Source organism: Vombatus ursinus, unplaced genomic scaffold, assembly GCF_900497805.2.
Source record: "Vombatus ursinus unplaced genomic scaffold, bare-nosed wombat genome assembly UNPS02007284.1, whole genome shotgun sequence".
NCBI classification, from domain to species: Eukaryota; Metazoa; Chordata; class Mammalia; order Diprotodontia; family Vombatidae; genus Vombatus; species Vombatus ursinus.
The window spans coordinates 16,974,641-17,037,598 of NW_020947062.1; the positions used below are offsets into that span (position 1 = coordinate 16,974,641).

The 62,958-nt window shown below is 38.5% G+C and overlaps 1 protein-coding gene and 1 pseudogene across 3 annotated transcripts; one reads left to right on the forward strand and one right to left on the reverse strand.

Moving 5' to 3' along the window:
• Window positions 1-1,933: 1,933 nt before the first annotated feature.
• Window positions 1,934-42,954, reverse strand: DLGAP5 (DLG associated protein 5). Of its 3 annotated transcripts, none has more exons than XM_027849319.1 (15): window positions 42,500-42,954; window positions 33,407-33,669; window positions 32,041-32,252; window positions 28,931-28,993; window positions 25,522-25,618; window positions 25,317-25,418; window positions 24,877-24,953; window positions 21,959-22,257; window positions 20,841-20,965; window positions 18,573-18,702; window positions 17,417-17,502; window positions 16,249-16,409; window positions 15,293-15,385; window positions 11,650-11,878; window positions 1,934-1,972 (listed from the first exon to the last, which is right to left on the reverse strand). In XM_027849319.1, the coding sequence occupies exons 2-15, from the start codon at window positions 33,639-33,641 to the stop codon at window positions 1,944-1,946; spliced, it is 1,938 nt and encodes a 645-aa protein (XP_027705120.1). In that variant the 5' UTR covers window positions 33,642-33,669; window positions 42,500-42,954; the 3' UTR covers window positions 1,934-1,943. The 3 variants fall into 3 exon arrangements, with proteins under 3 accessions (XP_027705120.1, XP_027705119.1, XP_027705118.1); XM_027849318.1 differs by lacking the exon at window positions 1,934-1,972 and adding an exon at window positions 7,388-7,796 and having other exon boundaries at window positions 25,522-25,603; window positions 42,500-42,952; XM_027849317.1 differs by lacking the exon at window positions 1,934-1,972 and adding an exon at window positions 7,388-7,796 and having other exon boundaries at window positions 42,500-42,952.
• A 15,020-nt stretch (window positions 42,955-57,974) lies between these two features.
• LOC114033468 lies at window positions 57,975-59,172 on the forward strand (annotated as a pseudogene).
• Window positions 59,173-62,958: the final 3,786 nt, after the last annotated feature.

The window sequence follows — 62,958 nt, forward strand, 5'->3', positions numbered from 1 at the left end:
GAGACAGAGGTCTGTGGATGCTGAGGGAAGGGTCTGAGCAGGAGTGTACTGTAGGGAGCATGCCAGCACAGGGAGAGGATGTGTACCTAGGCAAGAGGAAGTCTCAGACTCATACGAGAGTTGAACTCATTCATGCAAGGTACAGAAACAGGTGCCAATAGCAGCTTTGTTGCTTACTAGGAAGGTCTAGGCTGCAAACCTAGGGTAGACTGAGAAGGGGAACCATGCCCAGGGGTGGCATTTCCAGGGTAAAGAGGGATCACAGGCCCTAGACTGTGTACCCACGGAGAGAGGAGCAAATTCAGAAGCATGCAGCAATATTGTGCCTTGGACCTCAGTAGAATGGGGTCTCAGTTCCAGCTTCTAACCCAGTCTGAAGCCTGCATTGGAATAACCAGGGCAGAAATTTCAGACCAAACAGAAGCTTACAGTTCTGTCACTTTGAACCAGCAGAGCTTCCCAAGTGGCTGCTAGTAGCGGAATCCAGCAGCAGTCTACTGTTGTTTGGACCCAAACCCAGACCAGAAGTTGCAGAGCTCAGACTAGGGGGCAGAAATCAGACTTTGCCCTGGATCAGACCACTTTGGGAGCACTGAAAGCTTGAAGATGTCCAGACTGAGTTGTCCCTGAGATCCTGGAATAACAACAGTCAATACTCCAGGAAAGCTGCATCAGGACCAGTTCAGATAGTCCCTCCAGAAGTATGTCAGTATCCAGCCCTAACATCAAGTCCAAAATCAAGAAGTGTATTGGAAGAATGAACAAACAGAAAAAGAAAAGCACCATAAAAAGCTATTATAGTGACAGAGATGCTCAAGAAACAAACACAGAAGAGAATGACTCCAAAACATCTCCCAGCAAAGTCTCAAAGAAAAGCACAGTGTGGGCAGAACTTCAACTAGAATTCCTGGAAGAGATGAAGCAAGATTAAAAAAAAAAGTTTAAAAATTTTTAATCAATGAAATGAGAGGAAAAAATTGGAAAAGAAATGAGACCTATGAAAGAAAAAAAACTGTAAAGGGAATTAATAGCTTGGCACAAGATGAATAAAAGCCATGCCCAAGCAACAAATTCCCTGATCATTAGAGTAGAACAAATAGAAGCCAATGGCTTAATTAGATAACAAGAACTATTAAAACAATCTGAGAAAGACCTGAGTGTTATCACAAGTGTTTCCTCCTAGAATTCAAAGGCTTTCTCCTAAAGATGCCACATTGTTGTTAATGCCTGGAATGGCAAAACAGCAGAATTATTAAAGACATATCTCTTATATCAGAAGACTATCCTTCCTTCAGGGTTTAATAGACTGAATCAGATGGGTCTAATATTAATCAAAATTGTCTCTTCTGAGGAAGGCTGATAAGCATTGACTCACTGTTCTCCAGGGAAATCTAGGTGACTACAAAACATTTTTGAGTTTTTACTTCAAATAACATGTTTTGAATTGGTGATTGTAAACATTTCCTATTTGTATATATTTCTTGCATTTGTATGTTTCCTTCCTCAATTTTGTTTAAAGCTTTGTTTAAATAAGGAAATTTTTTTTTGGTGACTAAAAAAATTAAAAATTTTTAAAAAATATTTTTATTTAAAGTTTTGTATTCCAAATTCTATCCCTCCTCCCCTCCCTCTTCCCTCACCTCAGATGGTAAGCAATCAGATATAGGTTATACATGTGCAATTATGTAAAACATTTCCATATGAGTCATTTTGTACAAGACTTGAATAAAAGAAAAAAAAGAAAGTGAAAAACAGCATGCTTCTGTCTGTATTCGGTCAATATCAGATCTTTCTCTGGAGGCAGAAAGTGTGCTTCATCATTAGTCCTTTGGGATTGTCTTGGATCATTGTATTGTTGAGAATAGCTAAGTCATTCACAGTTCTTCCTTGAACAATATTGCTGTTACTGTGTATGACATTCTCCTGGTTCTCTTCACTATTCATCAGCTCATGTAAGTCTTTCCAAGTTTTTCTGAAATCATATTAGGAGAGAATTATACAGAAGGGGGAGAGGGAACCCTTTGTTTCTATTGCATTGTTTCAGTAAATACTATATTTAGTTCAAAAAATAGAAAAAAAAAAGTTAAGTACCTCATAGCAAAAAACTGACCTAGAAAAGAGATTGAAGACAGATGATTTAAAAATCACTGAGCTATCTGAAAGCCATCATAAAAAAAAAGTCTAGATATCATATTCCAAGAAATCTTAAAACTGTCTAGATCTCTTAGAATCACAGGGCAAGGTAGAAAGAATCTGAAACTGAAAGAATTCACTGGTCACCTTCTGGGGGTGGGGAAGCTCCCAGGAATATCATAGCTAAAATTTAGAGCTTCCAGGTCAAGGAGAAAATACTATAAGCAACCAGAAAGAATTCAAGTACTGAGGAGCCATAATCAGGATCACATATCATATAGCAGCCACCATTGTAAAAGAATAGAGAACTTGAAAAATGATATTTTAAAAGGCAAAGAATCTATTAGGCTTACAGCCAAGAATAACTTACCCAGCAAAAAATAGTGTAATGCTACAGGGGGGAAAATGGATCTTTAATGAAACAGAAGACTATCAAACATTCCTGATGAAAAGACTATGTAGAAACTCTGAAGTTCAAACACAGGAGTTAAGAGAAACATTAAAAAATAGTGGATGAACAATGATAAATGACCAAAGATAAATTGTATACATTCAAATATAGAGAGATGATACATTTGTTCCCTAGCACCATACAATTGTTTCTTAGTATCATCAGGGGTCATAGTGAGTCCTGGGAATGGTTCTGTTAACGTCTTGATTTTAATAGAATGCAAAGAGAGAGGAAGAGGAATACACTGGGTGGGGGGAGGGGAAGGGTAAAGCTTAGGGAAAATTATCTCATATAATTAGGGTGCATAAATAGACATCTATACAAACAATGGTGTGGGGAGCAGGCAACACTTGAACATCATTCTCATCCGAACTGGCCAAAGGAAGGAAGAATAAACACACGTGCAGCCACACAGAGTTGGGTACAGAAATATTTCATTCAGCAACTGGAAGAGGGAGAAGGGGCAAAGGGGAATTAGAGTGAGGGTAGATTGAGAGAAATTAATTCTAAGTAAAACAAACTCTGAGGATTTATAAAATATTCATGGCTCTTTTTCAGGGGGCAGAGAAGGGGAACCTCAGGGGGTGTGCCCAGAAATGGGGGAATGGATGAACAAATTATGGTGTATAAATGTGATGGAATACTGTTGTGCTATAAGAAATGATAAAGAAGGTGATTTCAGAGAAATCTGGAAAGACTTGTATGAATTGATAGAGAAGTGAACACAACTGACAGTTTATACAATAACAATATTGTAACGACAAACAGCTTTGGAAGAATTAGGAACACTTATTAATGTAACGATCAAACATGATAAATATGCTATATATCTCCCAAAAAGGTGAAGGACTCAGAGCAAAGAATGAGATAATTTTTTTTTTTCCCAACATGACCAACGAGGAAATTTGTTTTGCTTTACTATTGTGGTGGTTCTTAATGGCGTCGGGGGGTGGGGGGTGGGGGGAGGACGAGCATGAGGCTGGTGGGATAGAGGGTAAGGTAGGTTTTTGCTAATTTGAAAAAAGAATATAATTTAACAAATTCTATTGGGTCTCAGTTATAAAATGAGGAAATTAAGACCAAGTAATCTCATAATATCCTTTCAGGCACTAAATAAGCACCAATGAAGTTATGAAAGAAAATGGCTTGACTACATCTGATTAGCAATAGATCTTCTTGCATTTGTAATATTTAAACCTGACAAAGTATATAGTTTAGTGACTCTAAGTCAAATATCTAGAAGCAACTGTAATCTTCCAGGCCTAATTTTTAAATCTGATGTAACTTCTGAATGGAACCCAGATTTTATAGGGATCATGGATTCAGAAGGGACCTATTGCAATTTTCTTATAATAGGTCAGACCTAACGCATGCCAGGCTAGTAGTTTAAACTTGAGATTGTAAAAGAAATGAGTCTCATTTTATTACCATTTTGTTACAGTTAACAAAATGTTTACTAGGCGTAGCAGAAAAAGGATATCGAGCAAGGATAGAAGTTTGGCTCAGTAGGGTGTATCATCCCAGCCTTTATGCTGATGATGCTCATTGGAAGTCTGAGAAAGGAGGTGCTTGTGGACTTGTTCAGTGATAGCTTTTTGTGCGCAGACCACCAAGAAGCCATGTCAATGGCCCAAACCTCAGGTTCCTAGGCCAGTCATGAAGGATCCAGGACAATTTCAATACACATTGAAGAAAAACTAGTCTATTCTCACAAGGCAATGTTGCTTCTAGCATGTCTTTCGTTTTATAGATAAGAGAACCTGGGCCCAGAGAAGTTGTTACTTGTCCAAAGCCATACAAGTAATTAGTTGCAGAGCTGGGATTTGAATCCAGGTCCTTAGACTCCAGACCTAGAAAGTGACCTTCCTACCATATCACACTGCCCTTAGAATAAACCATATATGGTTTATCTATATAACTTGTGAATATTCTGCTCCGTATTAGTAGAAGAGCTTTGGTCAATGTGTGAACTCAGCAAAATTTTGTTACTTGTGGTACATCAAATAGAATAAGTTACTTGTAATTATTGTATTTTGAGGAAATAAATCTACTCTGACATGTATGATGGCAGGTGGGGTGGATTTAATCCATGTTTTACTATTACAATTTTTTAAAGCAATATTCATTCAGTCTAAATTAAAGGTAATTGAGGAATTACTCAAAATGACTGTCTTTTTAAATTGGGATTATTAATTTTAGGACTGGAAGGAAAAAAAAAGTTATGATAGCACCACCCAATTTTTAAGTAATACTCAGATTCCAGACATTTAATGTCTATATTTATTAAGCACAACAATTACTTTTAAATGAAGATTGTTAATGAAATAAGCATGTTCAAAAACATAATAACTGGTGCATTCAAATGTTCTATTACACATTTTCATTACTTTCAAATACTCAAGTAGATCTGTGATGTCAAAAATTGGAGAGTTCCTACCAATGATGCAGACTGTAATCCTTTCTGGCTTTCCCATTCAGTAACTTTTGTCCATATTCTCACAAAATCTCACCATTCTTGGAGGACTTCACTCTATCCTGGAGGCTTTCTTCACTTTTTGTAGACTTAATGAGAGTAGTATTGGGGCACCCTGGCTGTCCATGTCACCCCTTGTTCTTGTCATGTGATAGGCCCATCTTCTCTTCCTGTTACATAACTCCACCATGACATCCTTTATTATTCTTCAGAGGTCCTTGGTTATATGTTGCACCCTGCTCACAACTACCATGCGCCTCTCCTCACCAGTGTCTTTTGTATAATACTCATCTTTGGTTCTTTGGAGGCAGTGCTACTAACACAGTAAAATAGTATGGAAAATATGGAAAAAAAAAAAAAAGAAAATATGGGTCTTCGTTTTCAGTGGAAGCTTGTGGGGAGAAGTGTCAGCAAATGAGCCTTGTGTTTTCATGAAAGCAGTCAGGCCCATTCTCCTTTTCAATTCTAGGACCAGTTCACTGTCCATCTGTACCACCTGTTCCTGAGAAACTATTGGACAAACTTGATAGACCACATCCATCCATATGCAAGTTGATATCTTTTTTCCCCATTTGGTCTTTGTCATGTGGATGAACAGCCTAGACTCTTCTGAGTGATTACAGCACTAACAGACGTCTTTCAGGGAGCTCTGCAATGTTTTGGACAGCACAATGCTATTTGCAAATAGGAGCATCTGGAGGACACCATCATCCACAGGGAATCCTTTCTTGATCTGGGCTCTGTGCTAGATTTCCTTATCATAGTGGCAAGTGTAGATTTCCCTGTTACATGTCTTGATATTAATTATTGGTCACCAAACAGGGCTATTTCTGTTGTTATATCAATAGCAAACAACCCTGATGGATGGACGGGACACACCTTGCCTGTGTCTCCCTGTAGAGTGGCATTTTGTTCTATGGAATCAAATGTTTTTTTTTCTCCCCATAATCAATAAGCACAACGGCATCTTATACGCTCTGCATCTGAATACTGCTTATGAAATCTTGCTACTAATGCCCTAATTGATTTGGCTCAATTATGGTGTGGATTCAATTCAGTCATGGCACAGATGGTTCTTAAAGTTGAAAAAGTATCCATCAAGGACAGTGGAACTGCCTCATTTGGACTGTAACATCCATCACAGACCCTAAGGTACTCATAGCCTTCCTCTCCCATCTATACAAAATGAATTTACATTAGCATGAGACAGAGGGTGCTGAAGCTTAAAACTGCACTAAGACTTTTGGTATACCTGTATATAGAGTGATATACCTGTGAATCTTGTGTATTGGAGGCCTTTATACATATAAGCAGCACTTACTATGCCTATTTTCTAAAAGCTATTGATTTCATTTATCAGTATTTGAAAATTATTACAGTTTCCCTGAAAAAAAAAATCAAACTAATTCTATTCACCTGAGAATACTTAATAAGGTTATTTGTTCTTGAATGTTCAGTTGAGGTTAAAATTTCAAACTTATTAAGAGAAGTTATTCAGTTTGTAATGTGCACATTTCTTAGGATTTTTTTTTGTTTGTTTATAATTATAAGTATTTCATAATAAATAAGGCAGTGAAAAGTTAGGATAACTTTTAAGAGTTAATTCTTCACATAGCAGATGAAATCACAATGCACAATGATTTCAGAAAGTTGCTTTTACATCTGATCATTTAAAAATGCTAAATTTCCCAATGAGATGATTTGAAAAAAAATTACAGAGAAAAGAATAAAAATGGTACAAACACTACTAGCCTAAGGAGTTTGCTGGGTTTAGATTTCTAAACCAATTATTCTAACAATATTGTTTGATTTGGGGATGGAGTTCCTTAAGTAGAAAATGGTCATCACCACTTGTAGTTACATGCTAAAAGTTTGAGACATTTTCTTGCCATTATGTGAAACAAGTAATTTTCTGATGAACAATAGCACTCCCTATAAAAAAATAAAATTTCCCCACAAATTAATTTACATATTAATGCATATAAAGATATATTTAGAAGCAGGTGGTCTAATGGATAGTGTTGGACTTGCAGGAAGGAAGACCCAAGTTCAGATCTTGCCTCATTTACTTACTAGCTTTGTGATTTGGAGCAAGTCACTGGATCTTTCAGAAACTTCATTTCCTTTCTTAAACAGGGATAATAATAGAACCCATCTCACAGGGTTGTTGTGAGGATCAAATACAAAAAAATACTATGGAGCACTTTGCAAATCTTACAATGTATATAAATGCAAGTTATTATTGCTATATTTATTCCAACTACAGAAATATTTAATGTTGAATTTAACTCAAACATATATATATGCACAAAGAAGATTCAAAGCATGAATAGAAGTAGTTTCACCCTTTAATACTCTATTTTGTAAATATCTTACCATATACAATCACTCTAACATAAAAAAGAACAGCACAATAATAAAAATAATAAAGATCCAACATCAATGATCAATGAAATCTCTGTATATATATCTAAATAAACAATGTTCCCAGGCTGCTCAGTGTCAACAAAGATTTTTTTGTAATCCTCTGAAAACAGGCTTACAAAATATTTATGAATGGCTTTGACAGTTTTTAATCAGGGTTTCTTGTGACTTTTTTACATTAGTAATATAATGGGAGGGGGGAACATAAGTGGTTCCAGTTTCCTTCAAGAAGATTTCATTTCTTATTCCCAGGTGTTTTGTGTTCAGTTGGATCATCTGATTTGCTACGTACAGTCTCTTTAGATGCACTCATGGCTAAAGCAGGAAAAAAAATATTGCTTAGATTTTATAAGAACTAAAAAAATCCCAACAGCATTTTCTAATACTGGGAGCAAAAAATACAATAAGAGTAGCTGGAACTTAAGTTGGAACAACTTTGGAAATACCCAGAAAGATAAGATTTATCATATTTTACTTAAGTTGTTTTTTTTTTTAAAATCACAATACTCCAAACTAAGATGTCAGGATGCATAAGAATACTAGTGAATGTCCCAGGTACTGAAAGTCAAACATGAAAACAGTCTCTGCCCTGGAGAAACTTCTGTTTTATCGGGAGGAAAAACTACCCCCTTCCCTCATTTAACAGTAAAACATAACAAAACAAAATGATAACTAAATAGATATATACAAATATACATACAATATATATATATACAAAATATATACAAAATAACTTCAGTGAGGGTAGGATATATCATTAACAACTAGGAGAGGGGATGAAAATCTAGAAAAGCCTTCTAGATGAGGTGGCACTTGAGCTAAGCCTTGAATTAATTAGGCCAACATGAAATCTGGAATTCTCTGGGCACAGAAATCAGGCATCCACCTGTCCTCCAGATATGGCCACAAGCTCAGCATAGTACTACTATGAGAAAAGCACTGAATTTGACAGACAGAAGACCTGGGATTTAGCATCGGCTCTGCCACTTACAGACTGTGTGACCTCAGGTAAATCACTGCATGTCTTTAGGTTTCAGTTTCCTCATGTGTAAAACAAGGGGGGATTGTTACGCTTCATAATCTCTAAGGTCCCTTTTAGTTTGAACCTTCCATGGGTGAACAAGGCAGGCTCATAGAGTGGGCAAAGCTCAAGGCTGGAGAACAAGGAGCTTGCTGCAGGGAACTGTTAGTGACCACATGTTAGGATCCCAAAACAAGTTCAACTGAGATGGTTAGTGGACTTGAAGTGAAGTTTGGTTTCCAGCCCTGAAGAAAGTATAATGGAAGTCACCCTCTCTACCAGAACATAACTTTTCCTATAAGCTGACCCAGGGAGCTGATGCATCCACAGCCTAGCCATGTTTGCTCCAGTTAGGCCGGATTAACGTCTATTTGTTTTGCTGCATTGCTTCCACTGAGAAGCTGTTCCCACTGGGAGGGAACAGTCGCAATGTTCATCTGTGTCAAAGCCTATGATCAGCTCACCCTTATTCAGTGGTTTCACTTGCTGCTTCTATAAGACATATTTATTTAGCATTCCCCTTTGCTACCTTGCCCCAAGGCCAATCTGTGCTTCTTTCCTATGTCGGCATTTTGTAAGGCTATGTTCTATGGAATTTTGATGATCTACAAGATAGGACTAAAGTCATCACTACTCTGTGTTATCTATTCCTATTAGAAAGTAAATACTTTGAGGCAGGGCACTTAGTTTTATAGCCAGACACACAATTAAGTGCTCAATAAATGCTTATTTTCATTGATACATTCAACATGACTGCAGTTAATGTTAGCTCCACTTTATTTTTTATTTATTTATTTTTGTGTGTGTGTGTGAGGCAACCCGGGTTAAGTGACTTGCCCAAGGTCACACAGCTAGTAAGTGTCAAGTGTCTGAGGCCGGATTTGAACTCAGGTCCTTCTGACCCCAAGGTTGGAGCTCTATCCACTGTGCCACCTAGCTGCCCCTATTAGCTCCACTTTAAAATGTCCATTAAACTCAAAAAATGACTACAGTAGGGGCTAGCATTTTAAAAAAATCAGGAATTCAGGTTTTATTTGCGGAATACTTTTTTTTTTGGAGTATAGACATATGAAGGAAGAGCAGGTAAATCCATTTGCCTTCCCTTTCTAAAGTATCCACCAAGAAGTTTTTGGGTTGGTTTTTTTTTTTGTTTTTTTTTTGCTTTGGACCTGTGATTTCATTAGAGTGAGGCATTCCAAGCATGGAAACACAGCACAACACTGCAGATCAGCAGCTTCTCTGTAACTTAGAGGGATTCTATCTATTATGTTGTGCTACCTCTACACCATCAAAACAACGCTCATTGACAAAAACGTTTAATAACTTCACAGGGTCACAGAACTTAGAGTGAGAAGGGACACTGGAGATCACCTGTTCCAATATTCTCATTTGAGAGACTGAAGAAACTGAGGGGCAGAGGGCATAAGCGACACGACCAAAGGAATACAGCTAGTACCTAGCAGAGCTAGGGTTAGACCTCAGGTCCTGATCTGACATATCATCCTGCCTTTCTAAAGTGCATTCTTCCCAACAACGCTGGTGGGTAGAATCACTGACTTAGAGCTGGAAGGGTCCATAGTGGTCATCTCTCCCAACCCTCTCATTTATACAGATGAGGAACCGGATGCTCAGAGAGAACTCACTTGCTCACAATCACACAGGTATTTATTTACCGAGAGAGCCAGGATTTGAGTCAAAGTATTCTGACTCCAAATTCAATCCTCTCCACTGCAGTACACTGCCTAACCTTGTAATGCAAATACTATTTATCCACATTTTAGAGGAGTTGAAATTGCAGCTCAGAGAGAGTAAGTGGTCTGCCCACGTCATCTAACTACTAAGTACTCCAGGCAAAACTCAAAGCCAGGCCCTCTGGCTCCTGTCTGATGCTCTTTTCACCATACATTATCGCCTAAATACATTGAATGGAATGTTTACCAAGGATTAAGTCTCGAGATAATTTTAGATATGAACTTTAGCTCTGGCAGCTAAGATTGCTCATTTCATATGTTAACTGAGATTTAAATGTAGACTATGGAAAATGAAACTGATAAAAAAAATAACCACTGAATAAACAGGAAAGTAGTGAAAGAAAAAGAGAATGATTTCCTTGAAAGTACTAAAAACTGATTCAGATGATATATTTTCTTTCTTCTTAAAAAATTATTTTTAAATATTGGAAACAAAAAACAAAACCCTTGTAACAAATATGCATAGACAAGCAAAATAAACTCCCACATTCACCATGTCCAAAATATGTCTCATTCTGCATCTTGATTCCAAATGACATCATAGAAGCCTATTAGGCATAAAAAAACCCCTGAGGATTCATGTATACTTGTTACCAACTGATAGACTGCCCTCTAGTAGCAAGTCTTTGAAAGGCTAACCTAGTAGTCCTTCAGGCCAACTGCCACACACCAGTTGCTGAGGTTTGTTGGAATTCCCATCAGGGCAAATAAAACAGCTAGGAACTCCCTCCTCCTCCTGTTGGACTCACAGTCATTATTGTTCTTCCCTCCTGACCAGCTCTAAGACTTCACCATCAGAAAACATGCAGAAAGACACCCCACTTAAGTGCTCTTAAGGCATCAGGGAAAATGAAAAATAGCCCTTGTTCACAAAAAAAAAAAGTACTGAGAAACCCAACCTTAAACCAATAATATTCACAGTATTGACAGACAAATCTTGCTATTAAGGTTACAAACAAAATAAATAAGAAAGGATACATAGTCAAGTCTGAATTATTTATGCTACCTTTTCATATTTAATCCTAGCCCTATTTATCTCCTGTTAGCTATGTAACCATGGGCAAGTCATTTAACCTTTATGAGTTAGTTTTTCCGTCTGTCCATTGATGACAGCCACTATTATGAAGATAAAATGAAATAAAAGGTACAGCAGAACTTCAAAAAAATATATACTTTTAAAAGAACTTTTTACATATTTAAGTCAATCTACCTACAAACACACTTGCCTGCCCTGGAAAAAAAACAAAATAAAACAAAAAACCCTAGTAAATATTTTTGTTATATTCATTGCTTGAAGAAAATATACTATCTCCTTTTCATTGGTTTAGTTCCCCCTTTTAGGCCCTACACACATACAAGGTTCTACTTAATGAACGGTTTCAGCAAGATAACTAACCTGAAAATGACTTAACTGGGCTTTCGATTCTGAAAAACCCGGCATCAAAAACTATCTTGTCAATTTCCTTTGCTTTTGACACCAGAGGAGCCACAATCTCAAACGTAGGTTCTTCCCGCTGAAGCTTCTCTCTCATTGAAGCTTTTAGAGCAGCCAGGCGACTTCTAGCTGCAGTTCTTGCAGCATCATCCTGTTTGGACTTGCATTTTTCAACTGGGACAGCTTTCTTCTAAAAAGAGAGAAAGTTACGACATGTATTGAAGATGCTCACTTCTACCTGACAGTAAGCTCTTCAGCAAACATGTCACTAAGCACTTACTGTATGCAGATGACTGTGCTAGGCCCAGCTAGAGCAACAAAGGTGAGGGGAGAAGAGGGGATTCTTGTTTGTACAGAATTACATTTCAGTAGAGGGGAAGTTAAGACAAAAATAAAACCCACAGATAACTACAATACATGATAGAACAACATTTATTAAAATGGTAAAAGACAAATTTCACCAACAAAGGGGGTGGGCTATTTCACTATTCAAAGCTATTTCATTGAGAAGGTGGCATTGGAGTTAGTCTTTATAAAGGGTTTTCCTTTACTCTTCAAATCAAAGCTGAAAGACTACTTGCTGGGGATGTGTCAGAAAGAAAAGTTATCCTAGCATAGATCCAACTAGATAATCTCTGAAGGTTGTTCTGAGAATCTATAGATGAGTGATATTTGACAGACAAAGTGGGGAAGTGGTATTAAGGGAGACAGAGACAATAGTCAAGTTTAGCTGGAGAACACAGTATTTAGAGGAAAACAGAAACATAATGGCAGAAAGGAATGAAGGCACCAGACTAGCAACAGTAAACAACACTTAGCACCTGTGAGCTCGCGTGCGCACACGCACGCACGCGCGCATGCACACACACACACACACACAGAAGACAGATTAGTCTGAAAGTAACATAAGGTCAACCTAAACACACTTGCCTCCACTGAAAATCAGACTAAGTAGTTTTGTTTTACTCATTGCTTTATGAAAGCATATTGCCTACTTTCTGTTGGCTAAGTTTCTTTCTTTCTGCCTTTATGTTTACTAAGGTTTTACTCAACGTATAGTCTTGTCAACAAAACTGGAGAGTGACTTCAGTAGGCTTACAGTTCTAAAAAGTCTAGCATCATTGGAAGGGGAGAAGAGAGATAGTCTAAGACTAGAGTACTAAGAACCGGTACCAGGGGAGGGACAGGGGAATAGAGAAGGGGCAGATATAAAAAATTACAGAAGTGAATCAACAGAACCTGGTAAATGATTAGATTCCAAGTGAGACAAGAGGAAGAGCCAAGGATAACAGGAAAGTTTTGAACAAGGGAATCTAAGGTGGTAAATATGAGAGAAGAGGAACAGGTTTAGAGGGAAAGATAAGCCCAGTTCTGGACATGGTGAATTTGAAAGGACATCCATCTTGAGAGATATTACTGGCAACTGAAGATACAGAGTCAGGGCTAGTGATAGTTTTGGGATCCATTTCATAGCCATGAAGTGAAAGATCACTGAGAAAGAACTTAGAACAAGAGTTCTTAACCACTTTTGGGTCATGGACCCCCCTTTCACAGTCTGGTGAAACCTATGGTTCCATCTCAAAGAACAATGTCATTAAATGTAAAAAATAAAATATGTAAGACTACAAAGAAAGCCAATTATACTGAAATATAGTTATCAAAATATTAAAAAACAAGGCCACTCAATGGGACAGAGAAGGAACAATTAAAGAGATAAGAGAAAGCCAGGTGAGCATGGTATCTGTGAAGAATATTCAAAAAAACGGAACCTCCCCAACATACTTCACTGCCAGGTGATGGAAGACTGGCAGTGGCAAGAACTTAAGAACCTTCACTCCACCTTCCCTTCAAGACTACTCCTCCTTAGTTGCCCAGCAACTGCTGCCCCTCAGTCTCATTCTCATTAGCAGCAAAAACACAGTCCTCATCCCTCCCATTTCATTCCCCAGGAAACTCATCTTCCTCTTCACACCAGAGTTTTCAAACCTAGCTCCTGCAAGAAATTCTAAGGATACCCTTATGGCTTGTCTTTCCTTAAAGGGTCTAAATAAAGAAAAAGGAGGGTGGATGGGACATGTCATAGGTAACCCTTCTAGTCTGCTTCCACCTTTATTACTGTGGTAAAAGCCTTAGAAAACCCCAAACGGCTAAGATAAACAACGTTTCATAACACAGTGAGCCTGGAAAGTGGGGAAAAAAAACCCTTGGCAAAGAGAAGAAACTCATATTAGAAATGTAAATTACTATTAATAATGAACTTTTGAAATATAGATGCAGATACCCAATTCAGCTCTCCAGTCCTGACTTTTAAGCTCCACCCCTGAATTTTCAATGCTTTCAAATCCAATCATTTTGAAAAGGGAGTAACAATTACCTCAACTAGGGTGGTGGTGGCTATGAGTAGAGAGAAGGGGACTTAAGGGAGGGATTTTACAGAGGCAGGAACAAGAAGATTTAGGAAGTCATATATTTGTGGAGTCTCGGAGGGTGAAGAAATGAAGATAATGCCAAGATTGCAAATCTGAGAAACTGGTGGTGCCCTTGGCATTAACAGAGAAGTTCAGAAGTGGGTTGGGTCCAGGAGAAAAGATAATGAGTTGTTTTGGATGTGGTGGGTTTGGGGATGCCTATGGGACATCTTAAATATCTAACAGGCAGTTGGTGAGAGGGGACTGGAGCTCAGGAGAGAGAGACTATGGCTAGGTATACAGATCTGGGAGTCATCTGAAGATAGATAATAATTAAACCTATGTGAGAAGATGATGTTTCTAAGAGCATATAGTTGAAAAGGGCTTATAAAAATCTTGGAGTACAACTACAGTTAGCAAAGGAGATTGAGAAACAGCTCAGAAAAGAACCAAGAGAGTAGGATCATAAAAACTTAGAAGAGAGAGTAACTGACAGGGTGGTCAACATTGTCAAATGTTACAGAAAGGTCAAGAAGGAAGAGGACTGGAAAGAAGATATTAGGTTTGGAGAACATTGGTAACTTTGTAAAGAGAATTTCACTTGTGTAATGAACAAGGTGAGAAGTCAGGTTGCAGAAGGCTAGGAGATGGAAAGGAGAGACGTCGAGGATGAAAAAGTGAAGCGAAATGAGGGGAATAGCTAGAGGAAATGATAGGCTCCAGGAAGGGTTTTTTAAATATGGAGGGTAGCTGGGCTTGATTTTTGATAGCAGGGAAGGAACTAGTAGAGAAGGAGAGATGAAAATCAGGGAGAAGTGGGATAGACGATAGTGTGGGTGATCTGCTAGAGAGGATAGGAAGGGATGGGATCCAAGTAATATAAAAGGATTGGCCTTAGCAAGAAGCATGGTATTTGTATATCTTCTGTCTCCTACTAAGCTCCTAAGGGCAGGGAGCTTATCTTGCTGGGAACTCAGCATAGTGCCTTGCACATGGTAGGTACTCAATAAAGGTTTGTTGAACAATTCTGTTTAGTGATGAAAAATAAAATTGCCCACTAAATAATAAATAAATATTTAACAATATTAAATAATAAACCGATAAATAAAATAATAAAAATTCAAAAATAATAAATAAAAATGTTCAGTTGAAGGACTATAGAAGATTGAGACCAGATTTTGAGGTCACCAGCTTACCCGAATAACTTTTTGGCTTATGGTATTTTTTTCTTGCCATTCTGACTCCTGAAGCTTACTCAGTTTTTCGAATTTTTTGTTCACATCTTCTACCTATCAATAGACAAAAATTCAAATGTTTATAAATCCATGACAACAGCGACTGATTAAATAGCTCCAATAACATTAGGATCTTTTCGAATGGAAATTCACAATTCAATATGCTTATAATGATCAATTAAAATCGGTAGTAAAGTTCTGCCGTGAAATATTGAAGAACTGGAAGCTCAGGCCCCAGTTTTAACGGCCTCCAATTCTGTGGGAGCTTGGATTAGTCACTTACCTAGCTAGGTGTTTCCCCAGTGACTGCATCAGACAAGAAATACCTATCACCTATCTACTTCACAATCACAGTAGTGGCACATAAATAAGTAAATATCACTAAAGGCAGTACAAGATAAACTGACTAAATATATGTAAACACAAATAATAAATGTTATTAGTGACTGACTGGTGCCACAAGTTAAAAAAAGAAATGAGAAAATAACAGCTACAAATTGTTCCTAAGTATTACCAGGTTTGTTTTTTTAAAAAATAACCTGGTTAAGGGATTTAGAATAATGATAATCTATCAGTGTGCAGTTATGCTTGCACTTCTAAAACACACATAAAGGATTATCTTATGAACAAAGTTCCTATGGTCATTTCTTCACCCTAAAATGGCAGGCAAAACCTTTAGACTTAGAATTTTTAATGAATATCCTTGGAAACAAAGTAGTATCTAGAAAAAGTTGAAAGCAGTACCCAATAGTACTCAATTTGAAACTCAACTTTAAACATCCTGTGACTATGGATTAGTATTTCTCTTGGAAAAATCCAGACTCCTATTCCACATATTAAACAGCATTACTATGTTAATGGAAGAAAAAACAAACCTACATTCTTTGTGAGTTATATTTCCAATAGACACTACTTACCTGAAAATTAACCATATCCCAAAATCCATCTAGATCCATGCAGGTAATCTTCTTTTGGCCAGATTTATACTCACAATCATTCACCAATCCTTCAAACTGGTTGAACCTTTCACTTATAAGGAGTCTTGTTTGACCAACTGTTGAGCGAATGAGATCTCTGGCTATTTGAAAAACAGGTTTAAAAAAAGATCATTCATAAAGCACAGACATTTGGCCTGAAATCTGCCCCCGATTGTGGAGAGAAGATCCCAAACCCCAGTTTTCTTTTTGGGGGGCATGGGTTGAGTGGGAGAGTTATGTAAGGTGGGAAGGGGAGGTCCAGACCTGTCATGCCACTGGTATAGGAAACTCATTCTATCAACTCCAGTATAGATAGGCAATTATTCTGTAATTTATAGCCTTACAAAACTGCCCTGGGGATGGGAGCGGGGGGGGATTATTGAGAGATTAAATGGTTGTCCAGGGTCACACAACCAAAAGGCTAGTTTGGCTGAGGGTGGGGGAAGGGAAAGGAACAAACATTTATTAAATGCTTACTATATGTCTATATGTGCTGGACACTATGCTAAGTGCTTTATAATTATTATCTCATCTGATCCTCATAACAACCCTGGGAGGCAGCTATCATTATTATGGCCATTTTTGCTGATGAAAGTGGGGTAGACAGAGGTGAAGTGACTTTCCCAGTGTGTAAGCTTCTAAGGCCAGATTTGAACTTAGGTCCTCCTGATTCTAGACCCAGTGCTCTTTGTGGGAAGAAAACTGTCTAATAAATAGACGCAATAGGGAAGCACTTGGACTTTATTGTATGGGGGTGACATGATCAGACCTGCACTTTAGTAAAAGTATTTCGGCAGCTATGTTGAGGACAGCAATTTCATGTGAATGTGAAAAATGTGAAGCTGGAAGCCAGATTACTGAGGCAGCAAATGAAAATGGCCAAAGGTCTAAGTCACAGGAAAAACTGTGATCAAATAGGACAAATTATTTATGTCCTATTAGCCATATTCCATTCTAGCAGAGAAATATAAGAAAATTAATATCAACATCATATTAAACAGAAATTTTTCCTTCAGCAATAATCAAGCTCTAAAATAGACCAACTCTAGATTTAAAAAAATCACTAAAATAAATTTGAGACCATACGACACAAATGATGCCTTCTTACCATCATCAGGAATATCCAGCGTAAGTTTCTTTTCCCATTCATGGCAGAATCCTGTTAATCTCTCAGTTTCTGATCGAAGAATATTTCTAAATAATTAGAAATATTTTAATTTAAATTTAAATAATTTTAAAATTTTAAAATAAATTTAATTTAAATAATTAGAAATATTTTAATTTTACAACTGCTTCCTCACACCCTAGTAGTTGAATATAATTAACATTCCCATATTCATACACAAAAGGAGATGAATGTGAATATTAGGAATTAGTATCCATGTCTTTCAATATAAATATTTTAAAATATCTATACACAGAATATAGTATGGAACATTCACATTTAAAACTGAAGTTACATTAAGCAATTGTGTAACTGGATATGCCTTCACCATAACATCAGCCTTGAAGAGAACAGTGAAAGCAAAAGCCTTCATCAGTTTTCGATGTGACATGTCTACATTTGCTCTCTGTTGATTTCTCATGGGCATGAACCTAGCCAGAACAATCAGGACATGATGCATCTTGAATTTTATTTCTTAGACAAAATGAACACTGTCTTTTCCCAAAGTTATTCTGTCCTTTCTGATGTTAATGCTTTTGCTATTATTTTTTTAAAATTTGGTTTATTTATTTGCTTTTTGGTGAGGCAATCCAGGTTAAATGACTTGCCCAGGGTCACACAGCTAGCAAATATCAATTGCCTAAGGTCACATTTGAACTCAGGTCCTCCTGACTCCAAGGCTGGAGCTTTATCCACTGCGCCACCTAGTTGTCCCTTTTGCTATTATTTCTAATGCCTAGAATATCTTTCTCTCCCCTTTCTTCACTTATCCAATTTCTATCCATCCTTCAAAACCCAACTAAAATACTAAGTCCTCAATGAGGCTTTTCATGAGCACTACCCACGGGTTTCCATCCTTGATATCTCACGTAGCAGTTCTACACTGCTGAAACATACTTTTGATGTAATGCTTTAGCATTACATTTATCAATGTGTATTACACCCCCATATACCCCATAGGCTCTACTGGGACAGGGATCAGATGTTATCTCTGCTTTTTATCTCCCCTGATGCTTACTCTCTGCATAATCAATATTTAATAAAATGTTTATTAAGGCAAATAGAAAATCTTTAGCTGCCAAGAATCAAAGTGACAAACCTGAAATATGGTACATCATGTTGTGGTGGTGCTGCTTGATGTTCATTTATTTCAAGCAAAGGGATATATGCATTTAATGGAAGGTTATCTGAATTTGTTTTAGTATCTCCATTTTTATTTGAAAGATGATCTATAATTACAAAAAAAAACCAAAAAACAACAAAATCTTAAGAGTGAAAACTCGAGTTTGTAAAACAGTTCCTCTCTTTGGCAACTAACTTTCACAAGCCTTTTGATTTTTCATTGCCATTTTCTTCTCCCAGAGGCAGCAGGTATATAATATAGTACTGGAGTACTAGATATACCCCAAAGCTCTCTTAGGTCCCCTCTTCTTCCTTTTGTCTTGGTGTTTTCATCATTTTAACATGGGGTTTAATTATTATCTCAACACCGATGACTATGGATTAGAGCCCTAGTTTCTCTCTTGAGCTCCAGTCCCCATAAATCAACCATTTATTAGCCATTTTAAACTGGATGTCTCACAGGCATCTCAAACTCAACATGTCCCTAGCTGAATGCACCCACTTTTATCTCCCAAATTCACCCTCCTTCAAAACTCACCTATTTCTGATTGAGGGCACCATAGTCCTTCCAGTTACTCAGGATTCATAGCCTCAGTGTCATTCTGATATGTGCTGACTCTTTGCTATCTTTCACTTCACATATCCAATCAGTTTCCAAATCCTACTCTCTCTGTCTACATCTCTGGTATCCAACCTGTTCTCTTAAGTCACAGCCATCACACTGGTTTAGACCCTTAGCACTTTTTAATATGAGGCAATAGCCTCATATTAAGCCTCCCTGCCTCAAATTTCTCCTCACTCCAATCATTATTTCACCCAGCTGCCAAAGTGATTTTCCTAAAATCCACTGCTTCCCAATGACCTTTAAGATCAAATATCAACTCCTGTGACCTTTAAAACTCTTCACAACTTGACCTCAACCTACCTTTCCAACATTCTTACCAATTAGGCCCTTTTTCATACTCTATGGCCCAGACAAACTACCCTGGGCCAGAGAACAATGTCATGAAAACTCAGAGGACAGAGGGGTCTACAGTACCAAATGCTCTAGAGGGATCAAGGAAGACGATGTTTGCATAAGTATGAACAGAATAGATATACAGTGAACGAAAGGTTCATAGATGGGAGGCTACTAGCAGCTGGGGATGTGTGTGTGGGGAGAATTAAAGAAAATATTTGAGCTGAGGTTTGAAGGAAACCTAGGATTCCAAGAGGCAGAAGTGAGGAAGGAGAGCATTCTATGCCTGGAGTACAGCCAGCGCAAAGGCAGAGAGGTGGGAGACAGAGTGCAGTGTATTCTCAACAGCAAGTAGGCCAGGGTGGTTAATGTACAAGACTGGAAAAGTAGAAAGGAGCCAAGTTGTAAAGAGATTTAGATATCAAAGGAGCCTCTATGTAATCCTAGAATATGGAGCCACTGAGTTTGATTAGAGGGGGTGATATTGATCAGACCTTTGCTTTAGGAGAATCATTTTAGTAGCTTTGTTAAACATAGTTTGGAGTGGGGAGATCAAATAGGCAACTGCAATATTCCAGGTGAGATGTGATTAAGGTCTGAACTAGGGTGAAGAGAGGGGAAACATGCAAGAGATCTTGTGGGGGAAATAAAGAGACCTGGTAACAGCTTGGATACAGGGGTGAGGGAGGGCGGAGGGCAAAGAGCTGAAGAGGACAATGAGACTGAGCCTGGGTTGAGGTTTGGCAGAGTACAAATGGTGACAGGACCCTGGAGCCAGGGATTAGAAGGCAACAGATGGTGTAGCACTTAACTAATTCACTAAAGAATTGAGAGGGGGAAGGGAAAAGAGTGTAGTCAGAGTAGCTATGATAGCCAAGAAAAGTACTGAGAAGGGGTAGAGGGATTGGAAGCTGAGGAGAGAAAAACAGAGTTAGAGAGAGACAGAATGTAGGAGATTATCATCAGATAAAGGATGCTCTGAGTTCTTAATTATGGAAATGGAACTCTTGTGGGTGATGGCACAACCAAGGCTATGACCATCCTTCAGCCTTCCATCTCTCCAAACTATTTAGTAGTGATTCTTTTTTTCATTCATTCATTATCTTCTCAGTTGGTATTCCTTGTTCTGTCACCATCACCATTCCCTAATCATATTTCGTCACCTCTCCTGGTCTTGAGGGTTTCTAGATAAACTAATCCTGAATCACAAAGTAGAAATTACACTAAACAGATTTTAATAATTTGCACTCTAAACAGATCAAAATTTAACAAGTTCACTTATTATACCTTTATCCAGAATTTCCTGGGACCTTGGAGGAGTTTGCAAATCAATCAAATCCTGCTGAGCTGGGGTATTACAGTGAGTTTTACTTTCTTTCAAAGTTTCTCTTTTTGATTCCTGAGAGTTATCACTGAAACAACAACAAAAAATTACTTCAGGCAACATGGAAAATAAACATAACTCCATATCTTCACTTCATAGAATTTGAAATTAGATTTACATATTGTTTACAAATTTTACTTTCTAAAAAAAAATCTTATTTATAGGCACCTTCCATATTTACTCTGAATCAAAGAAATTCTAAGATTCATTAGCATCTTATCAGAATACTAAAGGGAACTTGTTCAGTTCACTCTTTGTGACTGCATGTGGGGTTTTCTTGCTGAAAATAATGGAGTGGTCTGTCATTTTCTTTTCCAGTGGATTAGGCAAACAGAGGTTAAAAGAGGTTAAGCGACTCTGAGACCTGTTTTGAACTCAGGTCTTCCTGACTCCAGGCCTAGCACTCTATTCACTGAGCCACCTAGTTGTCTCTGAAGGCAGGTAGGAAACTTAACTAAAGAAAATTACTATCCAGTAAAAGAAGATCTTGGATAACTGAAGATAAAATTGCTGACTGCCATTGCAAAATAACTTTGTAACCATCTTGTTATCTCAAACTTCTATTGGCTTTCCTTAGCTTTATAAAGTATCTTGACACTTCTTTTCTTATTTCTAGAGGTAGTCAGTCTTCTTTAAGAGCAGAGTTCTAGAAATAAGCATTTTTGAAACATTACTACTACAGCAATTGTGCTTTCCTAGAAATTGTTTCTGGCAGTGTTGATAAGCAAACAAAGATTTACACTGAAAACACAGATTGCATTGAAGAATAAGCCTAACTATGTTTCCCTCTCTGGCCCCCTTCACCTTCCCCCCCACCCCCAAAAAACCAAACCCATAGGAAAATGTCTCTTACTGGAATCTTTTGAATGATAAGAACAAAAATACTCCTTGAATTTAAGAAATCACAGTTAAGTGGTGATTATAAAAAAACACAGGCTAAACAAAATACAAGTCACTAACTTCTGTCACACAACTTAGCAAAAAATAAACTACAATAAAATAATTAAAATTGACTTCTTACTCTTTAATCTGTAAAGGACTCCAGAAACAACTAAGTTCCACATAAGTATGTTCCTTTTGTGGGGAAATGGGTTTCATTCCATAGTTCACGAGACTATCTAGTGGTTGAAACACAAAATTTTCAGGTGCAAAAGAGGATTTCTCTCTCACTTGGGAAGCAAAATTTGTCTCAGGTAAGTATTCTTTTCCAAGAAACTCAGCAATTTCTTCTGTTGGTGATTTTCCAAAGTTATTAGAAGGTCCTTCAGTAAGTGGGTCCTTCAAGCAATCTTCTTTCCCACCAACTTTGGAAGGAAGATCCTAGATGTAAATAAGTGGTCATAGAAGGTTAATGGTTATTAGGCTATGACATGTTAAATGAATGGATAAGGGTATAGGGCTAGAGAGGCAGCAGACATCGCCTTGGAGTCAGGAAAACCTAGAGTTCCAGTTCTGCCTTGGGCACACATTGACTGTAGAAACCTGGACAAATCACAGTCTCTTGGGGCCTCCAGGCAGCTCTGTAGGACTAAGCTGTAGCAGAACTGGTAATATCTATCTAGAGAAGGAACTTCCTTACCGGGAGCTATCAATGCCAGTGGAATCTCAGACCTTCCCTCTCCCAACAAATTCATCTGATAACACACTCAGCAAAATTATCTGCTGTGGAACATTCATTTTAAAAATGTCCTGGCCATCATGCACTGACAAAGTAGTGTTAGCAATTCTAATAGCGGAAGAGTGTTGTTCCTAATTAGAAGTCAAGGCATTATAGAAAATCTTGGTAACCTATAGTATTGTACAACCAATTATCAACATGATCAGTACTCTTTCCTTTTTCTCTTGTGTCCACTAAACACATGCAGCATTACAGGAGTAAAACACAAATTTTGGTACTTCAAAATTGTCAAAGCCTGGGCTATTAGAACTATGGGATAGGTTACAGGACATAAAATGTATCCAGTTTCTTATTCATAACTGTGTCTTTATTACAGCAGCCTTCTATTTTCATATTCCTTTTTGTCCTCTGACCAGTCTTCCTCTTACTTTAAATAAGAGGTTCTCAAAGTGGTTGATACCGTCCCCGGCAGGTGCTGGAATGACCCAGGGGGGCAGTAGTAGCCTCAGTGCAATTAGAAGGCGTTGAATAAAAATTAGGGGGTAGTGGAAGCATAAGGAAAGAAGAGAAGATAAGAAAATTTTGAAAAACTGTTCATACATCTTTCATCTGTTGTGTAAGAGAGTTAAAGTCATAGCGATTACATTATTTTCCAAATAAACACACAAAATGCAAGTTATAACCAATCAGTGGTCAAGTCCCCCAACAGGTCTTAGCAAGCAAGTGTTCGCAGACAAGCATGCACTGTGGGGAAGTCCAGCATGCATTGGCAGGAATATGAGTATGTAATGACTTGTTTACAATACAATACTATACAGTTACATGGCAATATCACATCATTAAAATTTCAATGCATGAAAAAGCCCACAAATTTACAGTAAGTTATTAAATTTAAGATGCATCATAAAAAAAATTTACACTTTTTGAAATGATGCAAATTTTTTAAAAAGTTTAAAGGGTTAAAAAAAGGCTAAAGAAAGTAGATTTCCAAGGGGATGCTGAGTAATTTTTTTTTTTTTATAAAAATAAATAAATTTGGTCAAATAAATTTGGGAACCTCTCCTCTATTATAAAAGCACTGATGATAGTAAGAATAGGGATTGAACTTATAATTCAATGATAGAGGGAATTCACAGATGAGATGAATCTACTAATGTTGGCTGACACCTTCTCTGCACCTTAAGAGACTTAACTGAGCATTGTGAGGATCACACATTTTGCGTGAGAGGCAAGACCTGAGCCCAGGTCTTCCTAGCTCATATCACACCATGTATCGTTGTTTAATTTGAACGCTTTAAAATACCTAAAAAAGTACCAATCAATCAATAAACATTTATTAAGCACCTAGTATGTGCCAGGCACCATGCTAAGCACTGAAAATACAAAAAGAAGCAAAAGACAGACCCTGCCCTCAAGGAGCATAAAATCTAATTGGGGAGACATGTAAATAAATATACACAAAGCAAGCTATATACAAGATAAGTAAGAAACAATTAACAAAGAGAAGGTATAAGATTTAAGAGGAGTCAGGGAAGGTTTCCTATAGAAGGTGGGATTTTTAGTTGGGTCTTAAAGGAAGCCAGGGAGACCAGCAGTTGGAGCAGAGAAGGGAAAGCATTCCAGGCCTGGAGGACAGCCAGAGAGACCACCAGAGTCAAGAGATGGAGTGTCTTGTTCATGAAACAGCCATGATGACTTTATGTTTCAGGAAAAGCCTGGGCACATGACAGTTAACCTAATTACACTGGCACTATATTCTCAATTTTTGCTTTCTTATTTCAGTTACTTTAGATATTTGAGGTTCCCAAGGGCATTTAGAAAAACAGCCTCTACATGCCTCCAGCCCTGCCCCTCCCCCCTCAGCCATTCAACAAGTACTTATTAAGTGCCTACTGTGTGCCAGGTACATGCTGGGGACACAAAGACAAAAACAAAAAAACACTCCTAAATAGTCCCTTGCCTCAAGAAGCTTACATTCTTCTCGGGGTTGGAGGCAGAAAAATAGTTCAAATGACCTCTGACTGTCATCCCAGTTCCAAGATCCCAGGATTTAGTGAGGGAATAATAAGCTTATAAAAAGAGCCTAGCTAAGTAAAAGGGAACAACATCATAGAATCCCAGGCCTACACAATCTTAAGAGTTAAGAGAACTCATTGGCCAAATGGTCCAACCCATTCCTGAAGAGTCAACTCTATGCCTAGACTCTAGCCTTTGCTTGAAGACATCCAGTGACAGAGAACCCACATGCCTAAAGGCCACTCATTCTATTTGGGGATAAATGATACAATGTTATTTCACTCATTGATGAATTCAATTCATACCTTTATTTTTTCTGCTTTAAGTTCAATCTTTGGAGGAGGTCTTTCTTCAGTTGGCGTTTTTCTTTCTGGTTGGTTTTCTGAAAGATGAAATAAAAATTGTCAATTTCACTTGAAAAAAGATACTATAGCTAAGCAAATGTACTATTATTTAAGAGAGATTAAAGCAAATTATAAAAACATGTTATCTTGGAAGGACTGTCATTGAAGATCCTACTATAAAATGGGGATGAGAGAGCGTGTAAATGAGAAAAAAATCCCTCTCAGAGTAAGCTAATACACTTTTCAAGCTTTCCTTAAACCGATTTGTTTTTCCTGTTCCACAATTAAAAAATAAAACACTTACACACATAACTTCCAATATGAAATACTAACCACACAAACCCTTAGTAACTACAACATTTCAGTTTATCTGATAAATCCACGATCGACATTTTACTCACCACTGACAAGTTTTGGCATTGGCCTTCTCACTGGAAGTGATGAAGCTAGTTTAGGGATCTGCTTTGCTGCTGATCTGGTCACTCTCACGTCAGGTTGTGGAGCTGTGATGAAAAAGTTCTTTTTACTGAAATCACATTCTAGTTGGAATACAGTAAGCTATCCTTGCGGCAGCATCAACACATGATAGTTCCAAAATCTTCATACCTTTCCTTTCTTTGCTAGAGTGGTGTTCAGAAGCTGGCTTCTGCCCAGGTTGGATTGCTTCCATATTGTGCCCATTATTGACCTGGTCAACATAGATCTATTAAGAATTAGTAGGTGCTAAACTGAGTTCTTCCACAAAAAAAGACTCAGATGACTTGAACACACAAAACACAAACGACAACAAAGGCCAAAGTGACACAGGGTAATAAGGGAAAGGATGAATGTTACAGAGTCTCAGAGTCGGAAGGGATCTCAGAGGCCAACTAGTCCAAGTGATACCTAAACAAGGACCCTTTTGACAGTATATACCTGATGAGTGATTATCCAGCCTTTGCTTGAAGATCTTTAGTAAAAGGGAACCCATTGTCTCCCAAGGCAATCTACTTTACTTCCGGATCTAATTTTTAAAAAGCTCTTCCTTATACTGAATCTAAATCTACAAAGTTCAGAGAGATATAGCAAAGGAATGGAATCATCGACTGAATTATCAGGATAAAGAGAGAAGAGGGTAGGAGTTTGACAGACACTAGATGAGGAAAGGCCAATTGTTCGGGGCTGCCATCATTAGAGTCCCATGATGACTGGCACCTTCTGCGTTTGACTTGTCACTATTAACAGCAGGGATTTGGGTTACCTTTCAAGCCCTACCTCCCATTACTCTCATGTGTATGCACACACACTCTAAGCCTTACCTAATCTGGATCTTGCCACACCCTGAAAATGGTTTACATTTTCCACCTCCATGTTATTGAACATGCTTCTCAATCTCCTTGGAATACACTCTCTCCTCATTCCATCTATAACCGACAAAAGCCTACTCATCCTTCAAGGCACAGCTCACATGCTATCCTTAGGTAGAAGTGACGTCTTCTTCCTTCAGTAAACACTATTTCTACCATTCCTGGTACTGGATACATAATTCATGCTCCCCTCTTAGATGGCAAGTTCCTTAAGAGCAGGGAGCAAGCATATTTGTGTGTGTGTATCTCATTGTCGTCTCTCCCCCCACCCCCACAGCGCCCCATAAGCATTTAACTACTGTTAAATGAAGATTAAGACCCATCTACCTAGGTGTGTTAATTTCCTGTAGGTTAATTGCTCATTTATAGCTCAGATTATCCATACCTCATGATACAGCAGAAAGAATAATAGGCTAGAAAATAGAAGATCCAGTTCTAGTCTCACCTTTGTTACTTACCAGTGGTATGACCTTGGGCAAGTCACTTCACTCTTAAGTCCTAGTTTCCTCACCAATAAAATAAAGGTACCACCACCTATTCTTCCTAAGAGAGCTGTTTTTGAACCTCAAATGACACAATGTAAGAAATACTCAAGTAGATCTGTGATCTCATTGACCTCCAGCGATGCAGGATTATAACATGTCCATTGTGGCTTGTCTGTGTTGCTCCAATAAGTCACCACAGAAGGAGTCCACCCACTATCCTGGAGGCCGTCCTCACTTTCTTCTATCATAATGATGTCACCAGTGGATACTGTGGCTGTCTCTCTTTTATCCCTCTTGTTATGTGACCATCCCATCTTCTCTTCCCATCATACAATTTCATCATGACATCCTTTACTGCTATCCTTCTTCATTTCTTCACTGGTTCTATCTTGCAGACTGCTAACACCCACCATTTGTCTCCACTGCCCTTTGTATGATACTCATCTTTGGTTCTTTGGAGGTAGTGTTGTTCTGACACATAGAAACATCAGTTAAAAAAAAAAAAAAAAAGGATGGGTCTTTGCATTCCCCGAAAGCTTCGGGCAAGTTAAAGAGTTTTGTAATTTCCCCAAAGTAAACCGCTCTGCTTACCTCCTTTTCAATTCTAAGCCCAGCTCATTGTCAGGCTGTACTGTCTGTCCCAGATACATCTACTATTAAGCAAGGTATCTATCAAAGTGTCTGTTGAAACCTGTGCAATAGATATTTAGTCCACTTGATCTCTGCCATGAAAATGGACGGACCAAATTCCTTTGAGTGATTACAGACACAGACAAGCTTCATAATGCCTTGGGGCTTGATATAATCATCACAATGCTATCTGTGAGCAGAACCTGGAGAATGGTCACCATCCACCTGGAATGTTTGTATGTTTGTTTGTTTCTTCCTTCCTTCCTCCCTAACATTCTAATTCATTATTTATTTTTGACTTTAAAAAAATTTTTTTGAGTTCCAAATTCTCTCCCTCCCTCCACCCTGAAACAAGCAATTTATCAATTATACATGTGAAATCACACAAAACATTTTCATATTAGCTATATTTTTTTAAAGTAAGAAAAATAAAGTGAGAAAATTATACTTCAATTTGCACTCAAAGTTCATCAGTTCACTTCAACATCAGTTCTCTCTCTGGAGGTGGAAAGTATTTTTTCATCATGAGTCACATGGAATGTCTTCTTGACCCAAACTCTGTCCTGCATTGCCTCCATCACATTATTCCTCATCTGATGTATTCTTATAGGGTCACGGAATAGGATGATTTCTGTTAGAACTTCCAAGGAACTGAGAATGATCTTGATGTAGAGATTCAAGAAACCTTGCTATAACAGCTTGTAAGGCAGTTTTGTTCTATGGAATGAAATACTTTTCCGAAATCAACAATAAGTACAATGAGATCTCTCAATATCTTTCTGTTAACTGAGACTCACTATTAAATAATACTTGCTTTCTTCTTTGTAATCTCATTGCTTAGCATAGAATTTACATATAGTAAGAGCTTAAAAGGACCTTTCCATTCACTCATCTTTTTCTCATTTTTCTTTTTTTAAAACCAATTCTTATCTTGTTCTTATCAGTTTTGAGAAGCTGATGCTTAGAATGTACAAAGACAGCTAACTCAGGGATAACTCCCATATCAATATCAAGTCTTTGTTAAAATGTAATTAGTTCTGTTCTTTCTTGGACTGGGTTGCTCACCATGTACAGCACTTAAGATTTTTTTTAAAGAAAGTGTTTATGATATAGAGGCATGAGGCTTTGATATTATAAGTATTTAGCTTCTTTCATTTCTTTCTCATGAACCATATTTTCATACATATTTCTTTCTATCCTTATTTTTTCTACCTTTGCATTAAAGTCATCACATTATCAGAATATATGTTGATTTGATAGGTCTCATCAAGTTCTCTATAGAATTTTGCTAGCACCTTAGCAACCAATGTTGCTAACCAAAAGCTGCCATTATTTTCATGGTGATCTTTTTGCAAATACTTGTCACTAGTATGGCAATATGCAATGATCAAATGTTCCTTATTAAAGCACTGGAAGGGCTAATTGGTCTAAAAATTTCACAGAATTAACATTATTTCACAGACGGTAAATATCTACAGGTGTGCAAAATCCAAAAAATTTACTATTGATTCTTTGAGAAGACAACAAAGAGACCTCATAAACTGATTAAAATACCTTTGGCTGATCCATTTGGTCCTTAGCCTTTGACCTTGTGATCCGTACAGAGGTCTGAATAGCCTAGAGTAAATAAAATAAATAAAAGAATTTAGAGAAAAAAAATCTAATGGTCAAGGGATGTACTTCTGGGCCCTCTCTATTTTTTTTTTAATTAACTGCTCCATCTTTTCAATACTATTCCATGAAATTGAGAGCAAAAGAGATTCTCCCCATCTACTTAGGTTTTTGCTTTCCTCAATGAGGAATAAATTCCCCAGACGTTGAGCGGCTTTACTGTAGTGTTTCATTTATTTGTAGGGTTTTAAAAACCAAGTTTTTATATGTAGATTCACAAATTACATCTTATTTCTTAAAATATTCGTTGAAGGAATTATTTCAAATAATTCTAAGGTATGGTCTTATTGGTCATGTCCCTCAGAATCAGAGAACCTCAGAATTGGAAAGGACTTTAGAAGCCATTTAAACTAATGTCTAACTAAACAGTATCCTTTCTATAGCATGGCTAGCTAACTTTAGCCTAAAGATGTTGAGAGAAGGGGGAAACCCACTATTTCCTGAGAAAGCCCATTCAACTATCTTGAATGATTCTAATTATTAATTCTTTTCTTAAATCAACCCTAAATTTATCTATTTGCAACTTCCAGTTACTGTTCCTACTTCTGTGCTCTGGGACCAGGTAGAATATGTCTACTAATTCTGCTTCCCCAAGTCAGTCCTTCAAATACTCCATTTGGGGAAAAGGGTTAGTGTAACTATTTTAACCTCCACATTTTCCTTGTCACTCAAAGATGAGAAACTTGATCACTATGTAAATGTAAAAGCAAACATAAGTTTACCAAATTCTATATCACTGAGGCTTTCTTGGATCAAATACTCAATTCAGGCAAATACAAAACTGTTATTATCCTACCTATCAGAGAAGAAAAAAAACTTGAATTCCACTCCCCTTATCCCCAACTCCACTGAACTTTCCCCTGAAAGCTAAATTTTGTTGTCATAATAATTCCTAGTAACTTTAACCCAAAAGACTTTCCGGAAGCATTTCATTTTCCCAAGGGAAAACAACTGCTAATCAAACAAAGTAGGTTTTGCTTTGCATTTGTTTCTATTTGTTTAAAAGATTAGCAGCCCAGGTGGGGAGATGTTTTCTGGGAAACCTATTTCTGACTCCAGGGGTTTTAAGTAATGATTGTAGGTGTTACTGGCATGCTGAAGACTTAAGAATTTAAAGAGAAGTGTGTAGGGGGTGAGTATAGAAGGAAATAGTTCTAGTGATGGGGAATGATGAGGTCAATAATTATTTTAGTCTACATGAAAAGACAATATGCTGAATAATGCTGAATAATATCACAACTCTTACACTGATTTTAATGTATTTAAAAGCAGAAAGTAATTCAAGTACTCTGATGACATTATCAATTAGCTTTAAAAGGGTAAATTAAATTTACAAATTGGCATGGCTCCAACTTACCTGAATCATAAATTAAATGAATTTTAGATAATGTTTAAAAAAAATCAAACACCATCTATAGCACTCTTACCGTTATTTGTTTAGGGAGTTTACCATCATGACACTGGACACTGGCCTGCCTTATTGAATAGGCTCCATGGTCTCAATATAGTATTCTGTCTCTTATGTTGGCAGAGAAAGATATTTTGTAGAAAATATGTGGCTGCTTACATAAAATTAACCTCAAAAGATTAGTGATCTACTTGGACATGTCCCGAAATTCATTATGGAACTAATCTAATTAACCTATTGATTAATTTAAATGCTTGATTCTATTGTTTTAGCAGAAGCCTAGACTATTGAAGTTTTTTAAAGCTTACTATGTCCTACGTGAAGTAGTAGTTGAAAGGTTGAAGTTTTCACAAAACAGTCCACAAGGACTCCAAGAATATAACTCATAGGTCATTAGTTTAGAAAGATTACTCTCTAAAAATGTGTTATTTTTTATATTTACATACTTTTCTGCCTTTATCAAATAGCTTTGTGAGGTCTTCTTGCAGTTAATGCCCATAAGTTTGGCATTTTAATATCTAGATGAGCTTAGTATTATCTGAAAACAGATATTAATTGCATATTTTCATTTCCAAATCCTATTTAATGAACAAAAGAATAAGCAGAGAGAACTCATTAACCCTCCACTCAGTTTAAAAAGATAATGTATCTGTATTAGGTATTGCCTAACCAAACAACAGCTATTATAAAACACATCCATAGACACAAACTTACATGCCGATTCATAGAAATAAATAGTAATAGTCTTTCGCAAAGAAATGTGTCAATGCTTTTTGAAAGTCTTGAAACAATGAATTAAAATTTACAGTGGCTAAGTAGGTTATTTTTGCCTTCTAGAACATTATTCAACTTTTATCTACAAACACTATTCAACATTATTTTTTTGCTAATTCTTTATTTCTACCTGCATTTTAGGCTTTTCTTTTTTTTTTTTTGATGACGCAATTGGGGTTAAGTGACTTGCCCAGGGTCACACAGTTAGTAAGTGTCAAGTGTCTGAGACAGAATTTGAATTCAGGTCTTCCTGACTCCAGGCAGGAGCTCTATCCACTGCTCCACTTAGCTGCCCCTAACATTTTAGGCTTTTTAATTGTAAGTTCTGATACTTCTAGTGCCTCTGACCTATTTTTTTATGTCTCCAAAAATCTCATTTCCCAATTATATCCCTTGTAGAAATAAAGTTATCTTAGAATAGAAACTTCCTATCAGCCTCTGAATTCATTAAGTTAGTATGCACATATCATTTATGACCCTTAAGAGGTAGCTAGGTGTCAGTAGATAGAGCACTGGACCTGGAGTTAGCAAAACCTGAGCTCAAATCCAGCTTTAGACACTTACTAGCTATTTAAACTCTAGGCAAGTAACCTAAATTCTATTTGCTTTAATTTTCTCATCTGTAAAATGGGGATAATAATAGCCCCTACCTCCCAGGGTTGTTGTGAGGATGAAATAAGATGACACTTGCAAAGCATTTTTCAAACCTTAAGGTACTATATTAATGTTAGGTATTATTATTACATTATTCTTTAAACTTTTACAAAGATTCCAGTTAGCTCATTTTTGTCCATTTAAGATGTCAGTTTACCTTCTTTGGTTCAGGTTTCACTGTCTTCTGTCCTGAAGGAGGTCTAAGAAACTGCGGTGGGTCAGGTTTGTAAAGCCCAACTTTAAATACTCCTCCTTTGGCTTTCTCTCGCTGCTCTTTCATTTTTTGAAGCAGCTTTTTCTCTTTATACTGCTGAAGCATCTCCTTTCGCTGATTACTCAGCATCTGGCGAATACTACTGATAGTTAACTCTTAAGGCAAAAGAAACAATACAACATGTGAGATACTTAAAAGGATTGTCTAGCCCCAGTGAAATCAGCCACCATGACTTAGTATAAGACCAGCTGTCCAGCTATGCATCAAGTCATCCTTCCCTGAACACTTTCAGAAAGGTTGTTCCTAACTTTTTACATTCTCCATCCATTTCCAATTCCACTGTCCTCTCAATTAAGAAAAAAAGTCAATGTTTTATCGATGCTTTTAAAAACCCTTTACGATCACCATCTAACAAACTGCAATTTGGCTTCTTAATGTTATGATTTTACTGAAAACACATCTTTAAATATCTTAAGTAGCCTCATCCTTTCCAAATTCAGTGGTCTTTTCTCAGTTCCTTATCAGACACTGTTGAATAGCCTTTTTCTTGACATTATCTCTTCCCTTGACTGTCCTGAAATGAAGCTCCCTCAATTCCACTTTGTCTTTGATTCCCTTCTACATTCCCTCTCTTTTCTTTTTGGTCCCTAACTGTAACATTCTCCAAGCCTTAGTCCTTGGCCCTCTGTTCTCTTTAAATGTGTCTCTGTGTGTATTATCTATACTTTCAGTAAACTACATATAATTATACACACACACATACCCTTTTCCACTGGTGAACAGATTCTGGCTCATGGTATCAAATGTCACTTCGATACTAACAACTCAAATTTTTATTTGCAACCCTTCTTTCTTAACCAAACTCCAGGATTACATACATTAATTAGTCCTGCATCTTCAATTACCTGGCCCTTTCTACAGAAATGTTCCACATATTACAACTCTAATTTTTCATTCATATTGATGGCACCATCATCCTCCTAGTCAACAAAACTCAAAGGAAATCACTGACTCTTCCATCTCTTGAACATCCTATCAGGCGCTATGTCCTCCATCTGCATAATTTTTTAATATCTTTGTATCTCTAACATCTATTGGGTGGTTAATAAACATTTGTTGAATTGAATTCCTGTAAGGGAGTTGTGGCTATTGTTACTTTTTTACAACATCCATATTTAAAAACCTTTCACCCAAAGTGTTTACTTTGAAGCTCTACCTTCTCCACACGTGATTATCCTTTGGATCAATTTCTTAAGAAGTTTTCCAATGATTTTCCAGCTATAAGCTGGAAATAATAAGCTATACTCACTTGGCTTGACAGTGTCCTTTTCCAGAATGTTTTCAACGGTCTCATCTAGTGGGGGAAGATTTCTCTCTTCTAAGGATGTGATATTGACATCTATTAAGCCAAACTGTCTATTCTGTTCATATTTCTTATATCTGTTTTCCTTCCACGTGATTGATTTCCGGCGAGCAACTTTGGTTCTTATCATTTCTATGCTTGTATCCCTTCTGTAGCGATTAGGAATTGATGAAGATGCCATCTTATTCCAAAAACAATCTTGCTTATTCCTGGATAAATACAAAAAAGAAATTACTGAGATCTAAATTTTGTGGTCTATAATCTTGTTATTCAAGGATTTATTAGCACCCAATATTTTTGGTACATCCCAAATGACAATATAGTTTATCTTTACTTAAAACTCCTTTGTATGTTAGTATCACTGATAAAAAAATAAGTAATAACAAATCAATACCGGGGACAAGTTTTATTTCTAAAGTTTTTTTTTTTTAAATTTGGTCAGGTTTGAGAAAATGGAAAAGGAAGAAAGTAGCTAGAAAAGGGAGAGAAAGGGTCAGTTGATCACTAAGGCTTTTGGTATCTATGGTTCAGGAAATGCCAAATGAGCTGTCTTTTTTGTGCTTTTCCAAAAAGTCCAGTATCTTTCCATAGAATATTGGTGCCCTACCAAGGTTATCAACTTCTGAATTACAAATTACCATTATCCATGAGTAGTAACAAACCACTGATAATTCAAAAAAATAATTCTTCAAGTGCGCGTGCGCGCGCACACACACACACACACACACACACACACACACCACTTGTCCTTCTTTCCCTGGCACTAAGTCTCTTCCAGTTCAGGTGCCTAGGCTTTCCTTGATTAGGTAGAAGAATATCTCATGTATATGAAGCAAAAAGAAAGCTGGTTGTATAAAAAACAATCATTCAACTGTGTTTCTGTGAATTTCATCTTTATATGCATACTATCTGTGTTGTGGTCTTTTTCTTACCATGGTTCCCAACAGACATTACAAAATTAGCTTCACCAAGTAATAAATATTTATTGCTTAAAAAATTGCTTGTATTGGCATCTTTTGGGCCACAGAAAAATATGAGGCTAATAAATATGAAAGCCCAAGTTTCTATATATACATAAGTTCTCTGGAACTTACTTGCAGAAGATTTAAAGTAGAATTACATGAAAAATCATCCAAGGAGCCATGCTATGACCTCCTTCCTCCCTCCCTTCTACTGAAAAAGAAAAGTTAAACCCAATGTAACAAAATATATATAGTAGAACAAAATAAATTTCTTTGTTGGTCAAGTAAAAGGAAACATGTCTCATTTTGCACTCAATCTTTCACTTCCCTACCAGGAGGTGGGTAGTATGTTTCATCCTGAGTCCTCTAGAATCATGGTTGTCATTTCACTGATCAAAGTTCCTAAGTTTTTCAAAGTTGTTTGTCTTTACAACTATTCTCCTGGTTCTGTCCAATTTAGTCAACATCAGTTCATACAAGCCTGCCCAGGTTTCTCTGAAACCATTCCCTTCACCATTTCTTATGGCACAATAGTATTCCCTCACATTTATATACCATAATTTGGTCAGTCATTCTTGATGAATATCCCCATCAGTTTCAAATTCTTTGATACCACAAAAAGAGCTATATGGGTTTTTCTGGGTACATCCTTGGAGCTTGTTTTTCTTAGGACTTATCCCCACCTTAATCTACCCTCACTGTAATTTCCCCTTCTCCTTTCACCCCCCCTCACCCCCTGCCTTTTCCCTATATTTCCCTGTTAAGTGAAATGTATTTCTGGATTCAGCTCTGTGTATGTATTCTTCCTTCTTGATTAGTTTAGCTGCTTCTACCTTTCTAACTTGCATACATGTTATGTGAAATAATTTCGTCTAGCCCTCCTCTCCCCTCCAATGTATTCCCCTTTCTTTTCACTCTTCTTTTAACAACACTGAGACATAATAGAATCCCTCTTAGGCTTTCTATATAATTAGATTCCCTATAACCCCTGAAGATGATAAAGTTCAGAGTGAACATATGTATCATCTTCCAGAATAAGTTTAGCCTTATTTAGTTCCTTATATTTGCTCATGTTTACCTTTTTATGTTTCTCTTCAAAGTTTCTATGGAGCTCTAGTTTTTTCATCAGGAATGCTTGGAAGTCCTCTGTTTTCGTTAAAGATCCACTTTTTTTTTTCCTGCTGCAGCATTATATCTCATTTTGCTGGATAAATTATTCTTGGTTGTAAGCCTATATATCCTTTGCCTCCTGGAACATCATAGTTCAACTTCTACTTTCATAGTGGTAGCTGCTAAGTCATGTGTGATCCTGACTAGATCCTCAGTTAATTTAAATTCTTTCTGGCTACTTGCAATATCCAGACCAGAATTGTCTGGATTTTGGCTATAACATTCATGGGAGTCTTGATTTTGGGGTTTCATTCACAAGATTACTGGTGGATTCTGCCTACTTTCACTCTGTCCTCTAGTTCTAAGAGGTCTGGGCAGTTTTCTTTTATGATTTCTTGATGTCTAGGGCTCTTTTTTAATCATAACTTTCAAGTAGTCCAATGATTCTTAAATTTTATTTTCCTCAATCTGTTTTTGCACATTAGTTGTTTTTGCTATGAGATACCTTACATTTTCTCCAGTTTTTTCAGTCTTCTGACTTTGTCTTAATATTTCTTGTTGTCTCATGTAGTTATTAGCTTTGGTCCATTCTAATTTTCTGGCAGTTCATTGCTTGAGCAAGGTTTCATACCTCTTATAGCAAGTTGTAAATTCCTTTTCCATTTCTTCTTCTTTAGCACTCATTTCTTTTTCATTTTTCTCTATTTCTCTCATTTCATTTATAAAAAATATTTTAAACTTTCCTTTAAACTCATGCTTGATGTCTTCTGTCACTTCTCAGTGACTTTATGCCCAAGCTGTGTTTTTCTTTCAGGTTTTGTATTGATTCATATGGATTTGTGTCTTGGTGTCCCTAACACCATAATAGCCTTTTTTTTTTTTAATGGTAGGATTCTTTTTTTTTTTGTTTGCTAATTCTTCCAGCTTGTTTCTTGACTTTGGACTTTATGTTGAGAACAGACACTGTACAATTCCAGAAGGAATGTCTGGGCTGGTCATGATGCTGCCTTCCTGGGAGAATTGAGTGCTATGTTATTCAAGGATCTTAAGGAGAGTTCAATTTGGGGACCTCCAAGTTTTCAGTGCTGTCTGTATGGTCTGATCTAGAGTAAAAATTATTTGCTGCCCTGGTTTGAGCTTTGCAAGTTCCTAAAATGGGTTTAGTTTTGATCAACAGGCCTTTGAGCTTTTCTGCTTTGAGTTCCAGTAGACTGCTGTCAGACTCTACCACTGTTAGCCAGCTGGAAAGCTCTATTGCCACAGAGGGAGAGAATTGCAGATGCTTCATTAATCGGGTACTCCCAGATAGTGACAGAATTTTCTGTTGGCACCTGTTCCTCACTTAACACAAGTTTAAGTCTTTCTATGCTGAATCTGGGACCTCTTCTTGTCTGGTATATAGCCTCTCCTATTCTGGAATGCTCCACACTGTGTGCCTTTGGCCAGGCCCAGTCCCCAGTATCCATAGACCTCTGTTTGCTTCCCTATGGAGCCACAAAAATGGCTAAGTGTGATTTTTTTTCCCTTGAATTTATCGATCAGGATCTGGTCCAGTGAATTTTCTAGATCTGCTTGGAAGAGTTTTTTGCAGGGAACTCATTATATTTCCTACTATTCCACCACTTTGGCTCCACCTCTCACTAGGGCCAGAAAGTGTTAAAGTAAAGTGACTAGACTTCTGGCCAATATGGAGAAGCCCAGTTCTGCCACATAAATTCCAGTAAAATATGAAAACAATTTCCAAAAGAAAAATGATAAATATGAAGAATTGTTAAAGCACGTATTTCCATTCAATCCAGAACTGCACAAAAAAATGGCCAGAAATTGGTGGAGGTAGGTAGAGAAGTTTCAACAGGGAAAGTAGCATTATTGTAGGTAAACTGGAAGGCAGTGTAAGTAGGGGGGTCCTGCCAAGGAAGTCAACACAGATAAATCAGCCAGAAGCCAAGGGCCCTGCAAGCCATTGTAAGCTCTACTAACTGAGAACTTGAAGCAAGATCCAGACCCTGGACATTCAAAACAGAAGCTGAGGATAGAACCAACCCCTATAGACCACTGTCCAGAGAAATATTACTCAGGCCACTGGGACCCACTATAAGAGAAAAGGTCATTTTAGTACATGAGCTATGCAGGAGGCCTGAGACTAGCACTGCCTATAGCATCCCACTAGGGCCTGTCAAGGAGGACACAAAATCCCAACTGAAGATCATGCAAGACAGAGTTTGGCCAAGGCTAGAACCCATAGTGGATTACTGGGAGACTGAGGTAGAAATGAGGCTAAGGTTAATGTTGGGGCCTAATGCCAGCTACTCCATTTAGATCACCACTACCAAGTAACCAAGACTAAATGCAAAATCCTAAACCAAAAACTGAGGCTGAGGCTGAAAATGAGTAAATAGAAGAAATAAAAAACAATGAAGAAATACTATAGGTTCAGAGAAGAAGTTCGAGAAGAAGGTAACACCATGATGACAAACAGAACCACAGAGGTAAAAAAAGCTTTTGTCACAAAGGCTACAAGAAAAAAACATAGAAGAAATGAAGCAAGAGAATAAAAGGAAATTGTAAATAAAATGAGAATTTGGAGGAAAAAGAGAAGGAAAAGGAAAACAAACAGCTTAGAACAGAAAACAGAAAATCTTACCCAAATAGAGGATTCCATGAAAAACAGAATGGCACAAATAGAAATCAGTGATTGATTCAGTCAGTCAATAAGAATTTTCAGTAAGTGTTTTCTATATGCCAGGTGTTACACTAAGTGTCAGAGATACAAAAAAAGACAAGCACACATTGCCCTCAAGAAGCTCATATTCAATGAGAGGCAGTATACAGGTAAATGTACTCTGTGTGTGTGCGTGTGTGTGTGTGCTGTGCATGTAAGTGTATATATACAGCAAAAATGGAAAATATGGAAGATAATCTGGGGGGACAGGTATATGTGTTTGTAGGACCAGAAAAAGACCTTTTACAGAAGGTCAGATTTAAGCTGAGTCTTGAAGGAAGCCAGGGAGCAAAGGGGGAAAGCATTCCATGCATGCCAGGGAGCCAGTGAAAATGCCCAGTTAGGAAATGGTGTTGCGAGTGAAGAACAGTAAGTAGTTTGGTGTCAGCGGATGGCATCACACATCATGCAGGGGAGAAAGGGCTGAGAAGACTGCAAAGGTTAGAAGGACCAAGCTGTGAAGGGCTTTAAAAGTCATTGGAGTTCACTGAACAGTGGCGGGGGTGGATCGGTGGGTGGGGGGAGGGTGGTGGTGGTGACATGGTCAGACTTGAGCTTTACAGAGATCATTTTAACAACTGAGGAGAGGATTGCCTAGAGAGAGCCTTGGGGCAGGGAAAACAACCAGCAGGCTACTGTAGTAATCTAGGCTGGATATCAGCATGGCATCACTGTGGGAGCTGAGAGATGCAGACATATACCGGAGATGATGTGAAGATAGAAATGACAAGACTTGGTAACAGATCAGATGTATGGAACGGGTGACAGTAAGGAATCAAGAATGAAACCTTGTGAGCCTAGGTAACTGGGAGAGTGCTTGTATCCTTGACAGTAATAGAGAAATTGATAAGGAGGGTTTAAAAAAAACAAAACTGCCCACAGCAAAAATGAAAAAAGTAGTAATCACAATATATGAAGGAAATAATTTCAAACAGTTTTGTCCAGTTATATGCCAACCTGTCAAAGTGAATATTTAAATGAAGTAGGTAAACAGCTATAAACATAGAAAATATCCCCAATTAAAAGAAATAGAAAAACTGCATAACCCAATCTCAGAAAAGGAAACTGAATATGCCATAAATGAACTCTCAAAGTGGAGGGGGGGGAATTTTACTTAGGACTAGATGAATTTACAAATGAATATTCTCAAACACAGTAAAGAAATTAGGGAAAGAGATAACTTTTGTAACCATATAAGAGTTCATGTACAGGGAAGAACTCAGAAAATATCAGTTTTTATTACATGAAATTGAAAAATTTTTGCATAAAATCAAATTAAGAAATAATTAACTAGGGAAAAATACCTTTGTAACAAGTTTCTCTGATAAAACTCTGATATCCAAGATATCCAAGAAATTTATTAAAATATGTAGGAATGACAGTCTCTCACCAAAAATAAATGGTCAAAGGATATAAGCAAGCAATTCTCAATGGAAGGCATCAAACAATCAACAGTCATGAAAAAAAATGTTCCAAATAATGAAATAACCCTGAGGTTTTATTTCACAATGTACTCATTGATAAAGATGTTAAAAAAAAGGAAAATGACAACTGTTGGAGGGTTTGCAAGAAAACATGCATAATGGTGGAGTTGTGAATTGGTCCGGGGTAGAGAACCTTAGACCTTAACAGAACAAATCCCCTTAATAAATGGATTTGTTCTGTAAAACTTGGACTCGGTCAAAAGGCTGCACCTAAAGACCCAGAAGGCCATATGTGGCCTGAAAGCCACAGGTTCCCCAACCCAGTGGCCATTCTGGAAAGCAATTTGGAAGTAGGTCCCAAAAAATTGCTAAGCTATGCATATTCTTTGACCTGGCAATAGCAGTGTTAGGCCTATACTCCAAAGAGTTAAAAGAGGGAAAATATTCTATGGACAAAATATTTCTGGCAGCTTTTTGTGTGGTAGCAAAGAATTAGAAACAAAATGGGTAATCACAAATTGGGGAATGGTTTGTAACAAATTACAGTATATGAATGTAATGGAAGAAAGAACTGTTTTCAGGGAAAATGGTAAAATCTGTATGAAATAATGAACAAGTGAGCAGAACTAGGAGAACAGTTTATTGATGACTGTGAAGTAAAACAACTTTGAAAGACTTAAGAACCATAATCAGTGCAATATCCAACTTAGACTCTAGAGGACTGATACTACCCACATAATAACAAGTCCTGATAGAGAAGATAATGAAATTAAGGCACAGTCATACATTTGTCTCAGCAAAAGGACATGATTACTTCCTCAGCTGTAATTATTCATTAGAAAGATTATAGGTTCTTTTGGGGGAGGGGAGGGTTTTAAAAATCAATGAATAAATAAAATGATTTTTGAGGGGAAAAAATCCAGGCTAGATTTATACAAGGAATATAGGGCTGGTTCAACACTACAAAATTATAAACATAAACATCATTAACAAAAACAATAAATATCATATTCTTATATCAATAAATGACAAAAAAGCTATTTAATAAAATGACAATTTCTCACGTTAAACACTTTAAAAAGCATAGGAATACAGCATTCCTCAACATGGTATAAATAGCATCTACCTAAAACCAAGCACTAGCTTTACCTATATTGGAGCTGAAGGAGCTAGGAGGGTATAAGCACACTAATACACTGCTAGTGGAGCTGTGAAGCAATCCAATCTTTTGGAACTGTGCCCTAAAAGTCACTATCTATGCATACCCATTGACTCACAGTTACAACTACTAGGCTCATACCCAAAACCACATTTTAAAAAATATTTGTAGCACCACTTTTTGTTGTAGCAAAGAACTGATATCAGAGTGGGTGCATATCAACTGGAAAATTACTGAACACATTTTTCTTAAATGTTATTACACAATTAATACACCAGAAAAGAATTCAGAGAAACTGGAGAGTGAGCTACTTATATAATGACAACACGGTAAAGAGAAATCATTAAAGACTTAAGAACTCTGATCAATCAACACGATGACTCCAGAAAACTGAGGTGGATCTATACTTAGCACACAGTTGATGGGACTAGAGATGCAGAATGAAACGCAAAAATTGGCTGTATTTGATAAACGTTTTGAGTGACTCAAAAAATACCATAAGGGATGGTTTTCTCCCCTTTTAAGGGAGGGGGGTTTGGCTAGAAAGTAGCAATAAGTGATTCCAAAAAAGGAACAAAACAAAGAAAATGTCATTAATAAATTTTTTTTTTAAACGGAGAAAATGAAATTCACATGCTGTACGACTTTAGAATTGCTGTTGTTCAGTCCCTCAGACTGTTCATGATTCTACGGACTTGTTTTCTTGGCAAGGATATTGGAATGGCTTGCCATTTCTCTCTACAGAATGAGGAACCGAGGCAAACAAAATTAAGTGATTTGCCCAGGGTCACACAGCTTATAAGTGTCTGAGGCCACATCTGAACTTAGGAAGATGAGCCTTCCTGACTTCAAGACCAATCCTCTATCCACTGTGCCCCCTAGCAGTGTTAGACCTGGGCAAATACCATTAGAATTATAGTATGTTAATGCAATAGAGGGCAGCTAGGTGATGCTGTGCACAGCGTGCCTGGCCTGAAGACAGGAAGATCTGAGTTCAAATACTCTCAGACACTAGCAGTGTGACCCTGGACAAGTCACTTAACCCTGTTTGCCTCTGTTTCCTCATCTGTAAAATAAGCTGGAGAAGGAAACAGCAAACCATTCCAGTATCTCTACCAAGAAAACCTCAAATGGGGTCACGGAGAGTCGGACATGACTGAAATGACTGAACAACAAAAATTTGATAGGGACTAGACTAGTGATTCCAAAGGTATAAGGAACTCGCAGATAAAGAAACTCCCTCTAGCAATGGTGATCGGCACCATCTCCGCAGTTTATGGCTTTGGAGAATTGCTTAGAACACCGGGAGGTTAAGTGATTTGCCCAGGGTCACCCGGCCAGCATGTGGGTTTGTGTCAGAAGACTTGAACCCAGGGCTGGAAGACTTGCCGAGGCAGCTCTCGGTGCACCAGTATGCGCCACACAGACTCTATACACGATGTAGGGACTAAATAATTTCTTTCTCTACAACCGTCATCCCGGGCGACGCTAAGGCCAGAGCCCAGGGACGCAGAGGCGGAGCCACTTCTCCCCGGAGAGACCCAAACTGCCCCTCTCCAGAGGTACAGGCACCGACGGGAGCCTCCCCGCCCTCACGCTATCCCACACATACACTCCCCCCTTCTCCCCCTCCCCCAACTATCCCCTCCCGGACAGACCTACCTGCGAAACAGACTTTCCTAACAAAAAAGGATCTGGGGAAACTATCGAAAGAAAATCATAAAAACACCAGTTTTCCCCCCAAACCGGAAACGCCCAGTTTTCAAAATGAAGTCAGCCCGTCCACCTCCGGGACGCTTAAATTTCCCGCCTCCAGCTTATGATTGGTGGAGCTCTATCGGGAGCCTCCTGATTGGTCGGTTTAGGGAGCCTCCCGGATTGGTCTAAAGCCGGAAACAAAGGAAAGAACGCGATTTCTGGGAGGGGCCGAAGAGGAAAAGACTGACGTCTGTAATTGCTTTCGGCTGGTCTGTTTCGGCGAACTGAGGGGCTGGTTGGGGCTCGGCAAACTGTCGCCATCGTTTCTATTGCTTGTATAACGGTTTTTTGTGGGTGCTGTTCAGCCCGCTGGGGAAAGCCACGGGAACTTGGGGAATGCTGGCTGCCCGCCGACCTGTCACCTCCTCCCCTCCTCCCTCCCTCTGAGAGCGTTGGCCTAGTGGGCGGGGCGGAAGGAGGCTTCCGCTCTTCCGGTTGGTTCCGGGAGGGAGGGGCTTTTCGGCGCGGTCACCCCCTCCGCGGGCTGAAGCGCGTTGGCTGCCGTCTCACTCGAGGTTGTATACAGCAGCATGTTCCGTCCTCGGGGGGGGGGGGGGCACCTCCTCTCGCCTCCGCCCCTTCCCCGCCGCCTCTGCCCGGATCCTGGAGCAAGTCTGTGGGAGAGGCTGGGCTGCTCCAGAGGCTTCCGATTCGCATGGCTCCGAGTTCTCTCGGAGGATTGGGCGAGCGGGCTTGTGGCCAACCCGAGGGGTCACCGGAGTGCCGGCCTGCCCGCCTCCCACGGTTGTTGTGAGATCAGATAACGGGACGTGGAAAGCGCTTTGTGGATCTGGAAGCGCTATCGAAACGCTTCCCGTTATCACTGCTAGTAGTATGGGATTACACGCGGTTTGCAGATGAACACGCACGCCAGCTATTTTTTTTTTTAAGGCAATTCGGGTTAAGTGTCAAGTGTTTGGTCTGAGGCTGAATTTGAACTCTGCTCCTCCTCACTTCAGGGCCGGTGCTCTATCCACTGCACCACCTAGCTGCCCCTCCAGCTATTTTTAAATAGTATTCTCAGCACTTGGCGAAGTGCCTGGCACATAGTAAACGGTTAATAAATGCATGTTGAAGTAGGAAAACTTTTTGCTGTGAACAGTTTGCAAAATAAAACCTGTGAAGTATCAACAACCTGTGAAAAGTGATCCAAGTCACTAATAATAATTGTATAATATACATATATACATTATGTATATAAGTTAAAACAACTTTGAGCTTTGATCCTCAGGCCTATTAAATGAGCTAGGGTGATTGGGATGGAGACTGGACCCATGATTTAATTGGTAAGGGAAACTATCAACCCATGCAGGTTAGTAGCTTTTCTGCAACTTAGAGTCAGAGAGTTGCCTAAAGCACTTGGAAGTCAAAGCTAATTAATCTGTGTCAGAGACCACACTAGAACCCAAATCTTTCCAGGCTAGAGGCCAGATTTCTATCTAGGGCTAGGGTCTCATGGACTTGTTTTCTCTTGGTACAGGGATCTCCCACTATCCTTGATGGTCTGCATCTTGTCTACTACTTAGTCTCTAAGTGCCCTGGCAACTCTTTTAAGTGTCTTGCCTAAGGTCACACGACTATTATGCATAAGAGGCTGCACTGGAACCAAGGTCTTCTTGCCTTTGAGGCCTGTTCTTTATCCACTACTCCACAATGCTTCTTTTCTATATAATATTGGAGGAGCTGTGGGAAGTCAGGTATGCTTATAAGCTGTAGTGTAGCTGTGTACTGATTTAGCTTTCTTGGAAAAGTTTTGAATCATGCAAGAAAAACAACAGTTGTTCAACCCTTTAACTCAGCTATGGCACTACCAGTCACATAGTCCAAGTTGAAGATAGAAAAGCACTACATATACCAAAATTAAACATTTTTATGGTATAAAAAAGAAAAAGCTGGAAACAGTGGGTACCCATTGATTTGGAAATGATTGAATAAATTGTGGTATATAATGTATATAATACCCCAAATTTTCTGTCATGCTTTTAGTACCTTCCTATTTCTTAGGTACTCTGGGAATTGATCCCTCAATGGCCATACCTATAGTCTCCAGCAAAGATCTCTTCTATGCATACTTAGGCGCTGCTTTTTCCATCTTTGTTTTATTCAGTGCCATTTCTATCTCCTATAGAAGCATACCTGGGTCTTACCTAAAGCTCCATGCAGACTAGCTCTGAAGCTCCACACAGACTGGGCCAATAGCTCTTCACTTAGTACACTCAGATGACTCTGTGATTATTCCCAACAGTGACATACATTCCAACTCATCCATACCCACTTATCTTCTGGACTTTTGTCTAGTGAAAAGTAAGTTCATCACAGGGTCCATTCAAGGTGCTAGGATCTTCCTCAAAAATCTTGACATTACAAAGATACCAGTGGAGCTTATAGATATGCTCACCATTTGACCAGCCCATCTTTTTTGATCATACCTTTCTTTGACTATATCGTTTACTCCATTTCTCCTACATAATTCCATGTTTGGTATGAGTTGCAGCCTCATCGCTTCTCTGTTGCTCTTTGGGTAATTCTTATTTCAATTCTTTGGGGTTGTACAATAACTTGACTATACAGCACCAGCAGAAAAATATTGGTATTAAAAAGAAGGGTCTCTGTTTCAGGGAGGAATTAGGAGTCATTAAAGAACTTGGCAGTTTTTCAAAGGCAACTGAGACTTCTTTCCTACCCATTTTCTATTTGCCATATCTGCACATTACATATACGTATATGAATGTCTATTACACATGTTTACTTGTGTGTATACACACGTGAATACATATTTATGAAGAGCCTTTGGGCACATGGTGGACAGACATGAATGAATACAAAAGGAATAGTTAGATCAGAGGAGTGAACATCTCATGGAAACAAAAAGAAGGGAGAGTATCCAGGAGGAGAAGGTCAGTGTGAAATGCCACAGAAAGGTCAAGAAGGATGAGGACTGATAAAGGGCCACTAAATTTAGCAATTAAGATGTCATTGGTAATTTGGGAAATAGTTTGTTGAATGATGAGTTTGGAAGCCTGATTGCAAATGGTTTAGAATAGTGAGAGGATTGTTCTTCCTTTGTTTTCAAAGAGGACCAATAACATCAGGAGGGTGATGGCTTGACTTGCAAGTGAACTGGATTTAAGTGAGATGGGATTGTAAAGTCGTCAGTCTCACTCTCAAGTGGAGAGGAAGTGAAGGTGTCAAGTTAGAGGACTTTTCTCACTATTTGAGAAGGGGAGGAAAAATATGTGACAATAGGTAGCAGAAATGGTAAGATCTAGTGAAAAGTTTTTAAGGTGTGAGTGTGTAGGGGATTGGATGTGTTTGTAGGCAGTAGAGAAGGAATCAGTACATAGGGAGAGACCAAAGGTTAAAGAGAAAGATGAGAGGGAGCAGGATCAAGGATACGTGTAAATTGGTTGGCTTTGACCGGAAGAATCTTCGCTTTTTGGTTTTTCTTTTTCTAATTAAATTTTATTTAATTTTGAATTTGAGGAGCCTAAAAAAAGAATATTTCCATATACGTAGAACAGAAACTGTGGATATCATTTACAGTTTGCTTTCTTAGTATATGCAATATTCTTTAGCTCACCCTGGTCTTTTTCTTGAATTTCTCTATTCTGTGTATTTTTAAATGCTCTATTGACACTCATTTTTTTTTCCCTCCTCCTGAGGAATTGTTCTCTGTGACAAACAAATTAACACAATTGTATCTCAAAAAATGTCTAATTGTGCAAACAGTCTGCCTCCTCTGGCAAGAGGTGGAAGCATGTTTCATCATCAGTCTTCAGTTGTGACCCTTCATTGCATTTTTAAAGAGTTAAGTCTTTCAGAGTTGTTTTCTGTTAAATCCTATAGTCATTGTTTAAATTGTTTTCCTGCTTCTGCTCACTTCATTTTGCGTAAGTTCTTTCGGGTCTTCCAAGGTTTCTTTTCATCAAAGACTGAAGTAAAGTAAAAGATAGTAGGAGAGTGTCAGGGGGAAGAGATAAGGAGAGTATGAAGTTCAGTATCTCTCTCTTGCCCTTGCCCTCAAAATCTCAGCATAGTCCTCTATTTTCAGGCCTTAGGCAGGGTAGTGTGGCTGTGCTTTTTGATTGTGAACTAGTCTTATCTGCTGTTTTATCCCCAAGAGAATGTAAACTTCTTGAAGTCTGGGACTGATTTTTGTTTTTGTCCTTGTGCCATCACTTAGAAGGGTGCCATCTACATAAGTGGTGAACTAAATATAAACTCAGCAATATAATCACTGGATCAAAGCTATGATCTGTTTTGTGTGTTTTATTATATGTTACTTGCTAACAATATGACAAGTTGCTTTAAGGATGCAGAGTAGAAATCAACTCTATTGATCAAGCTGAAGAATTGACAGTCACTCCAGGAGTCTTTGACCCTCACACCTAGTTTCTGCTGGACTGTGTTCCAATTTTCTCAACAGTTTTTGTTGAATAGTGGTTTCTTGACCAAATAGCTGTTATCTTTGGGCTTATCAAACACTATGTACTGACCTTATTTGCTTCTGCAGCAGCAATATACATATTGTTTGCCTAATCTGTTCAGCCTTTCTATTTTTTACCCAGTATGAAACTGTCTGGATGATTACGGCATTGTACTATAGTTTGAGATCTGGTATTGTTAGTTCCCCTTGCTCCCCTTTTCCTCCCTATTGATTCCCTTTATATTCTTGATCTTTTGTTTTTCCAAATTAATTTTATTAAATTTTTTATGTAATTCTTTGGTAGTTTGGTATAGCACTGAATAAATTAATTTAGGTAATATTGTCATTTTTCTTATGTTGGCTCAGGCCTACTCATAAGCATTTACTATTTCTTGTTATTCAGTTCTGTCTTTATTTGTATATAGAGTGTTTTATAATAGTGTTCATATAGTTCCTGTGTGTGTCTTGACAGATAGACTCTCAAATATTTTATGCTATGTTTAGTTATTTTAAATGGAATTTCTCTTTTTGGGGGTTTGTTGGTAATATATAGAAATGTTTGATGTTTTGTATATGTTTATTTTACATCTTGTAACTTTGTTTTTATTAGTTTTTTAGTTGACTCTTTAGGGTTCTCTAAAGCATCATTTCTTCAGAAAGTGATAGTTTTGTTTCTTCTTTGACTATGCTTATTCCTTCACTTTCTTTTTTTTTGTTTTATTGTTATAGCTAGCACAATACTGGATAGTAATGTAGATAATTGGATATCCTTGCTCCATGCCTATTCTTATTGGAAAAGCTTCTAACTTATCCTCCTTAGAGGTAATGCTTGCTCTTTGTTTTAGACAGATACTACTTACATTTTAAGGAAAGTTCTATTTATTCCTATGCTTTGTAGAATTTATTTTTTTAAAACTTTTTTAAACAGGAATGGGTGTGGTATTTTGTCAAAAGCTTTTTCTGCATCTATTGAAATAAGCATATGATTTTTATTGGTTAAATTATTAACATGGTCAATTATACTCATAGTTTTTCTAATATTGAACCAACCTTGCATTCTTGGTATAAACCTAGCCTGATTATAGTATATGATCTTTGTGATATATTGCTGTAGTCTCTTTGTTCTTGTTTTATTTAATTTTTTTATGTTAACATTCATCAGGGAAATTGTTCTATAGTTTTCTTTCTCTATTTTGACTTTCCCTGATTTAAGTATCAAAATCATATTTTTGTCATAGAAGGAATTTGGTTGGATCCCTTTGTTACTAATTTTTTAAGCAGTTTATATAGTATTGAAATAAATTATTATTTAAATGTTTGTTAGAATTCACTTGTAAATCCACCTGTCCATTTATGACTTGTTTCTAAGACAGGGTTATTTAAGTATTTTATTTCCTAATCTGTTAATCTGGGAAATTTATACTTTTGTAAATATTCATCCATTTCACTTAGATTATCGTATTTATTGGCATATAGTTGGGCAAAATATTTCCTAATAATTGTTTGTATTTCCTCATTGGTTATGAGTGTACCTTTTTCATTTTTGATACTGGTAATTTGGTTTTCTTTTTTAAAAAAATCAAATTAGGTAATGGTTTAGTTTTTTTTTAAGTCAGCTCCTGTTTTTTAAAAATTATTAATTCAATGGGGTTTTTCGTTCTTTTTTGCTTTCAATTCTATTAATCTCCTTTGATTTTCAGGATGTATAAAAGACATCTTGATTTAGATATCCAGTAGATAATTTAAACTCAACATGTCCAAAGTTGAATTAATTATCTTTTCCTCTAAACCCTTCCCCCTTCCTGTCTTCCCTATTACTGTAAAGGGCAGCACCATCCTCTCAGTCAACCATTCACAACCTAGGAGTCAATCCTCAACTCCTCACTATCTCTCATCTCCCCCCACCCCCACAAGCCAATCTGTTGCTAAGGCCATTGATTTCACCTTTTCAATATCTCTTGAATACGTCTCCTACTTTCCTCTAACACAGTCACCACTCTTGAGGCAGGTAGATGCACCAGAAGACTATTGCAGTTGTCCAGGTGTGAGGTGATGTGAACCTGCACCAGTCTCTCTACTCTTCCAGTTCATCCTTCTTTTGGCCATTGAAGTAATTTTCCTCAAGTTCAGGTCTGATCATATCAGCATCTCCCCAGCTTTTCAATAAACTCCACTGGCTCCCAGATACATTGAGGATTAATACAAAATGTACTGGTATTCAAAGTCTTTCTTGACTTAATATCCTCCTACCCTTCCAGTCTTCTTATACGTTATTTCCTGCCACATGCTCTTCAAACCAGTGATACCGGCTTCCTGGCTGTTCCACAAACAAGGCACTCTATCTCACAGATTTGGGCAGTTTCTCTGGCTCTCCCCATACCTGGAAATCTCTCCTTTCTCGTCTCTGCCTGCTGACCTCCTGATTGCCTTTAAGTTTCAACTAAAACCCCATATTCTATAGGAAACTTTCTCCAACTCCTCTTAATTCCAGTGCCTTCCATCTGTTAATTATTTCCTGTTTATCCTGTATATAGCCTTTTGGCATATATTTATTTGTTAGAGCATGAGTCCCTTGAGGGAAGGAACTGTATTTTACCTTTTTTTTTTGGTATCCCCAGAGCCTGGCACATTGCAGGAACTTAAGTAATGTGTACTTATTGATTAAAAAAACACAGTTGTGCTGAATGGTAGACCTTCTTCAGGCCAGTTCCTTGTTGGTTTAGGTTCAGTATTAGAAGTATAGATCATTTTACAATTAACAGAAGGTTTACTTAGCTATAGCATAGAAAGGATATTCAACAGAGATATGGTAGAACTTAAGTTGGGCAGATAGTTCCCCTTGTCTCCATGCATAAATCAAGATGTCACCTGTGATGTCATTGGTCCTCTTCAAAAACAAAAGACCAACCACAAGGACAGCAGCAACAAGCAAGGGAGGGTGTAGCAGCCCTGGGATGCTAGGTCCCTGAAGTACAAAAGGGGTGTTTCAAAGGAAAAAATCATAGTGATAGTTAAAAAAAACCCCAAAACTATATTGATAGAACAGATGCCAACGAAGGTAGCTAGGTGGCACAGTGGATAGGGTTCTGGGCCTGGAGTCAGAAAGAGCTGAATTCAAATTCAGCCTCAGACATTTACTAGCTGTGTGACCCTGTGAAAGTCATTTAACTTCTGCTTGCCTCAGTTTCTTCACCTGTAAAATGGGAAATCAGAGCACCTGCCTTCCAGGGTTGTTGCAAGTATCAAATAAGATAATATTTGTAAATCACTTAGCACAGTCCCTAGCACACTTAATAATTGCTTATTCCCTTCACTTACTGCCTCCCCTCCTAGTAGACAGTTCAGCCTCCATAGTCCAGCAGTCAGCACACAGTTGGGTGGCTTAGATGTGCAGTGGCACTAATAGGAAACTATCACATTGCCAGTGAGGCAAGGCAGTAGGGTAGTGTGGACTACTGAAATGAGAATATTCTCTGAATTACGTAATAAAGAATGAGGGACATGGAGCCAGGAAACTTAATTCTAACTATGTTACATTGTAAGAGTAGTTAGACTGAGGAGGTGGGGTTGGGGAAGAGGAAAATATTTGGATTCCTTGCTTAGTTAAACCTTAACATACAGGCACGAGAACAAAGCAGTAAAATTGGGTTTCACAGTCCACAGTCCACCCCCTAAGACCCTGCACTACTTCATATCAAAAACTTTTCTGTCCAGGGCATATATAAGGCAGATAGTAAAGGAATCAGTGAGCTGGTGCTGAAGGCATTGCCACACTCATTGGATTTTCATCAGGATTACAGTGGTGCCTTCTAGGCAGAGGACCAGGACCTAAACCCCATACATGTGAAGTCTACATATCAGGGTCTGTCCACACCTTGAAGAGGCAATTTTCCTATGACTTGTTTAGTTTGTAAACTGGCATTAACCCCCCAAACAACACAAGGTGGTAGCTAGTGCACCTCCCTAGCTGACTAGTAGATAGTCCAGAGCCATACACTTATCTATCATCGTGCAATCTAGGGAATTCAGACTGTGAGCCTGTGCTTCTAACCCTTCAGCATTTTGTTTTCTGCTTGGGCTTGTGTTAAGAAGTCTCTGGTTCCTCGCCTCCCCACATCCATAGCCATGGAAGAAAGACCTTTAAATGGTGAAACCCCATATCTCTGACCTCCCTGGCCTGACTGCATAGCAGCATGACTTCCACCCCACTCCCATCAAAAGTGGGAGGGGTGCTTAATAAGTAGCAAAGGGCTGGGCTACCACCTATGGGGTACTTTTTATTTTTTCCAGGGATTACGACTGGGGAGGCAAAACCATTATAGATGAAGAGAAGAATGAGATGTTTGCAAGGTTACAGAGGCTACATTGAAGGTGGTAACCAGGGCTCAGGTATATCCATATTATCAAGGATATATTCTTCCAGGTCACAAAGCCTGGGCTTGCCCAATTGCAGAAGGAAGACTAGGTAGCATAGCCACAAGGACAGCGTTTGTCCTGACTTCCTATTTCCCCAAGTCTGAAGGGGAGGCATGATGAGAGGGAAGGATCTACATTGGCCTACTGCATTGTCTGATGTTTCAGAGATGCCATCTGTACAGCAGAATTTAGAAAAGGTGCTTTCATTGTTAGTAAAGTATCACCTCACAGTATCCAAAACTCCACTTCTGGGTAGCTGATTTACCTGCCTTCTCTGATGTTGCATTTTTGGCATCCTGTTGTGTTGTGTTGAGTTCCCTATACCTTGCTCTCTCCCTTGCAAACTGTAAACTATACTTTCCCTCTAAGAAAGTTGCTGTTTTGATTGCATTTGTGTTACTGCCCATCAGGTGTGCCTAGGGCTAGATGACAGCTCCATCTGCTGCTGAAGCTGGCTGCCACTGCTATGCTTCAGTCAGGTACAGAAATGAGTTCAATGTAGAAGAGTAGGACCACCTTCATGGTGCCATCTGGGTCTGGTTGCCTCCACCATATAGATAATGTCCAGGGTTGACATTCAAGTAGAAAAATCAAACCAGGTCAACAGGAACAGTTGAAGTGGAGTCACCTTGTTTCTATTGTTCCCATCCAGCAACTACTATTACTTGTAAAGATAAAGCAAGAAAAGGTGAAGGTCAGAGTCTAGGGTTCTCCTCCCCTCTAGCCTACAGCCTCCTTTCTTCTGGTTACTTCCTTTCCCAACAGCATCTAAATATACTTGTCGAGTAGGGAGCCCATAGATCTCCCCCACATCCAGTACTGGGGCTCACTATCTCATCTGGCACCCATTTATCACCCCCTGCCAGTTTCCTCTGGTATCTTCCTTTATAGTCCCAGTAGATTCCCCAAGCTGTCAACCTGTTATACTGGGGAAGTTAAGTGGGGCTTTGGACAGGGTAATGTAAGAGATGGTTGGTTTGCTACATGGCAGGGATCAATACATCCAAATTAGCACCAAATGTGCTTTGGCTATTGAGGCTGCAGAATAGATCAGTGATTCCCACAGTTTTCTGTTCCACAAATCCCTTTCACTACCAACAACAAAAAAAAATGTGTTGTGAACCCTAGGGTAATTTAAGATACTGCTCATAATAAGACTTTTAGATTTATTCATTTAAGTGTTTAAAATAACTGCAATAATAACTTTTGTCCCTAAAAGCTCAAAATTAAAATTTACATTGTATAATTATAGTTATACAATCTAAATTTTTATTCTACTTACAATTAAAATTCTACATATAAAATTATAAAATAATTACAAATTTGTTTTGTAATTCCACATAAAATAATTCACAATCTTAAATCTGTTTACATCTTAAGTTTATTTTTATATTTTGATTTTAAAAAATAAAGCAAAAATGCTCACACATGTAGTAGAGGATGGTAGAATTTTACAAGCTCTATTGCTGATAGATAGCAGCTCATTTTTTTATATTTGGTCATCTAACCTAAATTGATATAAATGGATAGTATTGGCTAATGGCAAGTACTATTAAATAATAAACACACTTCAAGTACAGTCACATATGTTGTTTTGTTGTTAACAATGTTAATATTTAAAACTAACCATTGTTGCCAACCAGAACATTTGCAAATCTGCCAGATAAAAGAATAGTAACTTAAGTGGAGAATAAGTTTAAATCAGAAAACCGTCTTAATACTGCAAATGGAGGAAATATAAAGTTTGTTTCTACAAAACGTTTGTTATGGTCTTTGATGACTTCAAGATGATTGGTAATGTGCATGCCCAACAATCATGGTTTTCAAACAGCCTGACTTTTGCACTGCAAGAACACATTGGAAATTGTTGATCAACTGAATAAGTATGATTAAAGGATAATGGGGGAATGAGGAAGCTACTCTGGTGCAATATACAAATGAGGGCATACACATACGTATATCTGATCATCCATTGGGAACTGATTGGTACTTAAACAGCAACTACTTGTGATGGTTTGGAAACAATTTAATGACGGTTTGAGATACTACAAGAACACACTGCACTGAGAAGCAGTCAGAATTTAATGTAATTACTGTATGAACACCAAAATCATTGTGCTTATGATCACAAGCATTTTGGAAGCTACAGAAACAAACTTGTAACATAACTATATAATTATTTGCTGCTTAATGTGCTATTAAAAATTTTTTTAGTGTGAACCCCTTGGATCATTGTCATAAATCCCCAAGGGGAATCACTGGAGTAGATTGTTTAACCTCCTGCCGAATGTGACTTGGTGGGAAAAAAAAATGGTGCCTGGATATGTAGCCATTGGGTTACACACCACTCCTTGTTACCTAGTGTTCCTTTTCCCTTCATCTCCTGATAATGGATCAGCCAACATCTGAGATAATGGAGATGTGTTAGGGAAGGGAAGATGATCTAATGTTCAGATTTGGGGCCAACTGGCTATAGAAAATAGAATTCTGTTATTACTGGAAATCAGCATGGCCAATGTAAAGACAGTTGTCCTTTAGAAAGTCTGTGATGGTAGTCTTTCCAATTCACTTGCAAGTCATGGCATCACCTTCCTGATGTTATGGTCCTCTTAAAAAACAAAGGACAAACAACAAAACGCTATATCCTGAATAAATATGTACTGTTTTCAAGATATTTAGGCTCCTGTATTATAAAATAGGGCCTAGGCATAGAACAACCAGATCTTGTCAAGTGGACTTACTCCCTTGGGGATCTTGTCTGGGTGTCCCTTCCCTCCATGGCAATGGATGGCAGGAAGTGCAGCCAATCCTTACTTCCTTTGCTTTTTCCTGGGTGAGATGGAGATGTCACTTGTGAGCCCAGTCCTGCATGTTGTATTCATTTCCATGGCAGGTTCTGGCATGGGGCCATTAGGCTACTGAGGAGATCTGTTAAGTGCAGACTTCATCAGCTGTTATTCCATTTGGATTCCTCAGAAAAGGATCCCCTTGAGTAGTCAGATACATGAGTCATGTATAGCCATTTCAGGTAGGCTATATGGGCCCACAGGAATGCCACTCATACTAGATTGGACTTGATCTTCCAGATAGTTTGTTGCCATTGATTGGAATAGATTGCTAGGTTATTAGCCATGGTCCAAGAGTCGGTATAGATGAATATCTCCTTTTGAGGGTTCAGTTCAAGGGTGAGGAATACTACTCATAGCTCTGCCCACCAGGCTGACTGGTTGTTACCCTGAATGATATGAACCTTACTGTAAGACACCTTGATGATGGCTCTTCTCCACTGAACCTGACTCTGTTTTTGATGTGATATCAGTAAATGAGGCCTGTGTCCTTGGGGAGGTTGGACAGATGAAGGCCCCAAATAGCTCGGAGTATGGGCAACGGATTAGTTTCAGGCACATCTCTGGTAGATTGAACAGCCACTAGTTCCTGAAGTTTATTCATGTCTCTGGGTTAGGGCCTCACTCTGCTTTGAATGTACCACTTCCATTTGATAATTGATATCTTTCCTCTGCCAGGCTTGTAGGATTTGGTATTGGTTAAAACCCATTGGAATATGGGGATCTCAGGTCTCAGTGTGATAGCAATATACTCAGTTGGTCTCTTTTGTCTCAATCAGGGCCCAGTGGAAGGCTATACCTGTAGTTCAGTGATATCAGTAGATGGCAGGGGTTCAAGTGGAAGGGCCTGTTGAACTGCTTCCAGTAGGACTTGTTGCTGTGAATTGAATAGCATACTATCTCACAGGGTAGAGGGGGCTTTTTAATAATCCTCTGTATATGGGCTCTGCTGCTGCTAGTAACTGAACAGCTCAATCGTGATTCAGGCATTTTTCTTGGTTGTTCAGCGCTTCAGGGCCAGGAGTATGTTCTTGATTTTCTCTGGGATGTTCCACTGAGCTTCTACTCATTGAGCTTTCAGAAAATTCACCTACTGGCACAATCTTAGTATTTTTGCCCAGGTTAACCACCTATCTATTTTGTTTCAATTGGGTCCACAGTTGGCAACTTCTCTTCCCGCTATAATAATATCATTAATAATTGAGGACTAAAGTTTGAGTCAAGTTGGAGTTTGGCCATTGTCCATTCCACCCATTGCTGGCAAATAGCAGGGCTATTAAGATATTCTTGGGGCAGGACTATAAGGAAGTAATACATTCTTTGCCAAGGAAAAGAAAATTAGGCTTGGTCCTCTTCCTGTAGGGGAACAGAAAAAAAAAAAAAGACATTTGCCATTTCTTCCACATTTGCTGGGTATGGTCACTACATTTTCAGTCATAGTCACGTGTACAATATCAAGGGCAACCATATCTACAACTTGGTTTTGCCTTCAATAATCTAAAATTAGTCACCTAGTATTATTGAGTTTCCTCATTGGCCCCATTGGGCTGTTGAACTAAGAGATGATCTAGGGTATTAATCAATCAATAAGCATTAAGTGCCTGCCATGTGCCAGGCACTGTACTAAGTGCTAGGGATACAAAAAGAGCAAAAGATAGTCCCTGTCCTCAAGGAGCTTACAATCTAATGGGGAAGAGAACATGCAAACAAATATATGTGAATCAAGCTACATAAATGGGATATATTAATGGGAATAATAATTAAATGGGAATATTTAAATGAGAAATAAATGAGGAGTAATTAAAAGAGGGAAAACACTAGAATTAAGAGGGGTTAGGGAAGGCTTCCTGTAGAAGGTGGGATTTTAGTTCAGATTTAAAGGAAGCCAGGGATGTCAGGAGTTGGAGAGCATTCCAGGCATGGAGGACAGCCAGCGAGAATTCTCAAAGCTGAGAGATGGAGTGTCTTGTTAGTGGAACAGCCAGAAGACCAGTGTCACTGGATCAAAGAATACTTTGGGGAATATAGTATAAGAAACCTGGTAAGGTAGGAGGGAGCTAGGTAATAAAGGGCTTTGATTGCCAAACAGAGCATTTTTTAATTTGCTAGAGGTAATAGGAAGCCATGTGGATGAATCATGGATGCCTGTGTCAAAGTCTTTCCTGCCCATCTTGGTCAAAGAAGGCAATTGTGGGAGGAGAGGGGGAATCACAAACTGCAATCCACTCCACAATTAATTAGAGGAGACAAGCAGTAGCGGCAGATCCTGGCCAACTGGCCTGTTGGTTTGCTTCAGTGAGGCAACTTAGCAAGTCTGTCCGTATTATAAGACAGTAGGTTGTCATTCCATTCCAACTTATAGGCTGGAACAGTTCTATTACAATGGTGGCAGTCATTTGTATACCTCACAAGGTAGGACCTATACCAAAGTCCCTAAGGGGAGTTTTCTTGTCCTTGGTACATGAGGATCCTGACGTTACAATCACTTGGTTTTTTAAAGATATTTATTTAGTTAGTTAGTTTTAGTTTTCAACATTCACTTCCACAAGATTTTGAGTTCCAAATTTTCTTCCCATCTCTCCCCTCCCCCCACCCCAAGACAGCTTGCATTCTGATTACCCCTTCCCCCAATTTGCCCTCCCTTCTATCACCCCTCCTTATCTTATCTCCTTCCCCTTCTATTTTCCTGTAGGGTAAGATAGATTTCTGTAACTCATTACCTGTGTATCTTATTTCCCAGTTGCATGTAAAAATAATTTTTAACATTTGTTTTGAAAACTTTGAGTTCCAAATTCTCTCTCTTCCTCCCTCCCCACCCACCCTCATTGAGAAGGCAAGCAATTCAATATAGGTTACATATATGTAGTCATGCAAAACACTTCCATAATAGTCATGTTGTGAAAGACTAACTATATTTCCCTCCAACCTATCCCACCCCCCGATTTGTTCTATTCTCTCCTTTGACCCTGTCCCTCCTCAAACGTGTTTGCTTTTGATTCCCCCCTCCCCCAATCTGCCCTCCTTTCTATCACTCCTCCCTCTCTTATCCTCCCCCCCCCCATTTTCCTGTAGGGTATGATAGCTTTCCATACCCAATTGAGCATGTACGTTATTCCTTCCTTAAACCAAATCTGATGAGAATAACGTTCTCTCGTTCCCTCTCACCTCCCCCCTCTTCCCCTCCACTGTAAAAGCTTTTTCTTGGCTCTTTTGTGTGAGATAATTTACCCTACTCTACCTCTCCCTTTTTCCTTCTCCCAGTACATTCCTCTCTCTCACCCCTTAATTTTATTTTTTAGATATCATCCCTTCATATTCAACTCACCCTGTGCCCTCTGTCTATATATGTTCCTTCCAACTACCCTAATAATGAGAAAGGTCTCATGAGTTACAAATAGCATCTTTCCATGTAGGAATGTAAACAGTTCAACTTTAATAAGTCCCTTATGATTTCTCTCTCCCATTTACCTTTTCATGCTTCTCCTGATTTAGCTGAAGGTGGAAAGGAGAATGTGAGAGCCTAGAAGAGCCCAGACCTCCGGAAACAGCTGAGCGGCTGCTCCCCCTCCCCCACCCGCTGTGGCTCCCTCTGCTCACGTGGTGCTGACGCAGCAGCGCGGTGACGTTACAGGGCGAGGCTAGGCTTCTTCCTCAGCCGTCTGACCCAGGGTGCCGCCGTCCCGCCTCTGCCATGGCTCAGTACAAAGGTGCTGCGAATGAGGCCGGCCGTGTCATGCACCTAATGGAGAAGTGGGAGAAGCAGCGGATCACCGAGGAGAACATCATGAAGTCAAACATTGACAAGAAATTCTCAGCTCATTGTGATGCTGTAGAGGCTGAGCTCAAGTCCAGCACTGTGGGTCTTGTGACCCTGAATGACATGAAAGTCAAGCAGGAAGCGCTGGTGAAGGCCAGAGAAAGGCAGCTGGCCAAAAAGGAACAGTCCAAAGAACTTCAGCCAAAGTTAGAGAAACTTCGAGAAAAGGAATGCAAGAAGGAAGAGAAGCGGAAGATCTGGCCTTCACCTTGGATGAGGGAGAGGGGCCTGAGGAAGAGGAAGATGTGGAGGATGAAAATCTAGAATGGGAAGGCAATGTAGATATGAACAAGAATAGATATGTTTCCCACCTTCAGAGAGTCAACAGTCTAAACAAAGAGATCCCTTCAAAGAAGAGAAAATTAGGGAAAAACCCAGATGTGGACACAAACTTTCTTCCTGACTGATACCGAGAGGAACTGCAGCGAGAATGGGAGGCCAAGCAGGAGAAGATCAGGAGTGAAGAAACTGAAATCACGTGTAGTTACTGGGATGGCTCTGGGCACCGAAGGACTGTAAACATGAAGAAGGGGGACACGATGCAACAGTTCCTGCAGAAGGCCCTGGAGATCCTGCAGAAAGACTTCAGTGAGCTGAGGTCAGCAGGAGTGGAGCAGCTCATGTCCATCAAGGAGGATCTGATTATACCTCATCATCACAGCTTCTATGACTTCATCATCACCAAAGCCAGAGGGAAAAGTGGCCCACTCTTTAGCTTTGATGTCCATGATGATGTTTGGCTGCTCAGTGATGCCACAGTAGAAAAAGATGAGTCACATGCAGGAAAGGTGGCGCTGAGGAGTTGGTATGAGAAGAACAAGCATATTTTCCCAGCCAGCCGCTGGGAACCCTATGACCCAGAGAAAAAGTGGGACAAGTACACAATCCGATGAGCACCTGTAAAAGACAGCATGTGATCTGTCACCTCATCTGCCCTCCGTCCCCACCTACCCATCCACCCACTTTCTCATTTGTTAGACCTGACAGAGAAAGTTAACAGCTGTCTCTAGGTGTTCTTCCTTCCTCCTCATTCATCTTAACCCTCCATCCCTCCCCCATCATGGGGCTTCACCCTTCCCACTCCTTTTTTTAGGTGCATCTGGGTCTCCTAGGTCCACACATCCAACTGTGAAGCAGACTTTGAAACTAGCACAGACTGGCTGGGGCTGTGGCAGAATTGGTCCCTGGATTTCTACTCCCTAATTCTACTGTTATTTACATGTTTGGGTTTTTTTTTTTTTAATTTTAGAATGAACTTTTGCATGAGAAAAAAAAAATACCCCAGGGAAGCCCTAAAAAGGGAGATAGATAGATAGATAGATAGATAGATAGATAGGTAGGTAGAGATATTTAGAAAGAACTCTGAACCTCTCTCTTAAAAGTTTAAGGCTGGACAAAAACAAAACAAAAAACCTATCAATGCTGGATGAGAAGTACAGCACAAAAGCAGCCTGGTCCCACCGAGTGTGTAACTTGAAAACCCAGGGGCAATGGAAGAAAGACTTCAAGCAGAATTCTACTTAGGGGCAATCTCAAACCCTACAAAAGCAGAAGAAAGCCCTCTCAAAGACAGGTTATCTTTGGACTGAGAGATGTAAAAATGGCAAACTCAGAAAAGTAACCTCTCAAAAGGTCTAAGAGCTTCAGAAGAAATGTCAGGGTCAAAGAACTACAAGAGAATCTGGGGAGGAAGGGAGAGAAAATGGAATAGCTAGGCCTAGAGAATAAAATGGCAAGAACCAATACCTTAGAAACACAGTGGGAAACTTTACTTAAGAAAGGAATGCCCTGAAAATTAGAATGGACCAAAATCCATGAGCAACATGAAATATTAAAATATTGAAAAGCTATTAAAAAAACAGAGGGAAATGTAAGGAATATAATAGAATTTACCATGAAAACCAGTCAGGGAGAGATAATCTAAGCATTGTCAGACTATCTGAAAGTTATGACCAAAATCAAAGCAACCAACACCTGAAATAAATGGTAACTGACTAGATCTTAGAATTGGATGGCAATAGAAATTAATCCACAGGTCATCTCCTAAAAGAAACCCCCGAAATGATTATCAGGAGCATCATAGCCAAAAATCCAGAGCTTTTATGTAAAAACGAAAAACTGCAAGCAGTCAAAAAGAAAAAGTTCAAGTACTAAATAACAGAATCACAAAAAAGATTTGGTGCCTATCACTTTAAAAAACAATGAGGAACTAGGAAACCAAGAATAAACTATCTGGAAAGAAAATATGTATGATTCTACAGGGGGGGAAATGAACATTCAACAAAACAGGATTTCCATGCAATCCAGACAAACAACAGAATGGAGTTGACACTTTGAAATGGACACAGAGGAGCTAAGAGAAATATTGAAGGTACATTTATTCAATTAGAAGGGTCTGTGAGAAACAAGTCTTCTCAGAACTCTGATATCTGTGAGTCTCGGAGAAAGCTAAATAAGAGAAGATCTGGAGGCTCATGTGGGATTCAGTTCTGTTTTAATGGTTTTAAAGGTAAAGAGAAATGGAAGGGAAATCCGAATCTCAAATTATTAGGGGTACATAAGATAAATGCTTTTCATACTTAGAGGAAGAGATGGTGGTGGGAGGAAGTTCCCTTGAACTTCCCTTTCATCTGGATCAAAGGAAAGTTGAAGATAATTTCTACACATCCACAGGTGACATCTTTTTTCACTGCTTAGGGCACAATATTCAATTATATGAATGTGCCATATGTTCTGTCGCTTTAGTTTCCAGTTCTTTGCCACTACAAAAGAGCTGTGAATGTTTTTGGATATAGGAATCACACTTTTCTTTGATCTATGGAGTATAGACCTAATATTGGTATCACTGGGTCAAAGGATATGTGCAGTTTAGTGAATGTTCTTTGGACATAGTTCCAAATTGCTTTCCTGAATAGCTGGACCAGTTCATAGTTCTACAGTGTATTAAATATGCCTATTTCCCCTCAGCCCCTCCATGTCAGACAGCTTTCAGGTTCTCAACAGTTTTGGTCAAATAACTAGCTTAAAAGGCTTTTCTTCATGATGCAGTAAAGGGACAGCAAACTATGAAAGAAAATCTGAAAGCTTTGAATTGGGATCATCAGATCTATATTACACCTCCATTGTATACTTGAAGAAGCAGGCTCACAAACTCTTTCTCCAACCAAATGATATAGATGGGCCACAGGCAGACCTACTTATGCTTTGAAAATTGGGCCCTTAGTGGCCAGTCGCCCTTGAAAGGTTCTGTTTCCCTACCTTTCTGTACAGTCTACACTAGGAGTTAATTTAGAAAAAATGGTTTTTTTAAACTTCAGATTTTAATAAAACATTTCCTCTTAGTCTTATATATTTTGCTTTGTGTATTTAAAAACATTCTGTGAATGTGTCTATAGGTTTCATTAGACTATTGAATGTGGCCATAATAAAAAGGGTAAACATCCCCAGAACACTTTTAACTTACTGTAGCTACACATTCCAACTGTCCTCAAAAAGCTAATTTTATCTGATTCATCCATTCCAATTAAAAGTGGCTCAAATTTTCATTCAGATCCATATTCTTCCACATTCTGTCAGGGTGTTATGCTGTTTTAGTTGAATTATATGAAGAAAATCTGGCCACAGATGAGATATGAAATTGGAAAAGGGAGGAGTGTTCTAATAATCAATTATCTGCCTAGTATTACTATGAAATTTCTTTTAACCACACAGAGCTCCAGAAAGGATCTTGGGAACCCCCACAGGTCTGTGAACCAGTCTTTAGATTTCCTCTATTATGCTCCTTTGGACTTCTCTGTCATTCCCCAGGAACCTCTTTGTCCTGCAAGATCACATCAGCCCAATCCACCTCATTGGTACCCTATGCCCCTGGCTTTCCTCTGACTGGAGGCAGGAGAGCTCCTCCCTGAACTTCCACTGAGGGCCAGTCATTTCTTAACTTCCCACCCTGTCCTTTCCTCCTCCCTTTGCAGCTTCTTTTTGTATATTGTCTTTCCCCATTAGATTGGAAGCTCCTTCAGGGAAGGGACTGTCTTTTTCTTATTTGTATTCTTAGTGCTTAGCATAGTGCCTGTCACTGATTAGGCCTTAATGTTTGTTTATTGACTGACTGATTTTGAGAAATGTTGCTCTAGGTTATGGTTAATCATTTTATGGACATGTATTTCCTATATAATCTTTTATTCTGTGCTTTGGACTTAGTCCAGCTTTGTGACCTACTTAGGATCATAAGTTCAGTCCATACATAGCCAGAGATCTAAAGCTAGAAGGGAAATTAGGGCCCGTGTAGTCCAGACCCTTCATTGTATAGATGAGGAACCCAAGACCCAGAAAAATGAAATGACTTACCTAAGGTTACAAGGGTAGCAAGAGACATAGGTTGAATTCGAATTCAGGTCCTCTGGCTCCAAATCCATTGCTCTTTCTGCTGTATCACATCTATCATGTGTATCTCCATTATTCTTAAGTTCATCTGCAGTTTAGGTTCTTCACAAATATTGTATTTCCCTCCACCCCCACCAAACCCCCTGCCATTTTTAACAGTCTCAGAGCATCAAGGAGAGAATATTCATATTGAAAGAATAGGTTTTTGTTAAGGAATATTGTAGGTCCATGAAAAGCACTTTCCAGACGAAATCTAGCCTGCTGTCCTGTTTGATTCTGGGCCAGTTCATTGTCCAACTAAGTAGTGCTTTTTCAAGATCAATGTACTGATAGGCTGGTCCATGGGATCAAAATCACAGATTTCAGAATAGGAATAAATCTGAGAGGCTATCTTTCTGACTCCTATGGAGACAGAAGGGCCAAAGAAGACACACACACACACACACACACACACACACACACACACACACACACA

Excerpts from the sequence above, each read along its gene's own strand:
- DLGAP5 (XM_027849317.1), bottom strand. The coding sequence starts at position 33,641 with ATGGCATCTTCATCAATTCCTAATCGCTACAGAAGGGATACAAGCATA. Across the intron at positions 20,966-21,958 it reads AGTCCTTTACAGATTAAAGA|TGATAACTCTCAGGAATCAA; the intron begins GTAAGAAGTCAA and ends TTGTTGTTTCAG. Across the intron at positions 11,879-15,292 it reads TAAGCCAAAAAGTTATTCGG|AAGAAAGCTGTCCCAGTTGA; the intron begins GTAAGCTGGTGA and ends CTCTCTTTTTAG.